The sequence below is a fragment of the Emydura macquarii genome, unplaced genomic scaffold, assembly GCF_026122565.2.
Source record: "Emydura macquarii macquarii isolate MOO-44397 ecotype Brisbane River unplaced genomic scaffold, CSIRO-AGI_Emac_v2 contig_2676, whole genome shotgun sequence".
NCBI lineage: Eukaryota > Metazoa > Chordata > Testudines > Chelidae > Emydura > Emydura macquarii.
The window spans coordinates 38,900,197-38,967,491 of NW_027132813.1; the positions used below are offsets into that span (position 1 = coordinate 38,900,197).

The 67,295-nt window shown below is 43.7% G+C and overlaps 1 protein-coding gene across 2 annotated transcripts; it reads left to right on the plus strand.

Annotated features, from left to right (window-relative positions):
- Window positions 1-15,536: 15,536 nt before the first annotated feature.
- SLC1A4 (solute carrier family 1 member 4) lies at window positions 15,537-59,356 on the plus strand. 2 transcript variants are annotated; one of them, XM_067565252.1, is made up of 8 exons: window positions 15,537-16,082; window positions 29,292-29,334; window positions 31,302-31,364; window positions 39,105-39,271; window positions 42,974-43,207; window positions 43,880-44,074; window positions 45,715-45,849; window positions 49,596-59,356. In XM_067565252.1, exons 1-8 carry the CDS (start codon window positions 15,568-15,570, stop codon window positions 49,828-49,830), a joined length of 1,587 nt encoding a protein of 528 aa, XP_067421353.1. In that variant the 5' UTR covers window positions 15,537-15,567; the 3' UTR covers window positions 49,831-59,356. The 2 variants fall into 2 exon arrangements, with proteins under 2 accessions (XP_067421353.1, XP_067421354.1); XM_067565253.1 differs by lacking the exons at window positions 15,537-16,082; window positions 29,292-29,334; window positions 31,302-31,364 and adding an exon at window positions 36,503-36,526.
- The last annotated feature ends 7,939 nt before the right edge of the window (window positions 59,357-67,295 follow it).

Sequence of the window (67,295 nt, forward strand, 5' to 3'; positions counted from 1 at the left end):
GAAGTGATAATGGTCTAAATTCCATTACAGAGGGTTTGGATGGGGATATAAGACAGGGTATATTCTGGCCAAACTTTTCTAGAGTCGCTTTTCCATAGCCTATCTAGCCTCCAGCTTATTTAAAATCACAAGGCCAGTTTGATTTCTTGCTGCTCTCATTTCTCATGCTGATTCAGTTCTCTGAATGCCTTCATCAGCTTCCTCTTCCTTTACATATTCAGTGTGAGTGGTCCCCAAACTTTTTGTCCCACACCCCTCTGTAATCCCTGTCTGCATACCTCCTGCTCCCTCTGCTGGGTCTGGGAGCAGCGCCACGGTCAGGGCTAGGGGCTGCGGCTGGGAGCAGGGCCACAGTTGGGTAGCTGTGGTTGGGGCTGGGAACTGAGTCCACGGGCCCCGGGGACTGTGGGCCAAGGCGGGGGCCAGGCACCGAGACCACAGCCAGAGGCAGCGCACTGTGACCAAGGACCACAGCCAAACTGGGGGCCGTGGCTGGTGGCCGGGGCTGGAGGAGAGCGGGACTAGCTGTCCCGGGCCCTGCTGCGCCCCCCTGAACATTCCTCTGCACCCCTCTAGGGAGGCGCGTCCCACAGTTTGGGGACCTCTCTTGTAAGGTCTTTCACTCCAGACTGCCTTGAGCTCTGCTCTCCATTTTGGGTTGTCTTTAGTACCTACACCCTTACCACCTGCCAAATCTGAACTCTGGGGCAGACTGTGGCCCATACCGTCCCACTGTGGGGCAATTCTCCTCCTTGCAAGATCTGCGTTAGTGACTTATTTTCCATCTAAGCTTATTTTTGGTACTTCCCAACATTGTAAATTCACCTTATTTCTGCCTTCTACCAGTTGGCAGCAAGGGGTCCCTGTGTCACAGGGATTAGATAGAAGAAATAGACAATTTAGGGTTGGGGGAAATAGGGAAGAAAAATAAATAGTTGAACAGGAAGAAAACTAAAGCAGAGAGAATGCGGGGGGATGGGGGGGGAGCAGATCTTCAGCTGCCCTGTGTTTACACTTCCTGCCGGTGGGGGAAGGCAGCTCTATGCCACTTTTCTGCTTCCCTGATCCTGGGGCCAGAACAGCCTCAGAGCAAGTTAAAGCTGCCCAAGCATCAGGTGGAGTACATGCATTCTGTCCCTCCCCGCCCTGACACCCATGTGCGAGGAGGCACTGAGCTGGCTGCCTGAGTGCAGATACTCACTACTTAGGCTGGGCTGCTCCTTCCTCTCCTGGAGCTCTGTGTCTATGGACTTCTCCAGAGTCCTAGAAATGAGGTTATTAGTTTAAGGGGAGTAGCATGGCCCAGGAGGTAGGACTCAGGACTAAGAGTCATTAGAACTGGAGACTATACCTTGTTCTGCCACTGACCTGCTGAGTGACCTTGGGCAAGTCACTTCAACACTCTGTGCCTCTCTTTCCCTTCCCACTCTACGTCTGTTTAGACCGGGCACTCTTTGGGGCAGTGCCTTTTCCTCACTATGTGTGTACAGCACCTTGCCCCCTGGAGCTCTCTCTTGGTGCTACTGGAATAGTAATAATAGTTTCGGAGCCATCACTCACCTCCTTTTCCTGCAGGATCCATCTCAGCAGCCTCACCTTGTAGATCAGAGGAGACCATCTGGATCTAAATGTACACATTTCAGGGGCTTTGCTCCTTGGACCCAGGCCATGATTTAGCCCACAAGGACTTTCCCCCAACTGCTCAGATCTCAGACAGGAGTTAGGGGGCAAAACCGGAAGAAAATAAGAAGAGAGGTGGGTGGGGAATAAAACTGAAAAGGCACAGAGATCCTTGCCTCCCTCAGGTAAAGACACTCAGGCTTTCAAGGCTAGCAGGGACTGTTCTGATCTTCTGGTTGATCCACAAAACACAGGCCATAGCAGCGCAGCAGTGATGGGGCAGGGCTGTGACACCCGACCGGAAATAGGAAAACTGAAAACAAAAGGCAGCAGGGAGGGAATCACATCCCCTTTGGCAATAAAGTGCTTCCCTATTGCATCTCCTTTTCTACAGTCTTTCCCACCCCAACACACCCATCACATTTCATCACATCCCGCTTTTCTTGGCGCTTCCCCTCCTCCCCCATTTCATACAGAACCAGTTGCAATGTCAGCACTTACCTATAGCTCCCAGGCATGGCTTTGTCAATGGACCCCCTACAGAAGTCTAACACTCCCCTCTCCATAGACTCCTTTTAAAGTATTTCAATAGGTGGGCCTGGAACAAGTACCCATCCAAAATCACCACTGCCAAGTGGTGGGCAAGAGAGGGGGGCGTCATTGCAAAGGGCTTAATAACCCCCCTGTTGCTCTGGTTGCCAGCTTCAGGCATCCATCCGACATTCTTTAGTTCTGCTCTCCTTAGCAATGAAAGGGCTTTCAGTGCACTCTAATAATGGGGTCTTTTCCTGCAGCCCTCAGAAAGCTTTCAGCCTGCTCCAGCTGCTGTCTCTGCTGCCTCTCTTTATCCATCAGCAATAAAGTGCAACAGCCATGCTCAGCATTTCTTGGGCCTCTAATACAGCTGCTATTTCACCCTAAAAACGGGGGGATGGCTTTGCAAGTGTCTAAAGTTCCTTTGCAAGAAAAGTGTTGTTCGGGACGGGCTTTTCTGCCTTTCCTGTCAACTGATTGCATTCACCAGTCCACAGCCTTCACGCTGTGGACATCTAGATGTGTAAGGGGAAGTGCATTCCTTGAGGCCCTGATTCAGGGAAACATCTGATCATGTACTTAAGTCCCATTGATTTAAGCACATACTTAACTGCTCTACTGAATAAAGAGGCTTTCCTAAATCAGGGTCTAAGAATTCCACAAACCTTACTCTCTTCCCTCCCTCCCCATCCCTTTCCCCACCCTTTACATACACGAGTAATGTTCCTGGACTACATTCAATAAGTGTTAGTAGCACATCCATGCCACTGTTGTTTCAGCATTTAAATGCTACCAGTGGCACTCAGGAGTGATTACTCACATTTACTGCCTGTGTGGTTGATTATGGGCACAGAATTGCATGGGCACACACACAAGTCTGTTTTTGAAAATATGGAGCCTGATTTCCAGCCTCCTTTTCCCCTCCCACCTGTCCCTCCTCAGCTCCTCAGGAACAAAGAGTCATAAATCTAAGGGATCCTGAGCGAGCAGAGCAAGAACGCTGCACAGTTTGAAAAATGGAGACGCTAGAAATGGAGCTGAAACCTTGAAAAAACCAAACACACACACACACAAGGTGTGCAGCACTGAAGTCAAGAGAAACTTGCAGCAATAAAGGAAAAACTCCCCTTCCAGTAGCTACACGCAGTGGGTCAAATTCTGCTCTTGTTAACACCGATGTAAATCCAGGGTAGCTACAGTGGCTTCAGCAGAGAGTGACACTGATGTGACTGAGAACAGAATTTGACCTGATATGGAGTATATGTAGCCAGAGGTCAGCATTTCACACTGCTCGCTAGCAGCGTTAGAGCAGTTTCCTTTGATGGGCAATGATACCTGAGCCTTGCAGGTCATTTAGAAAAAACTCATTTCTGATGACATGTTTTACCAAGTAACTGAATGCAGTTACAATTACGGTCCTGGCAACTTTCCAAAATGGTAAAGGTCAGGCCCACGGGTAGCGAGTCACCCTCATTTTCAGCAGAAAGTGAGAAAAGAGCTCTGGAGAGAGAGAACCAGATTTCTTTCCCACTACCCCTCATGATTTAGGGATCTTCTCCGTAAACACTGGTTTTAACTTACTCATGGTGAACGCAGGCCATTCCAGCCATAATCTCTAAGGGCTCTGTTGTGGCTTTTAGACACAACTCTGAACTGGGAGCGAAGGGGAGCAACATCATCCCAGCAGGAGCATCATCTGTGCAATGCTTCCTGGAGCTCCCGAGCGCAGAGCAGGCACACTCCTGCAATCATACCCCTTCAGGGAGCACCCCATATGCTCTCTGCCAGAGCTGGCAGCTGTTGCCTGTTGTGGAGGTGAGGGAATGGGGTCATGACATTCTGATAAGTAAGCTGGAGAAATGTGGGCTTGGCAGAACTACCATTAAGGGGATATATAATTGGTTAAACAACTGCAAACAAAGAGTAACTATTAATGGAATGATGTCAGGGTAGGAGGCCTCAAGTGGGGTTCCACAGGGATTTGTTCTGGGTCTGGAGTTGTTTAATATTTTTATTAATGACCTGGATGTAGGAATAGAGAATATATTGATCAAGTCTGCAGATAGACATAGAGCTGGGGGGGGAAGGGGGTTGCCGACACTTTGAAGGATAGAGCTAAAATTCAGAGGGATCTTATAAATTGGAAAACTGGGCTGTAGACAACAAAATGACATTCAATAAAGACAAATGTAAGGTGCCACACTTAGGGAAGAAAAACCAAATGCACAGATGCAGACTGCGGGAAAACTGGCTTGGCAGCAGCACTGCTGAGAAGATCTGGGAATTGTGGGATCACAACCTCAACATGAGTCAGCAATGCGATGCTGTTGCAAGTCACAGGAGGTGATAGTACCATTCTACTCTGTGCTGGTTAGGCCTCAGCTGGAGACTGTGTCCAATTTTGGTCACCAATGTATAGAAAAGATGTAGAGAAACTGGAAAAGATCCAGAGGCAAGTAACAAAAGGGATGGAATGCAAGCCATATGGACCAAGGCTGAAGTAAGTGGGTATGTTTAGTTGGAAAAGAAGAGATTAAAGGGGATGTGATAGCAGTTTTCAAATACTTGAAAGGCTGCCACAGAAAAGATGGAGAAAAGTTGTTCTGTCTTGCCATGGAGGGCAGGACAAGAGGCAGTGGGTTCAAACTACAGCACAGCAGATTTAGATTAAATCTCAGGGAAAACTTCCTGACTGTAAGAACAGTAGGAGATGGAACAGACTGCCTTGGGAAATTGTGGAAGTTTCTTCACTGGGGGTTTTCAAAAGGAGGCTGGATAACCATCTGTCTTGGATGGCTTAGACCCAACAAATCCTGCAGGGGGGTAGACTAGATGACCCTAGCAGTCCCTTCTGATGCTTTGGTTCTATGATTCTATGGCTTTGCCTCCACTTCAGCCCTTCATGCCCCCCGTGGGGTGGTTGGCATCCCCGAATTGCTAGTAGAAGGCAGTACCTATGCTCACCAGAGTGTAGGGCCTGCAACCGTTCCTGGCTACGGTGGGAGAGGTATGATAGTGGGGAATGCTCCATGTAGATACCAATCACAATTTGGCCCCGATCTAGGCCCTTCAGTGACATCCTTTACCAAATAGCATTTACCTGAAATACCAATATGCAACGGTGTGTAATCTAGTCTGTATTATTTTGTCCTCCTCCCCCACCCCATTCTAAATAATGGTGCTACTAAACCAGACGCCACATTCATTTAGTTCCTGATGACTGTTAGGGAAAGGATCCAGCTCTGCCCTGATTTACCCCCTCTCTTCAATTGCACTGAAGACAGGAAGGTTGCAAAGGGCATAAGCAAGGACTGAACTTGTCCCAGAAAGTTACACTGACCTCAGAATTGGGGACTGAGATTTGCTATTAGATATAACCTCTACTGATTTTCATGGTGCTCGTGACTTGAAATCAGTGGGACTTAGGCTCCTAGGTGCTTTTGAAAATCCCAGTAGGCACCTATCTGCACCCTTAGGCAGCTAAACACCTTTGAAAATCTGACCCGAAGTCACTTAGGCCCATTTGAATATATTACCCATTGACTTCAACAGCAGCAGGATTGGGCCCATATACTGACCACTACAGAAGTGTCTGAAGAACCAACAATATTTAGTTCTTCTTCTCCTTATTACATCAACCGGGGCTGGGTCATTGTGCAAAAACATCCAATATCTTCATCTGTTGAAGAAAGCACTGAAGTCCACCAGCTTACCATCATCTTTGCAATCCATGCATCACTTCCTCAGCTTTCCTTAGAGTCTCTTTCTACCACCCTCTCCTGCTATGCTGCCCTCCCCAGCCCCCTTTTGTTTATCCTCTACATGTGTCCAAACCAGCAAAGTCACACTCCCTGGAGTTTGTCAGCGTGTTTACAAGGTTTAAAAATCAAAATGACAGTTTGTTGACTGTGAAAAGCGAGGCAGAGTGACATTGGCTCCTATGTGCCTTTTTTGGGGTATTATCTATTACCTTCCAATGGCTCATAGGTTACTTTGACACTGTGCAGCATTCATGTTACACCTGGCTTGTGTATCAGTGGACTTTTGACTTTCCCCCAGTTTTAGCTCTATTCCAGTGCCAAGACAAGGCAGGGAACAATTGTTTGCCCTTCTTCATCCGTGAGAACAGATTTTTGTATTCATCCCGTATATAACTTTCATTCCTTAAAATAAGACAATAAACCATAAAAACACACTCTGGCATTGGGGCAACATTTGTAGTCTTCAGATGGAGACTAACGGCAGCAGTTGAGTCTTTTATAGAGTATAGTCCTGAACCACTTTATAGGCATATACCTGAATGGAGCCGTGTTACCTCTGTTTACACAGAAAGTTGATCCTTGGTACGTAGAGAACCTGGGGAAAGGAAAAAAGGAAGAGTCACTTTCTGTACCTCTGTTGAGTGCTGGTGTGTACCTACCTCTCTGGCTAACATAGGGATCAAGGATCTAACTGAAATGAAGGTATATGGGATCTTGCTTATTGATCACATCCAAGTTGCAATAAAGGCTGCTTACCAATCTCTTCTTCACAAACTGATGATACTGGTAGTGAGTCTGCCAAAGCAAGGTCGATCAGTGGTGATATGCATAGCTTGACTAAGATAAACACAAAGAGACCCATGGCCCACAAGGCAATCCTTGCCCACCCACTACCTACGAGCTGCCAAAGCTCCATGTCATACATGTAGCAATGCATCATAGCACATAGTTGTGTGGGACAAAACACAAGGACATGATTGGATGCCTGCATAACCTCAATGTCCAGCTGTCTGTGGTCTTCTGTCCAGTTGTCACATCTATGTCTGGCAGAGGAGAAAGAGAGGAGTTGGCATATGCCATTTGCTGACCTGCCTCTGTTCCTCCTGCATTGCCTAGTGGTTTCATCCAGCGGAGAGCTGGCCACCTTCTTGAAATGCCTGCACATCCATTTGATCCACCCTGTCTCAATCCCTCTCATGCCCACTGTCTCCTCCACCTAGTCTGGAATAGGCGACGAGTGCAAAAGGGAGTACTTAAGGGTCTACACAGGCCAGCATTTGATGTAGAATGGGCTTTCTTCTATGAAATGAGCCTGGATGTGCTACGTGTGTGGGTTGCTCCTGGGGATCAACAGTATACACACTTGCTTTACCAGGTACCGCCTTAGACCCAGAGTCTACTTGATGCCAAGAGTCAGGCATAAAATACGTAAGAATAGATAGTTTGTTTGCTACTTACATCTACTAAGTCAGTGGCCTGCAACCTTTTTTCATTTGTGGATCCTTAAAAAATTTCAAAAGGAGGTGTGGACCCCTTTGGAAATCTTAGACATAGTCTGTGGACTCCCAGGGGTCTGCGGACCAAAGGTTGAAAACAATTGTTCTATGGTAATGACAACCTTTTGCGGACCCCTTAGACATAGTCCACGGACCCCTGGGTTGACCACAGGTTGAAAACCACTGACTAAATCACACACTAGTTTTTAAAATAGTTCATTTTTGTTCACTATTGTTTTCACTATTTCACTATTGTTTTCCATAAGATGGCTTTTTACTGAATGTTCCATTCATCTTATGCAAATCAGACTGATAATACACTTTTCCTAGTTATATTTAGCGTGGGTATTAATCCTGGATGCCGAGAGCCAGCTTCTTAGCTAGTGTAATTCAGCATAACTCCATTGACTGTAATAGTACATAGCTGCCTTATGCCAGCTCGGGATGGGCTAGTTTTTCCTTCTGTGATAATGCCCCTGTTCTGTATTTGCTAAAGTGAGTCTACGAGTATCAGATAAAGCCCAGCCTCTAGGAAACTAAATGCTATAGTAATAGCCACAATCCACATCCAACATTGGGAGCGCACATTATCAAACACTCATACAACCAAAGAAGAAATTGACACTCTACTCCACTTTTGACACTCATGAGCTCTTTATTCCAACTACTCAAACTAAAATGGTTCCAGTATCAATTGAAATTGTCCCTGTGTCCATTTCTCTCTCCTCCTCTAGTACAGAGCTTGAGGATGTCCTGCCATGCAACTTAAGAGAGGGGACTACACTGCCTTCAGGACCAGTTTGTTTTGAAAAGACTAAGCCCAGCACTCCATACCTAGCATTATGGGGAGACTCACACTTCCCAACTGTTACTGCAGTACGTTTCCCTGTTTGGGAGGGATTACACCTTCTGTTTGTTCCTCTGACTTCCTTCTTCCCATTTTTCCCTTTCCTTGCTCCCAAAAGCACACTCTGCTGAAGATCCCACAGAAGAGGTCTCTGTTCCCCACATGGGCTTTTCTACACAAGGGGACGGTCTGGGCTACTCTGCTTTTCAGTACTTTCCTAGGGCCTGAGTCTCATTTTCACCATTTGCACCATTCTGGCAGTGTAAAAGGAACATTAAGCTGGTTGTGACTGTAACCTACACCTACCTTCAGTCCCCTTTACAGTGCCAAACCACTGTAAAGGGGTCTTAGTGTAAATGAGAATCATACCTTTAGTGATTTTATTGTGTCATTTTCATTTTCTCACTGGTAAAAGTGCAAGGCTTTTGGGAATAAAGTTAAATATTCACCCTAGATCAACCAGCTCTGTCTGTCAAGTTTATATTTAGTTGGAGTTTGGACAATCAAGTGATATTTGCAAAACTACCGTATACCTTTGTCATCTGAAAATGGGCAGGTACAAGCCTGGGTTTGCTCAGAAAATTTTTTCCACTACATGTGAGAACCTAAACAGACTGAAAAGAATGTACATGCATCTTTATATAGTAGGACATTAGGAATATTCCTGAGACCCCACATTAGTAGGGGTTACAGGTCCTTGTTTTCATATAACTTGGAACAACCCTTATTAAAATAGTCCAGGTCACTGCATGTAGGAGGATGTACTCTGCAGTGTGTTTACAATTGGACAGGCAATACAAGGGCACTGGAAAAGTGACTGAAGTGGGAGCCCTTTTGCAGCAATCCCCATCCTACATGTAGGACAATTTATAGTAGGAATCCATCCAAGTATTCTGGCACTTCAGGCATAATATTGTCTTTTTGCCCAGGTATAGTCTATACCCCAAGGAAGTTATCTTGCCCAGATCTTGCTAGATCTCTGTGCTATGGCTTGGCTGGAGAGTTCAATTTGCCCCTTTGGAGATAACCCCTTTTCACATGGTCTGTGAATGTTCTCTTCAGAAGAGTGTCACTCTGTGTCAGGGCCCTTTCAGGACACTGTTCTCTGCAGAACTGCTCAGTTACAGAGCTCATCTGTTCATGTTCTTTCAAAAAACAAACAAAAAAAAAACTAGAAAGGGGTCGATCCTCAAACAACTTTGGGTTCCTAAAGGGATACTGGGGAATGTGGACAGTGACACATGACAGATTTATTCATAATATAGGATCAGTTCCTTAGCTGTGCCTCTGCAGTGCAAAGGGGCCAGAAAGTAGTCATATCCACACAGCAGAGAATTCTTCCAGTGTAGGAAAGCTCTCAAATGACACAAGACTGAGCTAGCTAGCCTCAGCATAGGCGGCATGGCTGCAGCACTCTGCACTCCAACTATGTACAGCTGGCATACAACTCCTTAGAGAGTGTAGACAACTGGCATAGATCAGAACAGACCCAAGGCTGCTCTAACCTATCCCAGGGCGGGACAGATATACCCTGAGAATCAGGGAGCCTGAAACAGCTCCCCAACAGCACCCCTATCTCTGAAGTTCAGCATAGCAGAGAATCTCCAGCATTTTTCTTTCAATCTCTGAACTGATCACATCAGAAATAGGATGAGAATGGAAAGGATTTTAATGCAGATCCTCTCCTCTCTGCTTTTTATGGAATCCTCTGTCTAGCCATGGTCTAATCGAACTTAGAAACGTGCCAGTTTTTAAATCAACAAATTAAAATGTGGGAAAATCTAAGTGATTGTGGGGAAATCACTCACGTATATGCTCACTTTACTGATATACAGCCAACTCCTGAGCACTGAGGATGCTTAGCACCTTGCAGCAGCCACTTAGTACTTTGCAGGTGTAGATCTATAAACAAGATTTTCCTTTTCCCTCACTTCATGACTAGAGCTGCTCTTGGGAATTGTTGTAGGTTGAATTTCCTCCCCGATTTCTGTTATACATATAGTCTTGTCTACATACAAAACTTGCATTGACTTAATTCAGTGCAAGCTCATTGTGTGCACATTCTTAAATCAGTGCAAGTGTTTTCTCATTATTTAGCTTCAACCAAGATTTTGGTTGATGTAATCTATTCTTTAAAATGTCTAAATTATATATATTTTTAAAAGCTGTAGAAAACCACACAGGATTCAGTTCTGCCTCCTTCATCATCAACACAACTGCAAGTTAAGCTATGATTGTAGAATGAGCAGAGTTGCAAAGGTCAAAGTCAAATGGGTGAGTATTTTGAGGGTAGAGGCCTACCAAATCAGGTTAGGGAGTGTGCTGTATGCATAACGGGCAGCATAGAAGAAGGTGCAGAGTTGTTTGGGTGAGAAGCTGGCAAATGGGTGCACAAGACCAGCCATTATTGGAAGAGCAGAGGAGGTGGGGTATGATTCAGAGTGAGACAAGAGGTAAGAGACAAGACAAGCATGGAGGGATGGAGCACTGGAGGGCCTTGAAAGAGAGGAAAAGCAGATTGAACTTGATGTGGTGAAATAAGGGGAGCCAGTGAAGGGAATCAAACTGGAGTGTGATATGGTCAGAGAAAGATGATCATAGGTATTTCATTTTGTGTGGCTCTGAGGAGTGTGATCTGGGAGAAGAGCAGGTTCCTGTAATCAAGATGGGAGAGGATGAGGGTGTGGACAACAGTTTGGGCTGTCTGGACTAAAAGAGGAGGGTGGATCTTTGAAATGTTCTGGGAGAAGAATTGGAGACATTTGTTCATGGCTTGGATGTGCAGGGCGAGAGAGAGGGAGGAGTCAAATCATCCCCCAGGTAACAGGACTGAGTGATAGAGAGATAGGAGACATCATCAAAAGTTACAGAAAATTGGGGGAGCGGAGAGGGTTTGGGAAGAAAAGTCAGGAGTACAGTTTTACTCATTCTATGTTAATAGGAAGACAACCAGGTGGAGATACCAGAAAGATAGGCTGAGACGTGAGAATGGAGTGAGGGAGATAGGTTGGGATGGAGAAGTAAATCTATGAACCATCAGCACAAAGATGGCAGCTGAAACATGTGAATCAATGAGATACCCATAGAGAGCATGTATAAGGAGAAGAGGAGAGGGTCAAGGAGAGAGCCCTTCGAGACCCTCCTTTATGGGAGCGGGAGTGGAAGTGGAGAGGAGGACCTCCCCTTCTCCCCCCAGAAAGAGGGTGATCATAAATCCAAGAAGAATTTTGAAAGCCAAGAAAGAACACAGGTTCAAGGAGTGCTGAAGTATAACAATAGGTTATCTTATAATATATAGGAATGCTCAGAAACAAGGATGTAGAGCCTAATCCAGCACACTCACGTGAGTTGAACAATGGAAGTCACAATTATATCATAGATTTAACAATGTGTTTACTATGGTATATTTTTATTAATGTTTTTCTTTGGAAAAAATAGGAACAAAAATGTTGATGTGCATATAATCATTGTTGCCAACTCTTGCAATGAAATCATGAGTCTTGCAATATTTGATTTTGTTCTCAAAATCCCTGCTCCTAAGTTTCATATGTTTAGGTAAGAATCTCAGTTTTCAAGAAAGAAAGAAAGAAAGAAAGAAAGAAAGAAAGAAAGAAAAGTTTCTAACCATCCTGGTATAGAGAAAAGTGAGAAAAGCTTTCCAATTAAAAAATTAAGTTTTAAAAAAACTACATAGTTGATAAATGCAGAAAAAAATAGCCCCAGTATTGAATAATATATATATTTATATTTATACACATTTGAAATATAACCTATATAATTTAAGCAAAAACTAGATACCTAATTTTAGAAAGAAAGCAATTGATGCCTTATTAAATATTACCAGTTAAAATATACTTGTGGGTCTGTGGGCAAGATATATGACAAGGGAAAAGTTACACACATTGGCCAAAATTTGCAAAAATGACTAGAGATTTTGCGTGCCCAATCTGAACATTCCCCCTTTGAATATCAGGCCCCATTAAGGTGTTTCAGGCTGGGCACGCAAGGACTGAAGCCCCTAAAAATAACTAGTCACTTTTGAAAATACTAGCCATTATTCATTCTATGACAAGCATATTTTATATCATTCTATGCCAGCCAAAGTTCTCGTTTGAAATGGAAACTACTCATTTGAAACAGAAATAGAAATCCAGTGGAATGGATCCCACAAATGTATTCCAAATAAATTACATCCATTGCATCAAATTTTAGATTGACTGTAACAGGGGGTGCGTCTACCCCGATAAAAGCCCCATGGATGGCCTGGGTCAGCTGACTTGAGCTCGAGGGTGAAAAATGGCTGTGAACACATTCAGGTTCAGGCTAGAGCCCAGGCTATGGGACCCTCCACCTTTGCAGGGGAATGTCTACACAGCAATTTTTAGTCCTGCAGCCCAGGTCCCTCACAAGAAATTGGTAGTAGGGCACCGCAGAGTGACCTCTAGCTGGGCGGGGAATGCTCTGGATTCAGTAAGTGGCCACTGTGCTACAGTGATAGACCAGATTCAATTGTCATTCTGGTTTGCCATCTTTTAGAGAAGGAGGGTTCTGGTTCTGCGGTTAAGGTAGAGGAATGTGGGTGTAGAAACCTGGGTTTAATTCCAGCTCTTCTATGGATATCCTGGGTGACATTAGACTCACTTAGTCTCTCTCTCTCTCTTTCTTTATCTTTAAAATGGAAGTAATAACACAGTACTTCCTTGCTTCACATGGCAGTTGTGAGACTAAACTAAAATATCTGGAATGAGTTTTGAGAGCCTCAGAGGAATGGTATCATGAAAGTACAGAGCACTGTCATAGTTAGCACGTATATAGCGCAAAGAGGTAATCTGTCTATTTTAAAATTTCCTCTAGGGCCTGTCAGTGTAGTATCTAAGCTGTAACCAAGTCAACATTTCAAAGCCCACAGAGGACTTCATGGAGCTTTTCTGTTGCTCTAACTCCCTAGATTCTAGAAAGTTCTTCTTGGGGACTTTGTAGAACACGGGTTACTGTGGGAATGCTTTATTGTGAGCCACCTCCAAGAGAGCTGGTCTTCTCTAAGATGATACAATTTACAAAACCCAGGATGAAATAATACATAAGATAAAATGCTCTTAGGTGAGGGAGCTTGAATGTGGAACAAATTGCCAAAGGAAACTAGACTAATCCAATATCTGATCATTTTTAGAGCAGGCTGTAAATAAGTGTCTTTTTGATAAAGCGTTCCCATCAGAACTGGAATAAATATGGATAGATCAAGTATATACTCTTTTTTCTTGTGTGTGTGTATGTGTGTGTTCAGTTGTGTAAGGATATTTATATACAGCACCACTATTTATGTGGAGTCAAAACACATTGAAAAATCAGTTATGCTTGCATATAGTCACCTCCGACTTCCTGAGAAGTGGTCAATGTTTTAAGATTGCATGAGACATGGTGAAATTCCAGGTCCACTATAGTCAATGACAAAACTCCCACTGATCTCAAGGGAGTCAGGATTTCTCCCTTTGTCTCTAGAGGCAGCTTGGGAAAGTACCAGGGTTACTCAAAGTCATTCCCCTCCGCTCCATACCAAGATCTCCTCATGAAAGAATTCCAGACTGCTGGTCAGAGATGCCAGTTAATGAAAGCATGATGGATAGATGGGGTTAGCTGGCACTTACTTTATATTATTTTAAAAATATTGTTATCATTATAAACTACTTGTATATATCATAGCTGTATATTTGATTGTATCATTCATCTACAGATTTTCATGGCATTTGCCCTTTTTTAGGCCCTGATTCTGTAAGCATTTGTGTCTGTGCTTAACTTTAAACACACGAGTGCTCCCATTGACGTTATAGTGCAAACTCACTGAGGATAGAAGGACCATGTCTTTCTAACTTAGGTACATACATGGTCCCCATTACCATAATATCTGAGCGCCTCACAATCTTTACTGTATTTATCGTCACAATATCCCTGTGAGGTAGGCTATCCCCATTTTACAGATGGGAAATGGAGACCCAGAGAGACTAAGTCAGGGATAGTCAGTTATTTTGTGTCAAGGTCCACATTTCTTGCTCAAGCTATAGTCAAGGTCTGGACCCCAGAGATACATTTTCCACACCACAATAACAAGTAAATAAAAAAATTTCGCAATCCGTTCAAAAGCCTCTGGAGGGCCGGATTTGGCCCGCAGTCTGCCTATTGACTACCCCTGGACTAAGTGATTTACCCAGGGTCACACAAGAAATTTGTGGCACTGCAGGGAATTGCAGCTCGGCTTCCCAACTCCTAAGGTAGCACCCAGTCATCTGAACCATCCTTCCTTTCTTTGTCTTTGTATGTGAACACAACTCCTGGAACAATGGGGCCCTGATCCTGAGTAAGAGTCCTGGGTGATATTGCAATATAAATAAAAATGAAGAAGCATTTCCATTTTTCTAGAAGATTTTTCCATCCTCTTTGTAAAATCCAGTATAGGAGAACAAAGAGAAAGGTGGGAAGGATAAACAAGTTGTCCTTGATTCAGGGGGAAAGATATGCATGCACAACTTCATTTCCATGGCTTTTAACTTCCATTTGATGGATCACTTCTTCCCCATCTGTTTAAATAGTCCTTGGGAGCAGTTTTCAGTCCAGGCTGTGTGCTCAATGTTAGTAAGATGTAAACCCTGTCTGCTTTGTCCTGTTCTCCCAGCAGCAGGTTGTCAGCAGGAAAGGTCATCCCCATTTCGCTGTTGCCTTGTGCCTGCCCCTAGCTTAATCATTGTGCTTCTTTCTTTATTATTTGTGTTAAGGCAGAGTTTCGACTAGAGTCCCCAGGCAGGAGCAGGGCTCCAATGGGCTAATTTGTCCCTGTCTAGACAGACACGGCAAAGGCTGGGGACTGGGAGACAGGAGGACAGCTGAGCAGCATGGCCATCGGCGGCCCCCCTCTCTCCGCTAGGACTGCGCTGGGCTACGACGGGCGGGTGGCAGCATCTCTCCCGGCCGGCGGCTGCCTGACCCTTTGTGGGAACGGGGGAGGCCAAGGGGCGGGAGATGTACTTGCCCTGAAGGAACCAGAGCGGGGACGGCGCCCCGCGGCCCCCCTTTTTGTCCCCGCCCCCCTACAACTAGCCCGCACCCGAAGGCGGCTGCACTCCAGTCCCAGCAGCTGGGGCGGGAGGGGGGCTCCTCGTGCTCGGCGGGGGCTGGCTGGGAGCGAGCCGGCGAGGGGCAGGGCCAGCCTTGCATCATCCCGCCGCCGGGCTGCAGCTGCAGCGGCGGGCGCTTTCCCTTCCCTCAGCTCCCGTCGCCGGGGCTGCTGCCGCTGCCGCATCGGGCTGTCCTGGCTCCCATGGAGAAGCCGAGCGAGAGCCGGAACGGCCACGTGCAGAGCTGCGCCGTGGCCGGGCTGGAGGCGGCGGCGGAGCCGGCCCGGCGGCGGGGCTGCGGCGGCCCCTGCCTGAGGAAGCACTGCCTGGTGATCCTGACCGTGGCCGGCGTGCTGCTGGGGGTGGCCCTGGGCGCGGCCGTCCGCGGCGCCTCGCTCAGCCGGGCGCAGGTGGCCGCCCTGGCTTTCCCCGGGGAGCTGCTGCTCCGCATGCTGCGGATGGTCATCCTGCCGCTGGTGGTCTGCAGCCTGGTCTCCGGGGCCGCCAGCCTGGACACCAGGGCCCTGGGCAAGCTGGGGGGCATCGCCGTCGCCTACTTCATGGGCACCACCCTGGTGGCCTCCTCGCTGGCGGTCGCCTTGGCCTTTATCATCCGCCCCGGGGCCGGGGCCCAGGCGCTGAACACCAACGCCCTGGGCCTGGCGGACGCCGTGCCCACCAACAAAGAGACGGTGGACTCCTTCCTGGACCTCGCCAGGTACCTGCGCTCCTGTCCCCCGGCCAAGGTGGGACCCGGCTGCACAGCTTGGGCCCCCTCCTCCCCCGACTCCTGCGGGGTCCCTCCGCCTCAGGAGTCTGGGAACCCCTCCAGCTAGTCCCTGTCCTGGCGGTGCCCACAGCGGCCAGCAGCACCAGATGCTTCAGAGGAAGGTTGGGTAGCAAGCAGCTTTGCATAACTTATCCGCAGGGCAAGTTTTCTCCCAAGCCCCATTAGTTAGAGGGTGATGTATGCCCCAAAACAGGAGGGTTTCTAGCTTTGTCCAAAATCGGTGTTTGGTTTGTTCCTGTTACCACTAACTCCACTGGCGCTCTATAGAGGTGTGTGGTCCCACTGTGAATCCTGCGGAGCTCTTGGCCTCAGTGATACCTTGAAGCCGTGTAAGTTCCATTGGTTAATTATGTGCTGGGGGAGAAAGTATTTTCTTTGATCAGTTTTGATTTTGGCGCCTTTTGGTTTTATTGAAAGCCCCCTTGTTCTTGGGTGACTACCACAGTAGACCATTCATTGTTCTGCATACTCTTATTCATATTTATATACACATGGTCTTATTTGTAGGTCTAAAGGCAGAAAGGATCATTGTGATCATCTGTCCGAGCTCCTATATAGCACAGGGCATGGAGCTTCCCCAAAATAATTCCCAGACCATATCTTTTAGAAAAACATCCAGTCTTGATTTAAAAATTGTCAATGATGGAGAATTCACCAGGACCCTTGGTAAGTTGTTCCAGTGATTAATTACTCTCACCATTAAAAAGTGATGCCTTATTTCCAGGCTGAGGTTGTCAAGCTTCAACTTCCAGCCTTGGATTGTGCTATGTTTTTCTCTGCTAGATTGAGCACCCCAGTGCTTAATTTGTAATGAAAAAGGTGCCAGGGCTCAAGCAATTTTTTTACTTTCATAACCGACCCACCAAATCCAGAGGTGCCGGGGCTATGAACTACCAAGCCTAGAGGTGCCGGGATTCAGCCCTGGCAAGCCCTGGCACAAATTAAGCACTGGGAACAGCCTATTATTAAGTATTTGTTCCCCATGTAGGTACTTATAGATGGTAATTAAGTCATCCCTTAACCTTCTCTGTTAAAATAAATAGATTAAATTCCTTGAGTCTGTCACTCTAAGGCATGTTTTCTAGTTCTTTAATCATTCTCGTAGTTCTCTGAACCCTCTCCAGTATATCAACATTCTTCTTGAATTGTGGGCGTCGGAACTGAACACTGTATTCCTGCAGCAATTTTACTGAACACTGTATTCCAGCAGCGGTTGCACAAGTCCCAAACACAGAGTTAAAATAATCTCTGTACTCCTTCTCCAGATTCCCCCGTCAAAGGCAAACAATCCCCATCTTTTCAATCTATCTTCATATAAAAGCTTTTCCTGCCTCAAATCATTCTTGTTGCACATCTCTGAATCCCCTCTAATTCTGCCGTATACTTTTTAAGATGGGATGATGAAAACAGATTGCAGTATTCCATTTAAGGGTATACCATCGATTTATAGAATGGTATGATGATACCATTATCCTCCATCCCATTCCTTTTTCATCCTGACATTTGGTAGGTGGCATTCACCCATTATAGAGAGAGGGGGCAGCTGCAAAGATTCTCATCCCCTGAGAACTTCCTTCAAAGGCAAGGCTCCCATTTCTAATTACATAGCAGTTATTCTTATTTTGTCATCTTGTATAGTATCTGTTGCTATTTCATTTTAAATAGGTGCTGGGGGAGGCAATCGGTTAGGGTCTGACTGTAAAACCTCTACAATTCACTATTTTTAGTGTGCAGATGCTGGGACAGCCTGAATAACAGGGATTTGTTTTTAAAAAACACATATTTCATTGAAACACAGAGAGCCAATGTTTTCATCAACAAAGGGAGAGACTTTTAATACTGTCAAACTACTTCCCACTGCAGTCTCTTATTCATTGATTAATCTTTGTTAAGCACTTTGAAAGTGTAAAACAATATATTAGTAGTATTCAAAACCTGATTGTGCCATCGTAAATGCTTTACTCTGTGAGTAGTCCCATTGCTGGGATTAACCAATGAGTAAATTACACAATCTGAGAAAAGTGGCAGAATGAATGAGAACTTGCAAGTTGGAATGTACTGTCTCTGAATAAACATAGACTGAAAGAAACTGATATAGTATCATGGGTGTGAATGACATTTTACTGAAATGTAAGGAGACAAATTCTCTTGTATAAGAGTTGATAATCTCTTGTCTATATTTTGTCTATTTTTGGACTGGGAGAAGAGTTACAATATAAAAGCAAAGTGACTGAGCACGTCTGTTTAACAGGCATAAAGGCTTAGTTGGGTTTTTTCTTGTTTTTAAATATACATTTTGTTATTGTTGAGGGAAATTTGTTATCACTGGTGAAACTAGTGACAAATCTGATTGAATACTTATGGTCTCTTCATCCTATTTTTGTTGTACTAAAATGCAGATTTATACATTCTTGTTAGCAGGCTTAGTGGTAATAACTGCAATCAGTGGTGCTGATTTACACAGCCTCTCAACAGCATGCATCTTAGTACTTAGCTACATTTCAGTCTTTCCTCATCCCATACTTCTCAAGAACTAACTGTGAGAAATCTTGAGAGTCCTAATTGAAAAATAAAATTGCAGATGGGTAGAAGTCCCCTGGAGATGAATTGAAATTGATGGGGTGAAGGAAACAAATCTAAGAAAAAGAAAAGCAATTTGTTTAACTGTAGAAAGAATCGACCTATCACTGCTAAACTGTGAGAGTATAGAAGACCATTATAATTACCTAGGCACATTCATTGGGTGTTGGGCATGGCTAATGTGTGTGGTGTTTTCTTGATATATCATCCTGGAGTTCTGGGTCTGCTGAATGTACAGCACAATTTAACACACACAATGGATATAGGCTGGGCACTTCGAAAGGTGCTTTGCAGAATTTCTGAAGTTCCAACTAAAGTTGGGAGCAGTAGACAGATTCTCCTCCTCTCTTCTCCCCCCCCCCCATCATCTAAATGCAAATGATGAGTTTAAACGATGTAGATATCTTTCAGAGTCAAGGGTTTGAGAAAGTGTATTGTGATGGTTCTTGGGTTACCCAGGACTGTGAGGCACCTTGTTACCCCCTGCTTCTTGTGAGAGGGAGTCTTGCCTGTAGTGGTTGGGTGTTAGTTCTCTAACACCATCAGCCTTTTAGCCACTCACCCACTCTCCTCTGAGCTGTGCCAGTCTTGTCTTTGTCTTGCAGGTTAGCAAGAGGTGCATCACAATCCCCTTGAAAAAACAACGAGAGTTCTGTAGCACTTTAAGGACTAACAAATTTAATTTCAGCAGGCATAAGCGTTCCTGAGCTTCATTCAGCTCACTTCCTCAGATGCAGTTGGTAGAAATGATACAGCAAATAGGAAACAATGTATATGTTGGATATGTATATGTTGTTTCCTATTTGCTGTATCATTTCTACCAACTGCATCTGAGGAAGTGAGCTGAAGCTCACCAAAGCTTATGCCTGCTGAAATTAAATTTGTTAGTCTTTAAAGTGCTACAGAACTCTCATTGTTTTTGCTGTATACAGACTAACATGGCTACCCCTCTGAAATCCCCTTGAAGTGATCCTCTGTGATATCCAGCCAGTGACATGGGCTACTCATAAAAATCCCAGATTCTCTGTTCCTAAAGGAGCAGTGTGCCCCACTTTACCAGTTTTACCTTAAACCACTGCTGCTCTATCATGCACAGCACTTATGAGCACTTAAAATAAAACTAAATAATGTATTTTTAAGGAATAGAGGTTCCACTAGAAACAAGAGTGATGGAAACAAATGTTTACAATACAAAACAAAATCATAAAATGCAAACCAGGCCCCACCCTTATTAACAGTTACATTTCTCTGTCTCATAAAGTAGAATTCCCCCCCCCCCCAATGTTCAGAGCTGGCTGGCTTCACAGGAACCAGGATCTAGTCTTTCATGAAAAACCCCCGCTGCACAAGATGTCTCCTCAGTGAATGGATGCAGACTGTCTTTCTTCATCCTGTGATGTACTGAATCCATTTTTTGTCTTTAGTCACAGACAGGGTGACCCCTGTAATGTTCCTGTCTATCCCCAAGTGGTTTTGATTGTTTGCAGTTGTCTTTGATGGTTTTCCATTGACTATTCTGAGATGCCATTTGTAGAGAAAAAGCACTGACTGATTTTTCCCCCCTTTTAATTTATACAAACCTAAATAAGTGCCCATCTTATATTCAAGGTACCCATATATAGTTCAATATGAAATATTCTAAGATAATGGACTGCTCTTCCCATCGTAATGAACAAATACACACCAACAATAAAACCTTGCCCAGCAGACAGAAAATCCCCTCCACTCCTCAGCCAATCGGTCCTCAAATGTCCTGGAGAAAATATGATCCATGCACCATGCCCTGATGATTGACAGGTCCTGTCTTTGGTGAATGAGGGAAGGGAGCAAATTCCAAAGTCAAGGATCCCTCAACGAGGATGCTGTGGCAGCAGCCTTCTTCCTCTCTTTTAAAGTGCTCCAACTCCAGCCCTCTGCATTGATTTCAGGTGTAGCAACATCCCACAGGGAGAGAAACAGTCTGTCTATCAAGTAAGTAATCCCTAGCAATAAGTACCCCCTCTAAAACACACTGGGTGACACTATGATGGGACAAAATCCAGTTTGAAAATGTCAGATGAAATAGACTGTCCCAGCACCATCACCACCCCCATTTTATCACCTCCAACACATTGGCCATCTCCACACAGAATCTCACCCTAAAACCTTGACTGGGTCCCAAGACTGGCGCTTTGTTTTCTTGCCAAGCATCTGGTTGTTTGTTTGTTTTTTTACAGACCTTTGCACTATGTCCAATAGGTTAATAAATATGATGGCTGGCAGGCCCAGGGGCAGAGCAAGTTATGTGAAGGGACTTGCATGGAAAACACCCCCCCTGGTATTTCTCCCTCTCTCTAGTATTGTTTTTTTTTTTTAAATGTTTCTGCTGATCTCAGCTGTGGCAGAATGGTACAGGAGAGGAAGTCTTTAAGCAGGCAAAGCTTCAAACCATTTAGGGCTTTAGAGGTTAGAATAAACACCATGAACTGTGCCTGGAATCCAACAGGCAGCCAATGCAAATCATTTTCATGCTGAAAGTACATAACACTGATGCACTATGATTATGATGATTATTATTATTTTAGTATGAAACACTTCTATTAAACACAAGGACATGTGGCTTTGATTTTTGGCCGTTATCTGTAGTGTCTGGAAACATCCTTCGAGACTCTGCTGCTCAATTCTCTTCAAATTGGGGCAACAGCAAATGCTAAAATACCTAGGCTGATCATAATTCTATTATATTCAGTCCAAAATGCAATTACAACATTTTCGTCGGCAACAAGACAGTTCATAATTAGCTTGTGAAAAAGGTTTGACACATACTGTATACAGAACAGCTATTACTGTAATAATATTCCGATATACGATGAGACAACAGATGGACATGACACACCTTAGCATCAAGACTGGATAACGGTCTGTTTGAAAGATACGCTCTAGCTCAACCAGAAGTTATGGGCTTGAAGCAGGAGTTAGTGGAATAGTAAAATTGTATAGCCTGTTTTATGCAAGTGTTCAGACTAGAGAATCATCTTTTTTCCTTCTGGCTGTACAATCCATGTATCTAGGAACTGAACAGATGGAAGAGGTACAGGGTGACTGTGAGATGATTATGAACGGTGTGATAAGCAAGGCTCACACTCTTAGTGCCCTTTTTAGGCACAACACAGAATCGAAAGCTAATGTAAACCTTCCTGTAGGTGGAAACAGTGAATGGGAGCTGGGGCCCAGACTGGAGAGTCAATATTTAACATGGAGTGTCTGGAGATTAGAAAAGCTGTCCTTTATCAGGACATGTAGTTCTGTTTTTTAAAGTCTATTGGCTTGGTGGCCAGAGGTAGTGCTTTGCCTTACTATGAGTGAGCCTTGGACTTGGCTCTGTTCCCAGGCTTGGTCACTGATCACTCCTTCACAAGGCCAGACCTCTGAAGAGGCGACACATACACACAGCTCCTGCAGAAGTAGTTCCTCCTGTGGTTTAACAGCAAGCTGACTAATGAGTAGATAGGTTCAAAGGGAGATAGGGGTTACAGCTGAGCAAATGCAGAGGTATCTTCTGAGAAATACAGGTTTAGAGGATGCTTTGTATCCACTTTGCTGTTTCCTGTATCCCTGATTCTCCTATGTTGCTATTAAATTCACTCAGGCTGGCATATAAAATATCTGGTCAGGAGTTCGCTGATCTGGTTTCACACTGCAGTTTTGAGGAAGACTAGTGAGTGACTCTTTGGGGCACCTCAAATTCAACGGACTTGTTTTATACTTTTCTAAAAATCTGGGATTAAGGCATGGATCTTCAGGCCTTTGCCAGCGTCCTGCTGTGGAAGCAGAGTCCAGCTGCGGGTGCTGGGATCCAGGTGTAGGTGCCAGCATTTAGAAAAGTTCTGGAAAGACAATTATTGCATCAAGGTGCAGGATCCGCTGTGTTTTGGTGAATTTTAGAATTTAGTTCTACGGATACAAATTAACATGTCATAACTAGAGCTGGTCGAAAATTTTCTGACTGAACAGTTTTCCATTGGAAAATACTGATTTGATCAAATTGAATTGTTTTGTAGCAGCATTTATTTCATTAACGTTTTCTATGACAAATTATCAAAAGGTTTCATTTCAATAAGGTCAAAACATTTCATTTTTTACTTTATGATTTTGACTTACGCATTTATACTTTAATATATAAGTCTAAATGAAGTATTTTGACCTTACGAAAATAAAATATTTATTGAAGGTCAAAACAAAATATGAGATTTTCACTTTTCCTCCCAGTTGGGATGAAACCGATTTCATAATCTTGGAGTTTTCTGTGGGATGGAAATTCCGATTTTTGTCTAGCTGTAGTCGTAACATCCCTGGGAGGGAGTAAAAAATTATCATCTCCATGTTATAGATGGAGAAACTGAAACAGACTGGATCGAGACCCCAGCAATCAGTATCAGAGCCAGGCTCAGAATGCAGGAGTACTTTTGTTCTTAGTCGCAGTCTCAGATGAGTTTGCAGAGAGTACTCTGCCAGCCTACAGTGGCCTTAAATCAATAATCTAGGTGGCACTATATCTCACATTGCCAAAGCCCTAGCTGGGATGGTTTAGTTGGGGTTGGTTCTGCTTTGAGCCGGGGGTTGGACTAGTCACTAGATGACCTCCTGAGGTTCCTTCCAACTCTAATATTCTATGATTCACAGCCATGGATTAGCCTTGTAAATTGAGGGATGAATAGCCGTGAGTTTCACAGAACCCAGTGGCTAGCCCTAGGCAACTCTGGTGGAGCCATGGGCCTTAGAAACAATCAGTGACAAACTTTCCATCTGTTTTTGAAAGAGTTATAAAAATGAGAATATCAGTAAATAGCAAAACTCTACTCTGAGACCAAAAGGGATAAAGTCTTGTATTGTAATGACCATTATGTGGAATAGGGAATGGTGGTTAATAATTACAATTATACGGCTGCTTGAACCGTGGATTTTCAAGAAATGCTAAACGCAGCGTGTTCTTTATTGGCAACAGGCTGTGTCCATTTCTGAAACCTCAGAATTGTTGCATACGCTATGAAAAAGGGAATCTTGTGGGTTAAACAGTAAATGTTACAGTCTGCACTTGCCTTTTTCCGCATTTTGTTTCAGACCTAACATCCCCTACATTATTGGTGGAACTGCTTCTTTATAATTATTAGGGAATGGGACAGTAGCTGGTTTTACAAGGCTGTGCATTAGTGAACAGGATAAAACCTTCCCAATGGGTGTATATCTATAACAGAGAAGGCCCCAATCCAACCTTCTCTAACAGAAGCTGTCTCCTCAGCTAAGTTCCTTTTTAAATGATTTAATTAAGTTGGGTGACAGTGCTGTCTTGCATCAGAAATAGGGCGGGTACTTTGCATGCTTCCCCACTGAGCTCTGCCAGTGCACCAGACCTGAGGCAGCACTGTCCTTTCATGCTGAGTGCTGCCCACGTGTGTGGTGGCTGTATTTCTTTTTGCAAAATGTACGCTACGTTGTGCCAAGCAGGGGCGTTCTTTGCCCAGCTCTCAGCCTTAGTAACTGTCCTGGGCACTGGGGAGAGGCACAGTCAGAAGCACTTCTCATCAGACCACAGAGCTGTTCTGCATTTACTACCACATCCTTGAGGCTAAAGTAGCTCCTGTGTGTAAGGCAGCACGCTCCCCTGGGGAAGGGGAGGACCTGTAGCAGAGCCTCTGGAGTTAAACAGGCATGAAAGACATCTGTAACTCGGATGTATCGACATGCACCATAAGTTATGTAACTCTCTTCCTCCACAGCACTAACAGCATTCAGTTTTACCCCTTTTGTTATGGTAGCAAGGACTGTACTATCACTAAATCACACATTGGCAGGATAACCAGCGTCCTTGGTATCTGACTACCCCAGTGTTTGCTCAAGGGTGGCCTGTATAGTGATAACACTCAGGAGCTTTAATAAGATGTAACATGCACTTCAGGGCTTGGGGTCTTTTTAGAGCAAACTAAACTTTTATGTTACACATTCATATAACCCTTTAATCTACCCTACCCTCCAAGCTCCTCACACCCTTTTATACACAACTCCTGTGGACCTTCTGAAACATTACCTGTGGTCCCTTTCCTGAGTTTGGATTGGCCCTGTTTCACAGGTTTCTAGGGGCTTGTCTACCTGGGGAAATCGCTATTCCAGAATAACTTCCCATGGGGACACTCTTAATTCTGGAAAGAAGGGTTGTCAACGTTTGAAAATTAATTTAGATTAAGGAAGGGTGAGAATTTAAAGTGTAATAGCTATTCAGGAGTAGCTCCCTGTGCGGACACTCATATTCGAGAATAAGAGTGCCTTGTTCCTGTTTAACATAATCCACTTCCAAAGAATAACTTCCCTATCGAGACAAGCTCTAATTGGAGCAGAGTACTGTTGTAAGCTGCCTATCCTTCAGGGCAGAAAGTGGGCTAGGAAAAGAGCAATAGACAGAGGGGACTAGTGTGTGGGAGAGAGAGGATGTGTGTGTGTTTTCATGGTGAGCCTGGCAGTTATTTTTTGTCACATCATCTGAATTACTTCTATTCACCCCCATCTCCCCCAAAAAGTCTAGGGAAGCAGTGAATCTTATTGGACAGAGTACTGGACTGAGACTCAGGAGACCTGAATTCTGTTCCCACCTCTGCCACTGGCCTAGCAGATGACCTTTAGCAAGCCACTTCCTTTCACCGTGCCTCATATTACCCCTCTGTAAAGTGGGGATAATGATACTGATGTCCTCTGTAAAGTGTAAAAGAACTATGGGTGACCTATATAATTGATTGTTTATTACATGATTTCATAGCAACCCATATAAATTCCATGCGTAAAATAAGTGTACTGATAAAAAATGTTATCTAATGGCTGTATCTTATTTTCGTATGCACTTACACATTCTCCTAAATGCTGTCCTTCCGCTATGATGGCACACATGGACAGGAAGTATGTTTGTGCTACGATGCTTGAATTTTCCGTTTTGAATTGGGAACATAATGAACACAGATTCATATTGACAGAACTGGGGCTGGCTTTCCAAGGTCTCTCTTAGTTTTGCTTCACTGCTCATGACAAACAGTGTCTGGAATGCAAGCACATGATCAGCCCAAATAGCCAGTCAGTTTGGGGGCAGCATTTTCCTATGGAACACATTCAATTCTGAACTATTTACTGTGTTTTATATGGGAGTGCTTGCACAGATTCATCCTCTGATGAAGTTAAAAGCCTGTGAGGTTTCACGCTGGCTTATCTGTCATCAATGGCTGATTGAATTCACATGCTGACTTGTCTTAATGAATTATGACTCTACTGTATGTAAAACTGTATCTTAGTATATAGCTGATAAAAGCCAGTTATGAAATAAATGGTTTATGACTAAAAAAAATGTTTTTTCCTAAATAGTAGATTGAACACATTAAAGTAGATGCCCCCGTGAACCTATAGTCTAAAATGACTTAATAATTATTTAAGCTAAAACATCCATATCATGGGGTTGCTTTTGATCTTTCCGTGTTATGTAATTTGGCCCATAATTATATCCTTTTGGAAATTAAAATGTTCTTTGCTGTCTTCAAGGTCAAAATCAGGTCAGGTGATTGGGGAAGTGCAGTCACATGTCTACGCATCTCATTCACCAATGTTCAATATGGTCTTGAAGTGTTATCTATCAGTTGGAGCCAAAATATGCCACTTGCTTTGTTGAATTGAGGCCTTTGGCACCTACAAAATCCCACTGGGATTTAAGCTCATGATTACCATTAAGTATGGGCTTAAGTACTGGGTCTAAGACTCTGATCCTGCAAACAGTTACATGTGCACTTAACTTGATGCATGTAAATTGTTCCATAGTGGTTAATGGGACAACTCATATGCATCAAGTTAACCATGTGCATAACTGTTTGCAATACTGGAGACTGTTTGAATTTCTCTCTCTTTTTCTTCTTCTTCTTCTCTTTTTAACAGCTCAGCAAGAGATTTGTATTGTGAATTTCTACAAAATAAAATCATATTTCTCAGCTATAATGCAATCTGACTCAATAAGCCAAATTTATTCCTATTATGCTTTCAGTGTTGACAAAAGCAACAGAAAGAAAGACTGTGAGTGTTAACACCTATTGTTTTGTGAAAGTTTGTGTACTTTACAGTATCATTAAGGCTGTGGGAAAGCCCATACGTTGTGACTGGATAAGGGAACTAGGAATAGGAGAAGGCCAAACAGGGTATCAGTTGAGCAGATGGCATATATTAGATCTCAACCAGAGGTATGTGTACTCCTAGGGGTATGCAGAGGTCTTCCAGAGGCTACATCAACTCACCTAGATATTTGCCTAGTTTTGCCAGTCAAAAAAGCAAATTATTTTAGGAACCATTACAAAAGGGATAGATAATAAAATAGAAAATATCATAATGCCACTATATAAATCCATGGCATGCCCACACCTTGAATGCTGCATGAAGTTCTGGTCACCTCATCTCAAAAAAGATGTATTAGGATTGGAAAAGGTGCAGAGAAGGGCAAGAAAAATTATTAGGGGTATGGAACAGCTTCCAAATGAGGAGAGGTTAAAAAGACTGAGGCTACGGCTACACTGACAGCGGCAAAGTCGCGCCGTCAGATTGATCTCTCTGGGTCAACTAAGCAGTCAGTGAAGATCTGCTCAGTCGATCCAGAAATCGATGTACTAAGACCACCTTCACAAGTGGCATAGCGCTGCCGCAGTCCAGTGAAGACGGCGCGCAGAAAAGGAGCAGAGAAGTCGACGGGAGTTACACAAGTTTTTTGCGTAGCTTGCATAATTCCCATCGACTGCTGCCAAATCCCGGAAGTAAGTGTAGACAGGGTCTGAGAGTGTTCAACTTAGAAAAGAGATGACTAAGGAGGAGGTTATGATAGAGGTCTATAAAACCATGAATGGTGTGGAGAAAGTGAATAAAGAATTTTTATTTACCCCTTCACATAACACAAGCACTAAGGATTGCCCAATGAAATTAAGAGGCAGCTGGTTTAAAAACATAAAAAAGAAAGTACTTCTTCACATACTGCACAGTCAACCTGTGAAGCTTGTTGCCATAGGATGTTGTGAAGGCCAAAAGTATAACCGAGTTCAAAAAAGAACTAGATAAGTTCATGGAGGATAGAGCCATCAATGGTTATTGGCCAGGATGGTCAGGGACATAACCCTATAGCCCAGGTATCCCTAAACCTCCAATTGCCAGAAGCTGGGACTGGATGGCAGGGGATGGATGACTTGATAAATTGCCCTGTTCTGTTCATTCCCTCTGAAGCATCTGGCATTGGCCACTGTCAGAGACAGGATGCTGTGTTACATGGACCGTTGGTCTGATCATATGATGAGAGGTTGAAAAGGTTGGGATTGATTACCTGAGAGGAGATGAATCAGAGGGGACATGATGAAAGCATATAAAATAATTAATGGTCTCGAGAAGGTAGATTACGAGCTTCTGTTCACCCTGTCACATAACACAAGAACAAAGTGGCATTCAATGAAATTAAAAGATAGCAAATTCCAAACTCATAAAAAGAAATACTTTTTCACACCATGTGTAATTAAGCTGTGGAACTCATTGCCACAGGAAGTCATTGAGGCAAAAAATTTAGCAAAACTCAAAGAGGAATTGGAATGTATCAATGTACCAAGAATATCCAGAGTTACAGTTAATGCTAAGAAACATTTTGGAAGAAGTGTTAAACCTTTGCTTCAGGCCTTAAGACAACCACTAACTACTAGGGATTAGGAGGTATCTTGCATCTTCCTCAGAAGCATCTGGTATTGGCCACTGTCAGTGACAGGATACTGGACTAGATAGACTATGAATCTGATCCAATATGGTTGTCCCTATGTTCCTAATAACCAACAGAAGAAGAAGAAGAGCTATTGAACAAATGATTGTAAAAAGGGTTCATGTTATGAAATGTGCATAGATCTGATATTCTATAGGTGTGCAAAATAAGTGTCGTTTACCTACTGTGAGAACAGAAATGAAGTGTGGTAGTAAAAACAACTAATGGAGTGTAAAATAAAATAGAGGGTGCAGCTTTATCTTATACCTACCAACTACTAGTTTTTCCTGTTAGGCTAAAGATTTCCATGGGATTGCACTTTCTTAAACCTAGGATTTTTAACTACTTCACTGCTGCAGGCAGCAGCTATCTGTGGTATTGTCAGGTTTTATACTGATTAGGGGAACAGGTTTCCTGGATCTACTCAGTGGACCTTGCAGTATTAAATGGTTAAATGGTCCCCCTGAAAGAGATTTTGCTGATTATAACCATTTCTTCATGTTCTGGCTATGAAAAAAAAATCACATGAGAATTAGGTGAAAGAATGGGTATTAATTTAAGTGAAATTCAATTACATACTATTCAGTAATGAGGAACGTAATAGGTCCACTTAGGCATAAAACTGATGGAAGCTAATGTAATATATAGCATTTTAATGGCAAAATATTTGCCCTTAATATGATTTTGTGTTTCTCCAAAGTAAAAGGCCATGATACACTCATTTTATACATGGAATGGGAAATATTTTACTTTTTTGTTTTGTTTTGTTTTTACAGAAATCTGTTTCCTTCCAACCTGGTTGTTGCAGCTTTTCGAACGGTAAGTCCCATGTGGCTTTCAGAAATGAGATGCACTGAGCAGACAGGCCAAAGGAATGCTGGCTTCTTGTAAATGACTGCAAATGTGGTAAATTGTTAAAAAAAAAAAAAAAAAAATGTTTTTTTAAATTCAACATTGGGGGCATTTTCAAAAGCACCTGCAGCAACTTGGGAGCCAGCTCCCTTTGAAGCCAACATGAATTGGGTGCCTTGCTACATTAGGCTCTCTTGAAAATCCCACACAGTGGTGGTGTATTGATGGGCCTGCAGTATGGCTAGCATACATCCACTGATGGCCTATACCCTATAGACAGTGGTGTGGAACAAGGTCTGGAATGGACAAGGCTAAAACACCAAAGGTCCAAAGAGCTTTACCTGTTGCTGCCTAATATTTTTCATTACATTACTTGTCTTGTCCCCAGTTTAGTCTGATTTCTCATCCAACATCCAAGTGCTATGAGCTAAGAATGATAGTACACTAGCTGGCGCCAGAACATATAGACTCATTTAAACTAGGTGAGCCTGAGCTGTGAAATTTGAAAAAGATTTTGGTTGCTTATTTTAGATGTATGTTGTAAAAGATACATATTGCTGACGATACTGTATTGCTATAAGACAAGGTAATTCTTTCCGAGATCCGAGTTGGAAAATAACCATTATTAGCTCCATTGTGCTCTTTTCTTTAAAGGAAGATCAAACTCCAAAATCAAGTTTCATATAAAATAGTACAAGTCAAAATCCCACATGAAATGAAAGTGGGAAACATAGCCACAGTATTCTTTGGGGTAGTGGTATTCTGTGGTAACTTGATGAAGGCCAAGGTACTACGTGTACAAGGTTTAAGAAGGGAGATTCTGCTTTTTTTGCACTGTCATTGACACCATTTACAATTATTCAAATTCTTTATGTCCCTATTTTAAAAAATAAAAATCAAGAGCCTTGCTCTTGGGAGGTGTTTATTTTAGGTGTCAAAGTAAATTTGTGGCCTTGTTTTTGTGTGTGTAAATTAATATTCTTGATATCACAGTCTAACTTACAGGTCAGTTTTAAGGGTGACACATTTGTATGGGTGGCCAATATAAGTACCACATACATTCCACTTACGCCCTCAAAATAGGAGGTAGCTGTTGCATAGGCCTTGTGCTTGTCCTCTGCGTCAGAGTGAATTTCAGCCTGTTGGAGCTTTTCTGCTGATGATTTCATTTACCTTAATTCTCTGGGCCATTTGCTGTACGTTTTTCAAACAGTACTAATCCAAGTCAGTACACTTGTTTGAAAAGCTGCCAAAAGTATATTAGAGAGACAAGGCTCGAAAGCTTTTCTTTCTCACCAACAGAAGTTGGTCCAATAAAAGATAGCATCTCACCCACCTTGTCTCGTTAATATCCTGGGACCAACACAGCTACAGCAATGCTGCATACCAGAAATACATGCCAGTTCCAAAATACACGTCAGTTTTGAAAATGTAAGTCATGACTGTTAATTTTAAACCATTTGGCATTTCAGAAATAGATATTTATAGACAATGGTCTGTAGTGGGGAGGTTAAAGCTATTGGGTGACTTAAAGGAACACTGTCACTTTAAAGCTGTGGAGTGGAAGATTGTGCTCCGGGATCTCCACACAGGGAGAGTACTGCGTACCTGATTGATCCCTTTTCTTGTGCAAGAAGGACCAAAGTCAAGTTGGCTTTAATGGGCCTGATTCTGATCTCTGTTACATTGGTATAAATAAGGAATAACTCCATTCTTCCATTATCAATAGAATTATTTCTAATTCTCACTAGTGTCCCCTCTCACTGTGCAAGTTTAGCTCAATTTGTAGAGACCTTTCTGTGGTCTGGCCCAGATCGAAACAGTCTGGTGAAACCATACCGATCACTTTACAGTGATAAAATGGTGTAGTAGCACAGATAGGCTCACAGTGATAATCGGATGGACAGAAAACATGTTGTTTTTCATATCCGCAGTATGCAACGGATTATAAGATAATAGTAAGAAGCACGGCTGCTGGAAATGTTACGTTCGAGAAGGTAAGGCCATCTCTGTCTATCTAAGGTACTTATATGGCCCCTATTATTGTAGTATCTGAAAGTTTCACAGTCTTAAACGCCTTCACCTCACAACATCCCTGAGGAGGTTGGGAAGTGTTATTACCCCCATTTTATAGATGGGGGGCTATGACACAGAGAAACCAAGTGACTTGCCCAGGGTCACGCAGGAAGTCTGTGGAGGAGAAAGGAATTGAAATCACATCTCTGGATTCTGAGGTGAGTGCCCTACCCACTAGAGGACTAATCCTTAGCCCTTAGTTTCTTAATCCTTATTCTTTATAAACAAATATAAGAGAAGCATTCAGGTGTGACTCTTTTCTTCCTTGCCTTCTTTAAACCAGTAAGTGGGTTGGGATTGTTTCTAGTTACAGCTTCATTGCATCTTTATTTTATTTAGTCTCTTAGGATATGATCTTATCATGGAGGTCACGGATTTCACGACTTTCCAGGATTTCTGTGACTTCTTCTGGGGCAGCGATGGAGCAGCAGTTGCCAGAAATGACTGGTGGCCAGTCCTGGGCCACTGGAACAGCTGACGGGCGGCCAGCCCCAGGGCTGCAGAGCAGAGGCTGCCAGAACAGTTGGCTGGTGGTCAGCTCTGGGCTGCCAGAGCAGCAGCCCCCAGAACAGCTGACCAGCGGTCAGTCCCAGGGTTGCCAGAACAGCTGGCCCAGTGGTCAGCAGAAGCAGCAGCCAGCCCAGGAGCTGCACTCTCCAGACAGCTGGCTAGTGGCCAGCCTTGTGGCTGGAGCAACTTCAAGCTCTGGCAGAGCTGTTTGTGTGTCTGCCCCGCCCCCCCATATTTTTTAGTAAATGTCAGGGACAGGTTACGGCTTCTGTGAATTTTTGTTTATTGCCTGCACCCCGTCCCTGACTTTCACTAAAAATACCTGTGACAGGATCTTAACCTTACTAATCACTGATTTAAGGCAGTAACAGTTGTTTCAAGGGGATGGATGTGACACATAAAGCAGAACTGAGGTATATCTGCAAGTAGCCAGAAAACTACATCTGGTTTGCAGGTGCTGGAGATGGCAGCCAGCCTTGTTTTCAAAGATATGGCCTGCGGAGACTTTGGGTGCCCTTTCCAGAAGCGGTCAGCACTGGCCTACCTCTGCTCCCAGTCAGGGGAATCTTGCCCATAGGGTGAGATTTTCAAACATGCCTATCATTAGTCCTGTAAACGGAGGATATTTAACCTGGAAGTGATTTAGAGACCAACCCAGGATTCCAGGATACCATTTTTCACGGTCACTTTCCCAAGTATAACAGCACTTTTAGCCCATTCAGTGGGGAGTTTGTTTATCACACTGAATTTTTCAATCAGTTAATGTTTAGCTTGAATTTGGAGTTTAATGGGACCCTGCATGCACATCCAGTTCAAGTCTGGGCTCTCTCAGCCCCCACCAGCAGCCGCACCTCCAGCCACTTCACAGTCTCTGGTACAGGGGACTTGCCCACATTTGCCCTTCCTCCCTGATAGCAATAAGGCTGGGGAAGCCAGTGGAGGAGAGGAGATAGGAGCTGGCTCCTGTTAGTGCTGCAGATACAGAGCCAAGGCCTGCCTCTCCCTCAGGTTTTCAGCAACTCCCTCTCCCTTTGCTGTTAGCTGTAGCAGCAGCTGTTTCCCACAACCTACACTGGATTGAATGTGCACTAGCCAGTCCATTTTTCAACCCATAAGAATAATGAGACCAGGAGTCCTAACCTCATTTCTTCTGTGGCTGGATCCATGATTCTAACATGCACCAGCAGAGCAGCAGCTGCTGCTGCTTGCACTCTTCTGCTGGTTCTCATCCTCGCTGGCCGCTTGGGCCTACTACCTGCTGTCATTTGGGATTCTCACTTTCTCACTGGGTTCTTGGAGGTAATGAGGAGAATGCTTCATCCACTGGGGGCTCTTGTCAGCAGCTTCCCTCATCCCCTTTTTGTTGTCGAGCCCCTCCCAGATCCTGCTGACTCCAGAAGTTACTTTCTTCCCATTAGGTCATGATGCTGACTCGTGAGAGATCAAACCCCTCCCCCCATTGACTATGGTGGAAGAGGCAGTAACTCGCTGTGACAATTCCTAGGGTACCCAGGACTGAGAGTCACCTTGTTATCCCCTGCCTCCAGTGTGAGGCAGACTTGCTTGTGCTTAAGTGGATGTTGTCTCCCTGGCACCACCAGTCTATTAGTCACCCACGCTTTCTCCTCCAAGCTAGGCAAGCCCTTACTTTGCCCTGCAGGTTATCAATAGATGTACCCCACTCCCTGTCTCCCTTTGAAGCCCCTTATCCACTGAGCACTCACAGAAATAGATTCATAGACTTTAAGGTCAGAAGGGAGCATTAAGATCTTCTAGCCTAATAACAGGTCTGCTGTCCCCAAACGGATAGTGTACACACCAGCTTTTATGATTCAGCTCAGGATCAGCACCTTGCTTAAGATCACAGCACTGAGATATATTTATAGAGAAAATAACAATACGTTTGTCATAAAAGAGTCAAGTTTAAGGAGTAAGGAAATTGGAATATAAAATCCAATTAAAAGATTATATATAAAACAAAATCATAACACGCTTCTTAGAGACTAGACTTAACTTAACAAGTTATCTTGTCTAAAGAAGCTTATCTCACTCAAAGTCCTCTGCAGCATTTCACCCAAGGTTTCATCCCGTTTTCATGAATGTAAAGGCACTGACTATTTACTTAATAGATGCAGGATCCAGGGTTATCTTCTTTGCTTTCTACTTGTATCCCCAAAGCTCATTGTATGTCTCTGAGACAGCATAACCCTCCCGTGATTTGTTTTCCTGTGTGCGGTTGCCCTATTGACTTTACATCTCTTTGATAACTTTGGGTGTAAATGGGCAATCGTTGTGTTATCTTACAATGCTTAATTAACATCTCAACAGAGACAGGTGAATAGCCACCTTTTGTTTGGCAGAAAACCTGTTTCTCCATCTCTGTTGTGATACAGATTCTAAGAACATATATATATATATATGTTCTCCTTACATAGTATCTGTACATACATTTCACAATGATATCAATGACCACTGTGATCCTGGCTTTCATCTGAGACCTCACATGACATGCTTTGGTAAACCAGAAGGTATGTACCAGGATTAAGGAGTCCTAGCATCTTACTCCATGAGTTTGCCCCCACTGATTTCCAGTGAGTAAGCTGCAGTATTTAGAGTATTTCACTACACCTTGAAAAGATGGGGAAAAACACCCACTGATAGACTCTTTGAGGAAGATCTTCTTAATTTCAGTCTCTAAAACTGCCAGATGCTAAGAAGCCTTTTCTAGTCTAACATTAGAGTGCATCCCCCTAAGAAACTGCCAAACAAAGCAGCATTATGGACCCAAAACAAAAATAGCTTTCATGAGAGCTTTGTTCCCTGGTAACATACAGGACATGTATCTTGTTGCCTTAATTTAGGCATTAAGCAGAAACATTATTGATCACTGTTCTGTTCCTCAAAACTCTCTGACGATCCTACTATTTATTTATTTTTTAGCACACTGAACAAAATCTATATCCGAGAAAGGGTCTGCTGAGATCTAGGCTATCCAGTTTCAGAATTTAGTTAAAAGATGCACGTGTGGAATATGGTGTAGGCAAAAAATATAACAATCAAAACACGATTAATATTATCTGTATCACAGTAGCATCTGTGAGTCTCAGTCCGGGGCCCCACTGTAGTAGATCCTGTGTAGATGAGTAACAAAGGCGACAGTCCCTGCCCTGCAGAGTGACAGAGAGGAAGCAACAGCAGGACAAAACAGATAGATGGGGTGGAGTTAAGTGGGAGCATAAGATAAGAAAATGAACACAGCTGAGCAGAACATAGCTGTCTCAGCTCCCCTCTAGCATAATCCACAGATACTATAGGTCCTGATCCAATGGCCATTTAAATCAATGGGAGGCTTTCCATTGACTTCGGTGGGTTTTTGATCAAGCCCATAATGTAATTAGCATCAGAAGCACAAAAAGGAGAAGGAAAAACATTTTCCCATGTTCAATTGAATACTTTATATCCTGATTAAGAAGAATACGGCTGCAAGTCACCTATTACCTTCATCTTGGAACCTCTCTAGATACTGATGCTATATATTGTAAATAAATAAATTGTCCCTGTCCAAATTTAACTATCATCCATCCATAAGTAACATGACAGCAGTGTTGAAATTCAGCTGTCAAAACTGAGATGGTGCTTTTAATTTCCTTTTGTCTGGTTAGAGGCATTAGGATTACTTCCCGTGGAATTAAAGGGGCTCCACCCTGGCATAATTCCAGTGTTCGAAACAAAACTTTTTATAAGTAATGGGGGAAAATCTTTACAAGGCATCCCTGGCTATAACACTCAGATATTAGTGTCAAACTAAAAATACTTTGTGGTGTTCCAGGAAACGTGGTGTTCCATCAAACTAGAGGCCCTGCAAGGTGTAAAAATTTAAAAGAGAAGAAAATAATGCCACCTTTCAAGCTGCCAAAAGTCACATTCAGATTTTCTGAGAAAAACAAAAAGAAGTGTGGTTTTCAAAGCATATCACAAAGTGTGCTGTGCTGCTGAATCCAAGTCAAATAAGTACAGTGGGCCTAAGTTCACCCTATGTTATAGCCACGCAGCTCACTGGGGTGTCAAGGCAAAATTTGGCCTGGCAATGAAAATTTTTTCATTTGAACCACTGTAAATTAGGAGTAACTCTGCTATTTATGTAAATAAACATACATGAGTAAATATACTGAAATAAATCCTTTCATGTAGGGAGGAGAAAATGTCTGTAGTGGGGTGATTGTTTCGGTATGAACTGCCGGCTGCGATGACTACATGACAGAGAAGAGCACTCAGTTGAATTCACGTGATCTTTCTCCATTCACTGCTGTCCAACAGCATGTCAGTTGTAGTGATTCAGAGCTGACTTAATACTCCCTTAGAGTGACGGTGAAAGTGTGGCCCAGGAGTTCTGTCTGCAATGCAGCACCCAACACCGTTCATTCGAATGGGCTGTCTGCAGGTACCAACCTGCAATGTTCGGTGTTAGGATTTCTCTTGAGAGGACGGACATGTGATTTTTTTTTTACTTTATGTTTTTACAGAGCCTAGCACAGTGGTGTCCTGATCCTGACTGGGGCTTCTCAACACTACTGTAATGAATCAGAATAATTTCAGTTTGTGCAAGTATACTACTTTAGAGGCCTTTAAAGCATATTAAAAATACAATCCTTAAAAAACATCCAGAGATTCGGCAGAATGTATTCATCTTTTATAGCCAGAATAATCACCATTGCCTTAATAAATCCAAAATAAATTTAAAACAATTTCCAAATACTAGATACCCCAACATGCATCTCTTTTCCCAAACCCCATGCAAAGAGAGGGGCTTCATTGCTTTGAATAAGATGAAATATTGCATGCTTAGACATATGGGCTCTGGAATACTGGCAAGATTCCATCCTCAGTGTAGAGTGGGAATTTCAAACAGGCTTATTACTGACCTAGCACTAAGCAGAGCAAGAGCAATAACAAGCATGTTTGAAAATCTCACCCTATGGGCAAGATTCCCCTGAATGGAAGCAGGGCTCAGGATTTCAAACTGAATAATCAAAATATTCTAATAAGGTCATTTCGACCTCATCAAAATGGGTTTTTTTTCTAGTTTTTTTCCAAAATGAAATTTCATCAAAATGAACACGTTCCCATGAAAAGTTTTGATTTCAACAAAAGGGCATTTTCTGATGGAAAAATGTTGAGTTATAATTTTTTTACCAGCTCTACTGATGCTGCTTTTCCTTTCTGCCTGCAAGCAAACTCAGCCTGGGATTTGAGATTCAAGTTGGGTTCTTTCTGATTTGTGCATCACCACCAGTACTGAGGGGCTCTGCAACTTGAGATATGCTAATAATTCAGCTGTTGATGTCAGAATAGACTCCAATTTAGTCTCCCATAGCTGTGTTGTCTCTGTATTACTAACTGGAATTAAAAGCACACATATATGTCCCTAAAGTCTCGCTCACACACAGCATCTCAACTGAGTAAGAAAGTGCCGTATTTTTTTTTTACAGTCACTTTTCTAGCCATGAGGACAGGACAAAATATTGTCAATACTCATCCTATAACATACAGAACAGTACAGTATGTTGTTGCATGTGTGGACAAATACCATCTTTCATATGGTGTCTTCTGAGGTTGCAGGAACCAAGTCCCATAGTTTGTTTCCCAGCTGAATTCCCCGTTTTTAGGTTTGAAATCAAATGCCTAATACTTGGGAAGAATTTAGAATAGAATGTTTCTGTGAAAGCCAAGAGACACAACATCTACTCATTTTGCAGATAACATTTCAAAAAGTCAAGTGCCTGATTTGTGTTCTCATTAAAACTGGTTTCATGCTAGTTTAGGCTTCATACTAGCAGTTTCTTCTGTATAATTTATGCTTTATCTTTCTCTGGGTCCTTTATTTCTGTCTGCAGCTATTAAGAGGCAATCAGAAACTGTCAGTTCAGCAATACACTTTTCAAACAAAAGTTCTCTCTCTTAAAATTGCTGGATTTGTTTGAAATACATCAATGTTCTGAATTTTTGTCAACATTTATTCTACATTTTAAACTTTTATCTGGGAATATATTTATCTTTCTGGTGTTGAGTAGTTGTCTACTTCAACTAGCCAGAAGTCTAAACCTTCTGTAAATCACTGATCTAATCTTTTATTGTGCTTAGATGAGCTAATAAAACAACCTGGGATATTAAGAAGCATATATTGCCAATGGGAAAAAAAGTGGCTTGTCAAAACTATTGTATTTTTATTAAGCCACGAGAGCACTGAGTCATATCCTGTTTTGTTATTATGCCAGCCAAGTCCACAGTTGTTCTAGGGAAATGAGTTCAAAAGGATTGGCAGGGAGGGCTTGTCAGCACATTGTGAGCACATTTATGCGAAAAGCTAGATTAGTTTTGTTATTCTCTTACTTGCACCAAGTAGACAAACTATTGCTGAGAACATGAAGCATGTTTTCATCTGCACCGCCTAAGTCTGATGGCGCTGACAGAGAAAGAAGGATTAAGAATTTTTCACTATTTTCCGTCTTTTTTCCCCTAAATACCATCTGTAGAATCTCTCAGTAGCTAACCAATAGCATATCATGGGTCTAGCCCCCTGGAGCCTGCTTGCATGCACAAGTTATTATAGGAGATGGGATAAGCATGCAGAGGTTTGGTTCCTCCCCCAAAATAATGCTATCTGTTATCAGTAGAAATGGGTAATTAGCGGTGGTTGATACCTGCTTTACAAATATAAAGGAGTAGCACCAAGGCTTCTGCACCCAAAATAGCTTACAGAACATGGTCCCTAGTGGGGAGAAGAGACTTTCTAACCTTTAACTAATGTCCCAGTTCTGTCCTGGCCAAGAGTGATTTGTCACCATTTTGACCTGTCCCAGGCCTTCTGCCCTGAAGTTTATATAACTACTATTGGAGTCCATGGGGAAGCTTGTATGGACAAGGACTCCAGGGTCAGATCTTAATTAGTTCCCATGAATACTTGAAACAGAAGCACAATCCCTTTTACTTCCACTACAGTGCTGTTGGGTTGCTTTGCGTGATTCTATTCCTCAGGAGGTTCTGCCATGCTGATTTCAGACTTGTCAGAGGGCAAAATAACAGGTTAATTTTTATTCAGTTCCATATCAGTGTGATGTCTAACAAACATGCTGTTTATTTTGACACCACAGATCCCTATTGGCACAGAGATCGAAGGGATGAATATTCTGGGACTGGTTTTGTTTGCTCTGGTTTTGGGAGTAGCTTTGAAAAAGCTGGGCACAGAAGGAGAAGAACTGATTCGTTTCTTTAACTCATTCAATGAGGCAACTATGGTCTTGGTCTCTTGGATTATGTGGTAAGTGTGGCTGTAAATATGTTACCATAACAGCAGTGCTTCCTGGTTTAGGAATGTCTTTCTTTACCTACCCAGCTGGGCTTTTGATGCCACATCCATCACCAGAGTAAAGATGGCATCAGTGCTTACTTAATGGCTGTTTTGCCCACTATCTTTCCTCCCATGTTTCTCAGTGGTGCCTCTTGAAAATAAAGAGGGCAGCCTCTTTGCACATGAGCCGGACCAGAAGGTCATTCACACCGTAGGGTATCTGTCTCTTGAAAATGACAGACAGTCCATCAGGAATCAGCTACAGGACTCAATTTTACTTTGAAATGTACTTTGAAAATCAAGCCCTATTTTCTCTAAGCACCAGAAGCCTGGCTCAGCATGCAATTATGTGCCTAATTTTTTTGCGACGTTACTGTGACTGCACGAGCAAGTTAGGAATTTGTACATGCAAAAACCCAATTTGCATGCACAGTTGTAATAATTGCACAGTTGTAATAATTGCACATGCAAACTAGATGCACAGTTGTGATCGATTATTTGAAATTCAGGCCCTGAATACAAGCTAAGCGATAGCAATACACAGGGAAAACAAAAAATGTTTAACTATAACGTAGCATTACTCGGGTTCCAAAGAATGTCTTCTGTTGCTGAAAAAGTGATCGGTCAGTGAACACAAAACTGTGTCAAAACACAACTGAAAATCTCAGTCCCCTCATATAACCAGAGTAGTTAGGGGTTTTCATGAGAGTGAAAAAAAGGTGAAAATCTTGACCCTGTTGAAGTCAACAGGTGTTTTGTCATTGACATCAGTGGAGCCAGGATTTCGCCTTATATCTTAGGTCTGAATTCATATAGGGAAAAACCTTTCATGTTCCTGGGTGGGAAGGGAATGTGGGAGCCAATATTTCCAACATAGAGATAGGATTGCCAATTTTGGTTGGACAAATTCCTGGAGGTATCATTACAGAACATAATCTTTAATTAAAGATTAATCTTTAATTCCTGGAGACTCCAGGACAATCCTGGAGGGTTTTGCAACCCTACATACAGATCAATGACTCATTAACTTTCCTAATCTCCCAGAGAGCCCTCCATAGTTCTCCTTCCTTCCCTGCTGGATGTCTATGTATTTTCTAAGGAGGTTGAACCTCTGATGACAGTTTACTTTCTCTCCTTCTACAGAGCTATAATTAGAGGGAACTCCCCTTCACCCATTTCCCTGAAGTCCAGCCATTTCCAGTCAACGAACACTCAGAGAGCAGTAACACATACATTTGTGTGTGACACTTGCCCTGAGTGTTTTAGGTCCTTGCTAAAGCATGAGGGAAAATTAGCACTTCTAATATCCCAAGTACTGAAATTAAAAACCGTAAGTACAGTTACAGTAAAAGATGGTTGGAACCTGGTGAACACGTTTGTCCCAACATTTTACAAAAGCTAAAATCAGTCATTAATATTTCCAAGAATATATATATATATATATATATATATATATATATATTTAATCTAGCAGACACTTGGGGTTTTTAATTTCAGTTTTGAGAAAATAAATATTCCCATGTGGTAGTTGCAACTTGACCAGTGCATCATGAAGACTATAAAGAAAAAGGAAAGTGTTTTTCATTGTTTGAGCTGAGAGCAAAACAAGAAGTAAACATGCAGCTGAAAGAGGAAACTGGAATTTTAAGAATCCTTCCAAATTTAATAATCTAAGGTGTAAATTACTGACGGGGAAGAGAACATATTAATTTTAAATTGTATTTGCCAGCTGAAACACTCAAAGTCAGAATGGATAGGTTGATTATGATCCTTCACAGTGAGCAAAGTCATAGTCAGCTAGAACCTCTGAAAAGTTCTGCAGTTTCAAAGTCTGGCTCTAATGTCACTATGCTGGAGAAGTAACTCATTTTACATTGGTTTATGTAAAATCCAAATCAGAGCTCCAAATGTCATGCCTATCATTCATTACTGTATGGCTGGACTTTACATCTTATAAAAGAGACCCAAATGGTTAAATTATCTATGGGGAATATCATTCTGACAATCAAACAATGCTAAGCCAACAGCATCTTACTCTAGGTGCTGAAACTGCAGTAGAGAAGAACACAATCATCCAGGAAGTCTCTCAAATTATGCGTTGTCATTTTCTAAATCCATGTATAGACATCCTGACAGGTGCATTTTTCCACTTGATCTGCTATTTTTTCCCCCCAAGAAATTAAATGGATTCAACAAAACATCTGACCTTATAAATACAGACCTTTATGTTCGTTTCTGTCATTAGGGATTTAAATGTAAAAGTCTCAAAGCAGCTTAAGGCTTTCACTCTGGAGTGTAATTCCTAGACTATCAAAGACTGATGGGTAGTGGTTCTTATACTCAGCTCATTATGAAGCTAACTCTCCACATTAATCAGTCATGTGTAATCCTGTTCTTTGTGGATTATTAGAATGCTTCTGAGTCTGACTTCGCAATGTGCAGTAATTCTCACTTCTCCTCCTTCCTTCTCTAAGGTGATTTGGGTCCTGGTATTTATCCAAAATCTCTCAAACTTTTCAAATAAGTTAGGGATGTGCAAAACTGTTCTTACAAGATAAGAAGTAGCTTGAATCTCCTCCTCCTCGGTGAGCCAAACCCAACCACCAACCTTTTAAGGGCTGTTGTCAGCCAGTGGTTAAAGCAAATTGAAATAAGATGGGGAGCCCTCATCACATGAGCCAGGAGGGGGAACTGCTGCTCACACAGGCCATGGGGAGGATTGGGGAGCCGTACAAAAGGTGACATTCGCTGTCTCCTGAGGGCTGGGGCAGACTGGGATGGAAGAGGAGGGGACAGGTGAGTGGATCCACTCAGATACTGATCCACCAGCTACAGCATTGAGGCCCCAGAGACTGCAGTAACCCTTGAAACTGGAGTAATGGCTGCTGGGTGGGGGTGAGAATTTCTTCTCTCGATCTCCAGGGAATTCCACAGCACACAGCAATGTTACTCAGGCTGGAATATGTTTTGGGCCTCAATGCAGCTCTCAAGGAGCTCCTTTCAAGGAAGGAGCTGTAAACTGTTGCTGACAAAGGACACCACAAACAAATTATTGATGTCCAAAGATTTGGGTGTGTGTGTGTGTGTGTGTGTGTGTGTGTACGTACACACAGAGCTATAGGCCTCAGTGAGACTCCAGAAGCTTGATTTTTGTAGACAAAATGCCTTGCCTGGACTGACCCTGTGCCTTCTGAGCTTCAGCAACTCACCTGGCCTCCTCCCCAATGGAATAAAACTCCACAATAGACCTCGTCTCCTGCACTCTCTCCTATGAGCATGCAATCTCCCTGACAGCTTCTGCCAACATTCCTGCACCATCTCCACTCCCAGCTGTGCCACTTCCAGCCTTCCTGGATGTCTCCTTCAGGCCAGGAGCCAATGACAGCTTATCCAGCCCGACAACATTCCCATTAGCAACCAAGAGAGAACCCGCTCCATTGTAAATTTGTTTAGCGTGAGTGTATAGGGCACGGGGCAACTGTATATTTTGTGGTTCTGCAGGCATGGAGTTCACTGCAGATTCCACCCCTTCAATAGGGGGGCAGAGTGCTACACACAAGTTTCCTGCCAGGAAGAATGTGGTCCCTAAAAATGAAAGCAGCATGTGTCATTTTAAGGCTTGTTCCTCTTGTTTAATATTACTGAGAGACATCCCTTTTTTGATTTATACAGGTATGTGCCTATTGGCATTATGTTCCTTGTTGGAAGCAAGATTGTGGAAATGGAAGATATTGTCCTCCTGGTAACCAGCCTGGGGAAATACATCTTTGCCTCGATTCTGGGTCACGTCATCCATGGAGGAATCATTTTGCCGCTTGTGTATTTTGTATTCACACGCAAAAATCCTTTCAGCTTTCTCTTTGGACTTATAACACCATTGGCAACAGCCTTTGCCACTTGTTCAAGGTGTGCTAATGTGTTTATTTCTGATATGGAATAATGTTATGCTAAACCCACATTTTAATTTGAACAAGTTTCAGATGCAAATATTGGTCCTGATCCTGCAAAGTTCTGTATTTAGGCATATAGTACCTCCCATATAGAGTCCCACTGATATCAGGGGGCGCCATGAGGGGTAACTATACATCCAGGCATAAACTTCTGCATATTGATGCCATTATTAGCAGTAATGTGCAGCCCATATTTCAACAATGGGCATGCTTCAGCGACACAGGAGGGGGGCCTGGGGAATCTGTTTGTTTGCTTTTCCATTTAAAGAAAAACACTTTCTGAACCATAAACAAGGAAGAAGACAACACCACATTGCAAACATGCTGTTCTTTTGCTGGGAATACATAGCTGTTGGCCAAGATTTTCAAAAGGGGTAAGTGATTTAGGGTGACCTAGTTTGGGGGTGGCCCGATTTGAGGCACCATAAAATGTCCTGATTTTCAAAAAGTGCTGAACCCCCATCTGCCCTTTGAAAATCAGGCACCCAAACTCACTAGTCAGTGTTGAAAATCTTGGCCTAGAATTATATGTTGCAGCACAATGGAAATGATGATGATAAACTGACAGCTTATGCACTGGTCGGACAGGACTGTACTGCTCCATGATTGTCGTCTTGTCTGTTTCTAGCTCAGCTACTCTGCCATCAATGATCAAGTGTATTGAGGAAAACAATGGAGTAGACAAGAGGATCAGTCGGTTCATCCTTCCTATTGGGGCCACTGTGAACATGGATGGAGCTGCCATATTCCAGTGCGTGGCTGCTGTGTTTATTGCTCAGCTGAACAATGTCGACCTCAATGCTGGACAGATCTTTACTATTCTGTAAGTTGCTTGTGATTAAAACCACATCTTCCTGGCCCCCAAGCGCCACGCTAAGCCTGTGGGCTTTCTGTTTTGACGCACTAGTTGTTTTTTTAATATCTAGCCATTCAGATTCCAGGCCTAAGGTTGCCAATTTTGTTTGGATGGATTCCTGGAGGTTTCATCACAGGACATAATCTTTAATTAAAGATTCATCTTTAATTCCTGGAGACTCCAGGACAATCCTGGAGGGTTGGCAGCCCTCTCTAGTCCTCTGAACTACAGTCTGTGAATCTCTGTGGAACATGTCATCCACCAATACAACAGGAGCTTTTCAGGCTTTGACATGTACAAAACAGGCTTTGTAAATGTGGAGACTGAGGGCTAGATCTGAATTTTAAATACTGAGCATTTCAAAACCTCCATTTTTGCAGAACTCTTCTCCCCATGTTCCCCATCCCCTCGCCATCAAGCTAGGTCATTCCCCAGTGTCTCCTATTCGCCTACCCTCAGTGTCCTCTGTAACCCCTTCTTCTCCTTTACCTTGTCGTTTGGATGCCAATAAGTCACTTCTTTCTTTACAACCAATCCAAACCCTGTCCTTTCCTTTCCCTCCCCACTGCTAATAGTTATGTTCCTGCCTTGGTAATTCCTCACCTTGTCTACAGCAACATCCCTTTCTCTGGCCTTTTCAGTGCCCATGCTGCTGCCCTCCAGGCTATCCAGAACGCTACCCCCAAGTTCATCATCTGCAGTCAGCACTTTGACCACGTTGCTCCCCTCGTGATCCCTTTGGCAGCTCCACATCACCTTCTGCATCAGTTTCACACTCTCTGCCCTCACTTTCTCTGTGCCTCTACCCTGACCTGTGTCCCATCAGTAGTTTTCCACTACTACCTTGTTCAGACTCTTTACTCCACCTGTTATTTTTCATGCCCCTTTTATGTCCTCCAGTCTGTCTATCAATACTGCACCCATCCCTATGCTAATTGAACACCTTCCCCCTCAAGCACTCTCATGCTCGGCTGTCCCCTCCACACCTGAAATATCCTATACCTCATGATTCGTCTTTTTCGTCCGTCAAATCCCTCCCCAAGACCCTCTAAAATACCTCAGTGATCCCACAAATAATTTTAACACCCCTAAGGCACCAACATTCTGCATCCCGCAGGCATCCCGAGGACGTATTCTGGGTGTCCCACTCCTTCCAGCCATCCCTTTTAAAGCAATTTGCTTCCTTCCCCTGCTCTTTTGCCTGCATGTTGTCCATCTGGACCACTTACACTCCTCTGGGCAAGAACAAGTCTAATTCTGACTGCAAAGAACCCAACACACTTCGATTGTTATTATCATTTTTCATACATATGGCAGAGATACACTGTGATGTATGTTGCTCATCTGAAAATACACTGGCAGTATTAACAACAGTCATTACTTGGATAGCTAGTTTTGATGCTTGCAGAATAATGGCACTCAGTACCCAACGTTATTGGACATCAGCAAAATATATGGCCAGAGATGGAAGACTATTTAGACAAAGATACATTTGCCCCCCTCCTTTTATTTTGGTTAAAATCGCCACTGTAGAAAAATATGCACTGTAGCTATTGAATGAGTGTGTTACTGAAATTGCACTAACTCATGTTTGAAAACATTCTCAGTGTGACTGCCACTGCATCCAGTGTTGGAGCGGCTGGAGTTCCAGCTGGAGGAGTTTTGACCATTGCTATTATCTTGGAGGCCATTGGACTTCCTACCAACGATCTATCCTTGATATTAGCAGTGGACTGGATTGTGTAAGTACTATATAATATGTATTATCTGCTACTGCATATGTAGTTGGAAGCACAGCATTGGAGGAACAAAGCAATAGTCTAGAAAATAAATCACACAGTTTTATACTGAGTTTACACACACACACACTTTACCAGAAAAGGCAGAGAATAACATTACTCAGTTTCAATTAAATAAGAACTGTGGGGCAGATCCTAAAGTACTTATTCAAATTTTACTTGATCTTTGCTGAGATAAAACTCCCGTTGACTACAGTTCCCTTGAGAGGAATTATTTAGAGTTGTACAAGAGGCTATTACTAGCAATTGGATAGAACAAAAAAAGGAAAACTGAGGCTGAATAATGGGATAAAGCTTCCTGAGCACTGCATCCAGTAGGTGGTACAATGGTCTCCTGAGGAAAGCAGCACGCATCCTGTTACTTTGTCTAATCTGGTTTTAAATGTCCAAAGGACAGGGGAATATAGTGCAGGGAACAATCCTACATTGGCAGAGAAGTGGATTCAGGGGAGAAGCCGCAATCATCATAAGACAGAGATAATGCTGTTACATGAACATATTATTGGTGCAGGAGCAGTGTTTCTCTTCATCATGAGTTTAGTTAGCTATTTTGACACCTCTCCATTCTTTGCCGTTGGAAAGAGCTAGATAAGGCGTTCTTATTCAGTTCTGCTCAGTTCTTACTGAGACAAATCTCCCTTCTGAAATCATGGGAGATTATCCCACAGCCTAACAGATCTCAGTGTGAAGAATTTTATCTCACTGTTCAGGCTAACTTTCTTCTCATTACTCCTAGACTTACTCTCTTCTACCACCCTAAATAACTCCTCTCCCATGGAGAAAGGTTAAAAGACCTCGTTTGTATAGCTCAGTTAAATGACATGGGAACCATCTGCAAATACCTGAGTGGCATAGGTAGCTCTCATGTCACTTTAACTGAGCTCTCCAAAATGGGTCTCTCAGCCTTTTATCTCAAGCAATCTCATACGCCTTTTAATCATTCCTGTCCGCCTCTGAACTCCCACCAATTGGTGCCCAGGTCTGTCTACAGCAAAGTTTCACCCACTGACTCTTAACCCCTCTGTGCCCTGATGGGCAGAAAATTTATTAATCAATTTTAATAACCCAGAAAGCCTTAACGTAAAAGTACTTCAAAACCGACGTTGCAATGCTAATGAAATAATAGGTTACCTATTAAGTGACTGAATCGCCAGTCAAGACCATTGGCTGGAGAAGGCTATTGAGACAAATCCTTGGGACAGGTTGTTGTTGGTTGCACAAGGCAAGGAAAAAAGGCAACAAACATTCTTCCTCCCCGCTTCCCCCCCATGCCCACTTTGTTCTCATTGTGCAGGGCCAGCTATAGTCGCAGTCCTTCTGCTTCGTAGCAGCATTGGACTTTCATCTCAGGCACCAGCCACCTTTAAAGGGGTGAACTGTGGCCCTAGCCCCCTTCATCCATACTGGCCAGCAGAGGGGAGCACATGATGCACCTTCCTGACAGCTGTGACGGTGGCTGCACCGTCCTCTGTGGAGCTGGGAGCGGCAGGAGTCAAGGTGCACAGTGCTTCCTAGTGCTCCTGCTTGGGCTGGATAGCTCTGAGCCCACTCTTCACTGAGTGCTAAACTGCGCTATCTGTGTATCGCGTGCCTCCTCCACACAGCCGCCTTCCCTTCAAACCACACAGCAATGTACTACAGTAGAACCTCAAAGATACAAACACCAGAGTTACGAAGTGACCAGTCAACCAAACACCCTATGAAACCGGAAGTAAGCAATCAGGCAGCAGCGGAGTTGGGGGAGGGGGGGGGGGAGGGGGAGCAAATACTGTGCCTGTATTGCAAGGTCGGCATGCAGAGCAGAAACAGTCCGGGGTCTGCGCTATTCCTGTAAGCCCAGGGTGCTGTTTCACCCCTTCCCACTCCTCTCCACTGGGGGGGAAGCTGTTTTCACACACCCCTCCCCCCCTGCCTCTGGAGCCTGGGAAAGAAAGGTCCCTGCAGATGCTGCTGCAAGAAACTGAAGGTTGCAGCCAAAGCCGACCTGGAGCTGGAATGGGAGTCAGCTGCGCTCTGGAGGAGTTTTAAAGGGCCACAGCCTGTGCATTGATGCAGCCCAAGCTTTGCCCATGGCTGCACTCCTGGATCCTGCCAGCACCTCTGGCAGGGCAAGGGGCAAGAGAGGGAGGGGTGCTGGCAGCTGGCTGGCACCAACCTTCTGCCACGTGCTGCTTCTGGAGCGTGGCAAGCAATGCACTGAGCAGGGCGAGCTCTGGGGAGAGGCGGCTGAAGGCTGGGGCTTGTAGTGCCAAGAGTGCAGGGCAGGCCCCCATCCCCAGTTCAGCCCAAAGGCAAGAAACAGGAATAGGGCAGGGAGCTGCTTGCAAACCAGGCAGTGCTGCCAGGTGCCACTTGGCAGAGATCTCTCCCAGCCTCAGCTGGAGGACAGTGACTGCAGGGTACGGTACCATAATGTTTTGTTTAGAGTTACGAACATTTCAGAGGTACAAATAACCTCCATTCCCGAGGTGTTCGTATCTTTGAGGTTCTATTGTACATGGAAAGCAGCCTTGGTTTTGCATCCCGTTTGGTTATAATGACCAGGATGGAGGGAGGGGGGAGTAACCTTGTGACTTATTTTATTATAAAACATTGAATAAGGAAATAGTACAAAGTCACAAGTTAAGCACATAGTGAAATTAGGCCCTGAGCAGACTGAGTGAGGTCCCAAAGCACAGAGGAAAGAAATGTGCCCATTCTTACCAGACAGCCATCATTTTAATCATCACTACCACTTCACAGAGACAATATGATTCATAAACCTCCTTCCATTAAAGTGTAGCCGTGTCACGGTATCTTGCATTGCATGGCCCACAGGCAGCAGGATGTGACATGGTGCCAGCACTCAGACAGAAGCCCTAGTGATGGGTGATTTCATACTCACCTGAACATCGTGGGTTTGAAGGCCTCACTCAGGTTAGAACAGCATCAGGTGCTTAGGGGAGACTGAAAAAGGAGTGGAGCAAAAGCTGAGAAACAATCCAGTTAAAGCTGGATGAAAAACTGTGCATGGTGGGACAGAGACACTAATGAAAAGGAGCTCAGTGGGGGAGAAGGAAAAGCATGAACAAATCCTGTATGTGGCCTGTAACAAGGCCCCAGCGCATATGAGCTTTTGCGTGATGAGGATCTTCCCTCTTTGATACATGCTACAGGCTTCCCTTTAGTTAGAAACAAAGAGCCCAATTCATCCATATGCAAACTGGGCAGCCTGTCCACCTCTGGCTTTGATGGAAGACTAGCAGTGGCACCCCAAGTGGCTGTCCAGGAGACCTAAGTTCAGGAATGGATTCAGGGCTCTCTGTTCCTGTGCTGGTGGAGACAGTTGTGGAGTGAGGGAAGTGGAAACATTGGGAGCTTGGAGAAAGCACATCTGCCTCAGAGGAGCTCACTTGTGTGTGTGCTCTCCTGTGTAGAGATGAAGGGCTACACTGGCAGCTGAAGAGGAAGCGTAGAGATCAAGACCAGCTGACACTAATAGTTGGAGCTATGCTGTGCATTTCTAAAATACTTAAACTGTGATGATGCCTCTAGAGAACATCTAATGCCACTGTGTACGCAGCATGAGCCAAGAGTAGTCCCTCTGCCTCCACTGACTGCAGTGGCGTTATACCGGGATGAATTTGGCCCCACAAATTGAATCGTATCTCAAGTTAAAAGGTTGCCTATGTGCTTTTGCTATTGACCAGGGACCGAACCACCACTGTTGTGAACGTTGAAGGAGATGCCCTGGGAGCAGGTATCCTTCATTATCTGAATCAAAAAGAAATGAAGGCGAAAGAGCAGGAGCTAAATGAAGTCAATGTAGAAGCGATTCCCAACTGCAAATCTGAAGGGGAAACGTCACCTCTGGTAACACACAAGAACCAAGCCCCAACCCCATCCAGCATTGCGGAGCCAGAATCAAAAGAATCAGTACTGTGACCTAGGGGAAAGCATGCCACAGAGCATCTTAGAGGTGGGCTGCTGGCTTGTTAACATGCCTAGACCATTTACACTGCTGTTAGGGACTGGCTGTATGTTAAATCTTTTGAGCTTCAGTGGCAATGATTTGAAGCTACGGATTTGTTCGGTCTGTCTGTCTGTCTGTCTCTCCCTGGTAGGAACAATTATAATGATGCCATGATGATTTCTACTATACATGTATGTGTGTACATGCAGACACGTATATGACGACAGTACGAATAAGGCTTCTTGTTTTGGGTTAAAAAGGTACGTATTAATGAAAGTTCATGGGGATGGGGAAGAGAGGCTAAACAGAGAGGACATACTGGCTGTAGATGGAATTTGCACCACAAACAGGGCTTAGATTGAGGGGGTTCCAGAATGGCAGGGTAATGTTATTCAGTTGCCAGTACTTTCTCTGAAACACCTATTTAATGGTATTTAGTTGAAGCTACCCATTTCTAATCTCCCCTGTCCTTTATGCACATATTACCACAAATAAGTGCTGAAGACCAGAAATTTTAAGATCCAAATTAATAGCTCGGAGGAGTCTGATCTTCATTCCATTGCCATGCAACTTTATCAAAACAACCCCCGGCAGCAGACATTGTGGCAGTGTTTGCTCTCTGTTCTCCTAGTTTTCACTGATATAAATCAATCCCACAACCGTAAACTCTAAAATAAAAAGTCTGGAAGCAGACAATAGACAAAATTATCTGCTTTACTCTTTACTTAAAACAGACAAGTCAATTTTAACCCAGTTTTGGTCAAGTAATTACTCTTGGGCTGAGAACTACCATAGCAAGTTGCAGTATAAATGTGTCTACAAGAGAATTGTCTATAACAACACTGAGTGACAAAGAATTCAGCTCTACGCACTTACACACGCATGTATCTACTGCCACTATAAACTTCTGTTCATGTTTCTTTAATGGATTGAATCAGATTATTGGGATATATCCTTTTCCAAGCAAAATTTCTCAGATGAGAAAAGAAGACAAAAGCTCAAAATGTGGAAGCCGATGAAAAATCCAAAGCATTATCCCCTGGATATACAGAGTAGGGCCTACTGGGGGCACAGGAAGGGGCAAGGTTGTGGTCTCCTGCTCACATGGAGTCCAGGGATTCCTGGTAACCCCAGCCTCCCGGCTCTTGGGACAGCTGTGCCTGCCCTTCTTTATGTGCTGCCCTAGTATCCCTGTCCCTTCTAGTAGGCTGGCCAGCTTGGTGGATGTGCTGCTGTTGGTCCCCTTGTCTGCAGCAGTTCACTCTTACGATGTCCACTCTTACCAGGGAAGGGGGAAGAAGCCATAGGCCAGAACTTAATGGTGCAAGTTTTAATTCCTACAGGGTATTCTGTCTGAAACTGAGCCAACTGCTCCCTGACTTCCACACTGCCCCCACAGGGTCTGAGCCAAGGCTCATTGAAATCAATGGCCAGACTGCCACTGAGACAAGTCTGCAGGGCCTCACAATGAACACTGTTCAAATGGTGGGGTTTCCCATTCCTCACAAGTCAGTGGGACAAATAGTCCCTGCTCCTCTCTCATGATTATTGCATGTGGGTGCTTTCAGCTCTGTGGAACAGAAGGGAGCGTTTGTGCTATGGTTGGCCTGTCTCAGTAATGAATGTTTTTAACTTAGTAAAAAGCTGCAATTTTCTTCCCTCTCCCTTTTCAAACTGATACCCAAGCTGTACACAGACAGGGATCACAGCACACACCAATAAAACGCAGCCACCTGTGAAGTGAAATGCAATGCGCGCTCAGTTGTGCACAGCAGTGCTATGCAAATGCTTAAGATAGGAAGTGAAGAATGAGTCAGTCGGCTATGAAGCTGCACATGGAATTTATTCTTTTGCTTTCGACCCATATTCATCCTTGACTCATTTGAAAAATACACACACACACACATATATATATAAACACATATAAACAGACTCCTCATGGTACGCCCTTTTGCCCAATAATTAACGTGCTCTCCAGCCAGCATCTGCTGGAACGTTACAAGCTTACAACAGCCCGTAAGAATCCTTCCAGTCCTGCTCAGCTCAGGAAAACAAAAGAGGCCTTACAGCCTGTCGTGAAGGTTGATACATTAGGGATATTTTGGACCAGGGTGGAGTTTGAATCCGATTGGAGGGCCCCTGACAGAACACCTTGCCCCTCTCTCTCTGGGGCTCCATCCAGTTATCCCTATCGTTCAATCCTAACTGTGGCAGTATGGCATGGGGCAAGGGGTATTCTTTCAGTTCATTAGGTCCCAGGACATTTAGAGCATTATAGGGCAAAGCTCACCGCTCAGATTCCACACAGTACTTGATAGGTTGCCAGTGCAGGTCCAAAAGCACAGGTGTCGTGTTCCCCAAAGATGTACCCCCTAACAAACACGCTTCTGCATTCTGTGCCAGCTTCAGTTTCTGGATAGATTTTAGATGCAGCCTCATATAAAGCGCATCGCCTTAGTTGAATTTAGGGAGCTATATAATTACCGGAGTTGGAATTTAACTAAGGCTAACACTCCTGCTCTTGCAGAAAAGTGCCGTAGGATATTTATGGACCACAATATTGTTCAAGACAATTCTTCTTAATGTTACCTGGAATCCTGCAGGCAGCAAAACTGTATTTTTATCTTGTAAAATGAGCCAGTCCTTTCATTATTCTAATGCAGCAAGACTCATCAAGAGTTTCCATGGAAATTGGAACATCACTTTCTCAGTGCCACTCAAACTACATATGTCTTTTGATAATCCTTATACTTCTCATTGGCTGCTTTTATACATGAAGTTACTTGCCTTAAACATTGTGCTGTCCTGTATGATGACTGTGTCATTTCTACTTGGGTGTTCCTTTGGTTTGTACTCTTTGAGTTGCATATACTATGCAAAATTGTAAAAGATCCAACGCTATAGTATCTTTACCGCAAATGACACTGTACATTTTAAAGGCCATCCTTCTTGTAACATGGGGCCTACTCCAAAGCTCACTGAAGTTGATGGGAATCTTTCGATTTATGTCCCTTGTGGTTAGATCAGGTCCTTAAAATAGGGTCATTATAAAAAAAAATTCGATCAAAGGTCCTTGAATGGTCTTCACTGTTCTTACAGTGTAGGAATGTCCTGGTATTCAGATACAGTATGTATGATGCACCACACCTTATTACACAAAAAACACCATATTTCAAAGCACTTCTCAAAATCTGTGGCAAAGGGACTGCATGCTGGCAAAAAAAGCTGCTGTAGTATGCTCAGCAGCCCTGCCAGTAAAGACAATCACATCTGTACTGCTGCCAGCACAGATCACCAGGATTTCTGTGTAATATTGAAACAATTTGTGAACAATTCCAATTCCTTTCCATTAATATATATAACTGAGTTGCAAAAGGTCACTGTTCTCTTTCTTGATTTGTCTCCAGGCTGAAAACGTGTTGAGTCAATTTTCCTTTCATTAATACATCAGTTCCCTTGTATGAAATAAGTATTTTTGTGGCCTTTGAATCAGAAGGGGCAATTCCTATCCCTTCTCCTTGGAGCCAGCGTACTCCACAGGGGTTGAAAGGTATCCCTTCTCCAAGAGCCTCCAGGCTGCTATAGTTTCGTATACGGGCTGTGCCCTCCCTTTCCTGTGGTTGCACCAGCCAAGCAGCTCTAAGGAGAGGGAACCAGGGGCAAGGATCATAGACTGGGGGCTGAGACCCTGATTCTCCTCTCACTTACACCTGCTTAGCACTGGAGCAGCTCCACTTAATTTAATTAAGATGACTGATTTATACAAGTGAGAGGAGAGGTAGAGAAGGACCATTGGTGGGATTAGAAGATCTGCCAGGTTATCCACAGATATCTTAGGCTCTCTGATTTAGTGGTTAGTTTCTCTGACACAAGACCATTGTTTTCTTGACATCACTCCTGGAAGCATTATTCCACAAAGCAGTATTTCCATGGGATGACTCACTACACCTGTCAATCAGCCTATTCAATCCAGCAATACTCGTGCGAATACTGATTGTAGAGTTGGCATTTCTAGATGTGACATCAGAGAAGAGATTGTCACACTATTGTTTAGTTTAGTCTTTGGAAACTTCAAGGAATCTGCCTTTGCTTTGGGTAGGAGGTTACCTCTGTAATGAGAGTTATCTGAAGTTTCCTAGTTCAAACAGTTAAGAAGTCACACAAACAGGAATATTCTAGTCCTTATTAGGATAGCAGGAATCAGCATGCTGAGACCTGTTGGTTTCACTCTGGTACTTTTAACATCACTCAGGCTGTCAGAGTGAGGAGCGATCTTTATACTGCAGTTCCGAAGTGCTATCATTGCTTTTATGAGACACTGTGGTGTGGCCCTTTTCCCAATCCAGTCTTTGTTGTGATTCAGCTGTGGGATGTACTAGATGAGGGAATGTTTCTGGTTCAGAGACGCATCCTGTGAGAGGCGGTGTGATCGAGATCTAAGCACAGGACTGGTGGCCAGGAACTCCTGAAGTCTAGTCCCAGTTCTGCCTCTGACTCAAGTCACTTAACTTGTCTGACCCAGATTCTCATTTACACTAAGACTCCTTTACAACAGTTTGGCAATGGGACTTCAGTGTCTGTTTAAACCGCCAGCATGGTGTAAAGAGGCCTTAGGGTTAAAAATGAATCTTGCCCTTTCTCATTTCCCTCTGCAAAATGGAGACAACATAGTACAGCTGTGTGTGCTACTCGGCTATTGGCGTATCATGCCTCAGAAGTACTTCAAGGAGTGAGCCTGAAACACAGTTTCAACACAGGAGATGCTCCAGTAGCCTCATGATGCACCGTCTGCCAAGGCTTAGTGCTGTTAGAGTACGGCTCAGTCATCATAAATGTCCATTGTTTAGAATGGGGAGTGCCACAGAACTAGTAGAGGAAAGAGGAGCGAAGTGGTTATAAACACTGCACACACACCCACACACCCACACACACACACACACACCATTATTTGTGTATCCGTATTTGCTCTCACCTTTCCTTGCTTTTTAAAAAACGTTTGCTGGACTATCTGAATCCCTCGCCTTCTCCCCCCACAACCCTTCCAGTAGCCGGAGTTTGGCCCCCAGGCTGCTTTGTCACAAATGCTAAAGGCGGAATGTTGTTCACTTTCCAATGTAGTGTTTACAGTAGAAAGGGGGCTAGAAGTCTTTTTGTCTGGGTCTGTGCCGCACCTAGCACAGTGTGGTCCTGGCCCATGACTGGGGCTCCTAGGCACCATAATAAAATAAGGAAACAGAAGGGGCTGGAGTCCACAAACTGCTACCAAAAGGGAAGCTTGACATCTTCACTTCCCTTGGCAGCTGTCCCTCTTCATGCTCATACTTCCCTCTCCCCACTAAATGCCCCCCCCCATGTACTATCTTTTCCAACATTAACTCATCCTCCCTGTTCCTATTGCCCATAGTGTTACAGGATTAGTTTATCAGTGACTAGTGCCCAGCTGTGCACAGGTGGATGTTGGTGCATGAGTGCGACATAGTCAAGGAAAGGCCAGCCAGCCAGTCAGCATGGGATTTTGCCAGTCTGTTTACAGCCATATGCTAATAATACCTGCCCACCTACCTACCTCATAGGGGTCTTGTGAGGGTTAGTTAGAATGTCTGGACAGCGATTTGAGCAAGTACTGTGCTGTAGAAATGCTAAGTAGCATCAGTGTTATCTTCCTGGGAAAGGGGACTTTTCCCCTGCCTCTGTGATGGAGGTTGCCTAACAAGCTTCTACCATTTTAAGCAGAGGAAGTGTCAATACATGTCATCCCCATTAGAAACATTTGAATAAAAGTCATTGTAAGCAGCTGAGTTGCAGTGGTGCAGTCTGGCTGCATGATCCCAGGTGCTGAGAAATGTAGTCATTGTGAGAACTTGCAATCCTCCTGGGATGACCCTTACCATTGGTGAGAACAGCTTTGCCTGCCTGATAGGCGCCAGCTTAGACTGAGGATGCTCAACAGTTTTGGATTGAAAGCTCCATGAAGCATGGCTGTGTTTATAGTCGTGTATTGGACAGTGCTGTGCACATTGTCGGCCCTCACGGAAGAATGAAAACAAATGCTGCTAGCTATGACCAAATCAATGGATAAAACCAAACCCCCTCTGTCATCTTCTTGCTGGATAACTCAGCTCTGATGACATGTTGCTTATCTGGGGAATCCCTTTCTCTTATGAAAACGTATGTAGTGTGCCCCAGGAAACAAATAATGGACAAAGAGTTAGGCAGCTATTGAAGAGAGAGACATAGGAAACAAGAAGACATAGGAAACAATTGCAAAGACAACTCTGTATTAAAGCAATATGAATGTTATGGTTTTAAATCCACAGAGGCCAGGAAATACACCATGAAGGATCTCAGGATAATTTTCACTCACCCTTTTGCAACTCTGGATTATGACAAGGTTTTTCTTCACATGGCCCCATAATGCTGATCAGAGCAACATACTGTTTAGCAAATATTTACTTTCTGAACAAAGATGAACTCTGTGTGCATAAAATCTACGCTAATTGCAGTACAAATTGCAGAATTAACTATGAGATCTTTCAGAATGCTTTACTACAAGAAAATTGTATGCACACTGGCAAAACCCCCTGGGTACTGAACACATTCACACAGAAAGAACAGCGTTCATATTGTATAACCATGAAAATAACCCCAAATATTAACCAGCACACACTAGAGCTTACATACGTACTAACAGGAACTCTACTGAACTGGTGGACCAGATCTTCATCTGGCATAAGCTGCCGTAGCTCCATTGATTTTGATGGACTTGACTTCAATGGTGCCATGCCAGTTTACACCAGCTGAGCTTCTGTCTTGGTATTTTTTCATTTTAAGAAGCTACTGTTCATGAGAATGCCCATCATGTAGTAAAGAGGAAAGGAATGCATATTTTCAAAGATTGTGGGACATAACCAGAAGCATCTTTATAATGCGGCACTCATCATTATCCAAGTAGCCATGTAAACTGAGTCCACACAAAGAAGACTAGTTCTGGAGATAAATCTCATACACAAGACGGTGGCCCTAATTCCTTGCATTCATTTCTCCACTCTGTGTTCTGCCTGCAGAGGCTACTCTTATCTCAATAGAAGAGATCAGAGCTAAGACCAGGGCCCTTTAATGCATTGTTAGGAAAGTTACCACTGTCTACCCTGACTCGCCTTGCCTGTGCTGGACTGTCCTATGTTCTACTGTGGGGAGATGGAGCCATGGATTCCAATTCTGGAGTAGGGCCTGGGCTGAACAGCTGCATAGGGACTACATGACCATGCCTGAAGAGCACTTCACCCTTGGGAGCTAAGCAGGGTAATGGTTCCAATCAGGCCAGCTAAGTTCTGGCCAGCACCTCACTCCTCCTCAATAGGCCCCAGGTTACCAATACCAGATGATCTCTGTAACATCTTTGTAAGGCTTGTACATATAAACATGCATCATGGCTTAGAGAGATCCTGAATAGTAGCACTAAGAACCCAGTACTCAACGGTGGTATGTTAATGGGAAATGTGTCTGTTTCTCTGGAGTTTATGGGAAACTGATCATGACCCACTCATACTTTGTGGGGATGGAGGTTTGACCAACAGTCTAGATTCAGGGCAGTAGATACATCTACTCAGTATGAAGAGTCAAATGCTAAACAAGAGCTATGAAATCTGCCTTATTGTGTTAAAGGTGCCTTGGGCTGACTCCCTGTTCACTGTCTGGCTGTTGACTATAACTATGCACCAAAAGGTAAGTGACTCAGTTGACACTGGAGATAAAGCGGAGTATGTCAGTGCCAACCTGGTATCAAAGTGGAACCTGCTTCAGGGAGTGGGGAAAACTGAGTTTCTTTCCTTTATCCTGTCAGCTCTTCACCGTTAATGTTTCTGCCTTTGTGTACCAGGGTTTTTGGTTTTTTACATAGACACAAACTGTCCCTACTTAGGAGGGATAGTTCTTATATTTTTATATGTTAAGTAATTTGAATAATTCCTTTAATAAATCAAAACATCTGTACTACAGCTTTGCAATGGTCACTGAACTAATATTCCTCAGATACAAGTATCTGACTTTAGATCAAAACTAATGTTGCTTGCACTTATAACCATTCAGTTTAAATCTATATATATATATAGTGCTGTCGTCTGCACTTGTCTTTGTGAATTACTGTAAATATTTTAAAGTTATTCTCTGGTTTGACCCTTATGACTCCAGAAAAGCCTGATTATTATCTATCTAGGTCAGATTCGTGTGTATGTGCGTGCAGATGCATAAAGGACCATATTGTTGTATATAGAGCTATGTGAATTTTGGGTGGATGTGATTCTGTTTTCTGTGTACTGCACCTTTAAATGTAAAAAAGTCCCCTTGACTGTCTAGTGGGGAAGGTAGTGCTGCGGGGTCCAGTCAAGTTGATTGTGACAGAGGCAGTGACTCTGCTCATGCTCTGTCTCTCTCTGACGGAACATTATTTGTTCTTTCTTTGTTGGTTTCCTTAATCTGAAATAATGTCATTCAGAGAGAAAATACGGTTTGCTCTTTGTATGTAGAAAACATAACACATCACCTGGACTAAGCCCCTCATTTGAGATCTTGTTCAGACAAAACTCCCAGAAGGCCTGAGCAGGGGACTTCAGGTCTGAACTCCTAAAGGCTCAGTCCTAAAATCTATACTCTAGCAAATTCCTAATGACTTTATTGAGAGTGTTCCTGACTAAGCCGAGTGAAAACTGAGTAAGGATCTTGTAATTTAACTCTAAGTTCCTAAAAGCCTGCTCCTACATTATTCAGAAAGACATCACTGATAGCTGCACATCATTCTACCTGCCATTGGCCACATGTATGTCAGGGCAGCCCTTGGCAGTAGTACATTTTCTGCACAGGGCACTGCAGTGAAAGCCCTTCTTTAAGGGGCTTCTTGGGGCAGCTACTGTTTGCAGATGTGGGTAGGAGGGCAGGCTTTCAGAGACATACCAGTGCGGAATCAAAGAGGCTTTTTTTTTTATTATTATTATTATTTTAAAACAAAAAAATATTGCAAAGATGTTAATGAAATGTTTGTGATTTTTTTTTTCCAAATTTGAATGCAAAGGAGAAAAGTTTTGAGAAAATATTTGTAACTTTTTTTTCTGTTCTTCCTAACCAGCTCAAGTTGTTGCTTGAGCACAGAGTACTTGACTGACTCACGTGAAGGGCAACATTTTGTATAAGTTTACAACTGCCACAATTATAGCTTAATCTCTCAGACATCCTCTATTGCGAGGCAATATCCAACCTCAGTAGGGTGATGGATGTTTTTTTTCAGTTCAGATTTCTATGACTCTCCTGTGCTGATGAGTTAAATGGTTGCAAGAGAGACATGCTGTATTTTTTCTTCTGTATTTTGCTACCAGGTGAATGGCTGGGTTCTAAAACAGGTTTTGATGGAATTCTGCTGTTATTTATGTCATCGTGAAAGTTATAGACAAACAGAGCTTGTTGCTTTTCTACTAAAAATAAAATTACCCTCCTGCTTTATATTTTTATTTTGCTAGCATCTGTTTATTTTTGAAGTCTTTTTATTAGGAAAGAGCTGTAGTAGTGGATGTATAATGCTGTCTGGCTTATGTGACAGCAGTTTAACCTCCTGAAAGGACAGATGCCCTTAAACTTGAGAGTTTCCCTTTCCCCCTTCTTCCCCCCCCTTTTTTTTGCACTAATTCTCCAATACAGAAAACAAATGGATGCACTTTATCTTAATGTCCAAGATGGTGCATGTGGCAAAGAGAGATCGGAGGAGGATGGATGTGACAAGATAAGAAAGATCTAATACCACTGCTTAACATTCCTTTCCTTTGGCAGCCAGCTGGGAATCACATAACCCACTTGTACAGCTAGATTCTACACAGGTGTAAATCAACGTAACTCCATAGACTTAACAGAGCTGCTGTGATTTACACCAGCCTGTTAAACAACATGGGCCTTGGGTATTTTTTTCACTAGAAGTCAGATTAGAAAAAAAAAGAAGTGATAATACAGTACTCCCAGATTCTGGCCATGAGATGCCACTCATAGTAAATCATACAGCTCTTCATAATCTTGTTTTGTGTGCTTTGATCTTTAGAAAAACAGTTAACAATGGTTACAGTTAAATCACCACTGTTTGACCTAAATCTGAAGCCTCTGAGATGCATGTTTCAGTCTATTGTTTCAGTCTGGCAGCTGCACAGGCAGACATCACTGCCTTAGTTTACATTTGATTCACTCTTTGAATGTTATTGTCACAACTATGCAAGTTAGGTTACTGCAATTTATGCCAGAGACCAGGCTGATTTTACAAGCTGGCTCCAGAATCCAGGGACCATCTATGTTGCATTAAGCATCACAGTCATAATAGGATTTACACTTCTGTGGAGAAGGATGATCAGAAGTGCTATCTGAGTTATAATCAGCATATTGCACAAATATATAGAATCATGAAGCATTATATCTATTCCTCTCCACTATGGCGTGATGCACTATAATTAGATGGAGGTGATTGGAGATTCAAAGAAAGGCCTATAAAATGTGCACCTTAAATATCACAAACTGGTTGATCTATGTCATTCTTGATGAATCAGCATTATTTTCCTTCTAGTGCATCTTTAATTAATGTAATTCAACTGAATGAGCTTTCAGAAGGCTCTAGTTTTGATCTCTCTGGATTTGTATTTTGTGAGTGAAGGTGTGTTTTTAGAATGCAATTCTTTTTAAGGGCCTCTTCCTTTTCTTTTGTTCTATCCAAAAAAGCACACCGGGTCCAAAATCTGATGAAAATGACTTTCCTGACCAATACACATTGTCAAACTGGTGTCACTAAAAAAACCTCATGGCTTTAGCCTTTGCTCATTCACAAAAATTAAAATGTCACTTATTATCCATGCCTTTAATTGTAGATACCATGTCTATTAATATTCACCTTGATTAAAAACGGCCACTTACCCTGATTTGGTCCCCTTCATATCACAAGAATGTATCGATTTCATCCATACTTGTCTGTACCGTATCACCTATTCCTGATCTGTAACTACTAGAGGTTCTCATATGTCAATGGTGGCCCTGCCTGAATACAGGAAAGGAAATGTTTATTTGGGAATTTAAAAATACATAGCTCAAAAGGGAAGCAGTTCGCAATAACAAAAGGAAAACTCTAAACCAAACATCCAAAAAACTCGTGTTTAATCTCATAGCCTGCCAAGCAGACTGTGGAGCAAGAGTTACATCATGTGGCCAGATCGAGGAAGTGCAATCTCTTTATTTATTCCCCCTTTCCTTTAGCTCATAGTTTCTCAACCTGTGGTACAGGATACGAGAGACCCAGGCAGGGGGTACCCGGGGAAAAACAGAGTGAAGGGGAGGTGGGCAGCAGCAGCTCACTTCCCAACTGATCACAGTTCCCAGCTGGGAGGTGGGTGGCAGCCGCCACAGTCCCAGGAAGCCGGGCTGCAGTCACCCACTTCCTGCCCGATCCCAGCTGGGAGGCAGGCGGCAGCTTCCAGCTTTTGGGGAAGGCATGCGGCAGCCACCTGCTTCCTGCCCGGTTGCAGCTCCCAGCTGGGAAGCGAGCGGCAGCTGCCAGCTCTTGGGGGAGGCGGGCGGCAATCCCCCGCTTCCTGCCCAGTCACGGCTCCCAGGCAGGAGCCCAGTGGCAGCCTCCTGCGTCTTATGAGCTGAGCTTGCAGCTGGGTGGCAGCCACCGGACGGGGAGCTGAGGGACAGCTACAAGCACCCCGGTTTGAAGATGGGCAGCAGCCGCCTGCCCACATCTCTGGGTCCCAGCCGTCATGGAAGCCTCCTCTGCCCCAGCTCGGAGTGGGTGGCAGTCGCCCACCTCCCAGGCTGGCAGCCAGGCGGTAGCTGCCTGCAACTTGCCCAGGTGGCAGCCCCCCTCCCTGGCTCAAAGCCCGGTGCCCAGAAAACTTTTCAATTTCAGTGCTCTAGCTGATGAGTGAAATTGACAACTATGACAGCCCCAGTTTTCATCAGTTACCCTCTTTTCCTGTCTCTCTCTCACCCCTTCCTCCTCTCAAATCTATGGCAAAAAATTTGGCGCGGCACTTTATATTCCCCAGCATTGGCATGCCGCTCAAAGCCTCCTATCTTCGGCCAACATCACCTCTAGCCCAGGTACATACTTGAGTTGTGCACCCCTGATGTAAAGATGCCTACACTAGATCTGACATCTGTCACATCACAGCCTTATATACTCAGCCCTTCTTCCAACGTATGTCTCACATTAGTTTGTAAATATAAAATCCCATGGAAAATTGAGTGTTGGAGTACTTATTAACATTTTCAGAAGTTAGGAGGTACTTGCTACTTAAAAGGTTGAGAAACACTGCTTTAGCTCTTTCTTGTCCTCTGTCTGGCCAAGGAGTTGAACAGTGAGAGACTGGAATTTCCCTGCCACTAATTGCTTGTTCTTTTTATTTGTCTTCTATGTTTTTTTAAAAAAAATAAAAATCGGAGAGTCCCATAAATCATTTCACTGTAAGAGCTGGGGGTATAAAACACCAAATTATCATGAGACTAATGATAAAAATCACAAGAACTGGCAACACAGCCCACCTGCTTGATGTTTGCATCTAGCTCATGTAACATATGCAGAATTTAAGATATCATTTTTTAAAGTTACATTTCTAGATCCTATGCTCACTATATCAGAGTCCTGCATGTTAGGGCATGATATTGGGCAACTGAGCTCTCTGAAGAGGCATCACAATTTAAAATTGTCAGTAGCGCTTTTGGCAAATAAACAAGGCCAGATACCAGCTGGTGTAAATCAGCATAGGATCACTGAAGTCAATACATCAGCTGAAGATCTGGCCCAGATTATTTTGCCTACCTTTGGGTGTCCCCTCAGCACAAGATGAATTCCAGTGTAAGGCTGATGAGATATGAAAGAAAGAATGGAGTTACAGCAGTCCTTGATGACATCCTAGTATTGGCTGATCAAAGGAGGATCAGGATGCAAATCTTTCTGCTAGAGGTCACATGACAAAGGAACACAACAGCTCAGCTCAGAAAACTATGACTGGCAAGCCACAAATAGCTTTCAACAGTTTTAGACAAGTTTTGGTATGATAAATGTCATGATGTTTGCACCAACCTTTGAGCTTGTCTGAAATCAAAATAGTTGCCAAAGCAAGACAATGCATTCCCTGGAGGATAATCAACAAGCCATTGATTTCCAGAATTTAAAGGACTTGTTCAGTATGGAAACAGTTCCAGCATTTGCCTACTTTGATCCTAATAAAAAGGTGATTCTAAAAGCATGCATCTGAGATTAGACACGGTGCTGTACAGCGCCAATCAGACTAACCACTATATCATACATCAAAATAACTCAGACCAACATAGGAATGTTATAAATGTGCATTTTTGTTTGGCTGTAAATGCTTCCAAGAGCATGTGTCTGGTTGTGGTGTTACAGCTGAACCACTTGAAGCAGTCCTGAAGAACTGCTCACACTAGAGAGTAATTGTCTAGTTAGTTACAGAGATGCAGTGTCAGATCTTCAGTGGGTGTAAACCAGCCTGGCTCCATTGAGGTCAATGGAACAACACCAGTTTACACGAACTGAGAATCTGGCCTATAATGTCATACCAGAAGAGAGAGAGAGAGCAGGTGCTGATAACACTGGTGAAGAAATGGATACACATTGCATGCCAGTATCTTTCAGCAAGCAATCACAAAACAACAAAAATGAGACACCACCAAGGAGGATGAACTAAAGAAAGTCTTAAATGAGTAATATTGTATGGATGACCAGACATTAGAAAGACATGACATTGCGGGATATTGGAATCATACTAATGGACTCTCACTCTTGGAAATAGTTATTCCATGAAGACAGACATGTTATGGTGCCTGAAATGTATAAACATATCATAGCAAGCCCATGTTATCCACAAAGCAATGGTCCTACTGAGAAGGTAATCCAAAGGGTTTGCTAGATGAAGCTAAAGCTGTTGGCAAAGCCCTCTATTTCATTTGTTTGGAGTATAGGATCATTTTTACTATTATGCAATTTACTCTCCACAATGGACGGGGGGGGGGATAGGAAAATATGTGTTGTAATCTGGAAGGCACTCACATACCACAGTAATGGTTGTGGAATAGGAACCTAGAAAAGAATCTCAGAGATTAGGCAGGTTGACCGAAAGAGGAGGTTGAAAACAGATGGAAGAATGTGGCAACTAGGAAGACTAAATGAATATGAAAAAGCATATGAAAAGAATATGAAAAAGCAAAAAGGAAATCTCTTAATGCTAGAACAAACTACTGCAAGAAATACACGGCTATGTAATTGCTGATTATCCCATGGTTATCCAAAGGAGAGAAAGATGGGTTAGTGCTTGCTGATTACAAAGGAAGAAAAATTGTCACATCTTTAAGGCGTATGCTTGTCCAAGGTTTGCTCCAATCATTTGCTCCCCTATCTGACTGACTTCTGGTTATTGTTATTTGTTAAACATGCCTCAACCCCAGTGGCGTACCTTAGGTGTCCGGCGCCCGGGGGCCACTGTTTGCATTTGCGCCCCTCCCCTCCTCATCGGCGGCAGCAGTGGGGGGCGGGGTCTGTAGGCCCGTTTCCCACTCTCCCCCACTGCTGTGTGGGCGGCGGGTGTGGCAGCAGTGGCATACCAAGAGGGCTATGCCCCCAGGCACCAGCCCGTCCCTCGGAGGAGGAGCCACCCCCTGCTGACATCCCCGGCGGTTGCGCCGACCTGCCCCCTCTGGCGGGGAGCAGGAGTGAGAGGGGCAGATGTCCCCAGGCCGCCTGGTGGCGGAGGGGGGGGACTGCCTCGCCCCTGTATGGACAGAGTCCCCGCAGCTCCCTCGATGTGCCCAATGCAGAGGCAGAGGGACCAGGTTGGCACAGCCATCGGGGATGTCAGTGGGGAGCGGCTCTGAGGAGGAGGGCCCGGCTGGCGCCCCCTCACAGGCATGGTTCCCCCTACCTCCCTCCTCGGTACGCCACGGCTCAACCCAGAAAGCCAGCAGCCATGGGCTGCCCTGAGCCCAACCCGAGAGAGCTGCAAACTTTTTAGGAAGAGCACAAGGACTCTCAAGGGTCCCTTGCCTTACGCAGGGAAGGATGATTAGAGCAGCTGCTTGAGGGAATTCCTTGCCACTCCCACATGTCATTGGGCTGGCATCACCCTGAGGACTTGCCTACACTTTAAACGCTCCAATGGCACAGCTGCAGCAGAGCTTCAGTGTAGACACAACCTACGCTGACAGGAGGGGTTCCCCGTCGCCGAGAGGCAGCAGCTAGGTGACCTAGTGCTGTTTACACCAGAAGTTAAGTTGGCTTAACTGCATCACTGTGTGGATTTTTCACACTCCTGAGTGATGTAGTTGAGTTGACCTAACTTTTTAGTGTAGCGCAGATATCAGACTTGAGGGTTAGTCTTTTTAAGTTATTCTGCTTTCTTGTAATAAACACAGTGCCTAGAGGAGAAGATTTTGCTGACTGCAAAAGGTTTATTTTCCCTTGCTGATTCATTCTCTAGCTTCTAAAATTCTGTTTAGAGGCTGGGCTGAGGTATGTCTGGGGTGGGATTAGTCCAACAAAATTTGTCAGATAAAATAGCCAAACTGGAGGTGATTGCCATGTGCTGATTGGATGAACTGCCCAGGCACATTCCAGAGGAGGTCAAATATCATCCAATCCTGAAAGACTATTACAGGAAAACAAGCTTTTAATTTTTGCACATGGCAGGTGACAATTTCACATGGTATGTGCAACTCAAACTGATAGGTCTAAATAAAATTCACTCCTCAGCCACATGACCTTGCAGACTAGGTTTCAGCCCTCAGAAAAATGTATGGCCACTGGCCAAGATATAAAAATCCATGCCAAAAATATAGCTGCTAGAATTTTAATTTCCTGGGAAGAAAATCTTATTTCTTCATCAGATATTAACACATGGCTAGTGTCGATATTTAGTGGTACCTGTATTCTTCTAATTGTAAGCATGGTCTGAATGTCCCGCAGAGCTGGCTAGGGGGAGGGGAACAGGTGTCAGGGCCAGACTGTATTTGCATGAGCACACCCGCTCTGCTTAGGTGCGCAACATGATGGAGCCCTGTGAAGATTGATAAGGGGGTAAAGGGGTATTCCTGCCTGGAAGTGTGGGTTCTGCCTAAGAGGCCTAGGTGTGGTTTAACCTCCCACTGTTCAAAGATAGGGCTAATTAAGAGTCTGTTAGGAGTCTTGTTTTGTTAAGTGCTTGCTGAAATCATGGAGAGCTGGGTGGCACCGCAAGAGACAAATAACCTGCCGAGGTCACAGTGGAGAAGCAGACGATGATAGGGTGCAGCAGGGTGGCTACTAGTGGGCACCCGGCAGAGCAGTGGGTGGGGTGGCTAGAACCTAGTGGCTAGACAGTGGAGTGAGCAAGGTGCCCTCTTTCCCCCTTCCCCCCAACCAGGGTGGGAGGTGAATTCCACAGCTACATCTCTGGGTCTGGCCTGACTAAGGACAACACTTAAGCGTGGGGTGCTGTGAAGGGAGGGGCATATGAAAGGAACATCTTGTTGCTCGACTTAAGAACTTGAGCCAAAAGGACACTGCCCAACGTACTTTGGGGTGCGTATTTTCTGCGTGTGAACCCTGCTTGCGACATTTTCCCAAGTTAATGCTGGGTTAACATGGGTGCCGGGTAGTACTGGATGGGGAAGGTTTAGCCTTCCCAGCCAGGCTTGGCCCCACCCCCTCCAGCTACGTCACCAGTTGCCACCCGCAGCAGCTTCCCGTTCCCACCCTCAGGTTGCCCCAAACAGGATGGGATAGAAGAGGGGCAAGACAGCCACTGGTCCAGGCCACCCACTTGGACTGCCCAGCTGGTGCACCAGGGGTGGCTGCCCGGCAAGGAATCAGGGCAGCTGGAGTGGGGGGAGACTCCTCCAAGGGGGCAGCTCCGGTTGGCAGTGAGGGAGAGGGGCGTGGCCTCAGGCAGAAGGGAAGGAGCCATAGGGCAGTTCACCTAGCGCCCATGCCAGATTACTTTTTCCTCCTTTATTAAAAGTCTCTTTTTTACACTTAGTCTCCATGCTTGCAAGAGGGGACATATTGCCTTTAGAGGCTCCCTGGAATAGTATGTAATTGCCCCAGCTTACTAGGTGGGGGCTTGAGCAGGTTTTGTGTTGTATTGTTGATATTGAACCCGGCCCTTGTTGCTGGCAGCTCCGACTCGCAGAAGAGTTACATAATCTATCACTCAGTACCATTGCCTGCATACCAGATTTAGTCCCATGCAAGCTCCCTGTGACTCATTTGTATCAGAAATACTGAACCATGAGCCGTAGAAAATATTATTTATGCTATGCATAATTCTGTGAGCTCTCAATGAAGTCAAATCAGTGAGACTTGTTAAGCCTGTACTTAGCAACGGTCTCAAATTGCAGTGGGGGAGATCTAGGTTGGACATTAGGA

Excerpts from the sequence above, each read along its gene's own strand:
- SLC1A4 (XM_067565252.1), top strand. The coding sequence starts at position 15,568 with ATGGAGAAGCCGAGCGAGAGCCGGAACGGCCACGTGCAGAGCTGCGCC. Across the intron at positions 43,208-43,879 it reads GCCTTTGCCACTTGTTCAAG|CTCAGCTACTCTGCCATCAA; the intron begins GTGTGCTAATGT and ends GTCTGTTTCTAG. Across the intron at positions 44,075-45,714 it reads GGACAGATCTTTACTATTCT|TGTGACTGCCACTGCATCCA; the intron begins GTAAGTTGCTTG and ends AAACATTCTCAG.